The sequence below is a fragment of the Hevea brasiliensis genome, chromosome 17 (genome assembly GCF_030052815.1).
Source record: "Hevea brasiliensis isolate MT/VB/25A 57/8 chromosome 17, ASM3005281v1, whole genome shotgun sequence".
NCBI classification, from domain to species: domain Eukaryota; kingdom Viridiplantae; phylum Streptophyta; class Magnoliopsida; order Malpighiales; family Euphorbiaceae; genus Hevea; species Hevea brasiliensis.
Genome location: NC_079509.1, coordinates 14,836,321 through 14,908,409, shown reverse-complemented (window position 1 = coordinate 14,908,409; position 72,089 = coordinate 14,836,321). Strand labels below are relative to the sequence as shown.

Genomic DNA, 72,089 nt, shown 5'->3' with positions numbered 1-72,089 from the left:
TTTCATACAAAATCATGTCATTCAAAAATACTAATCATATATACTTCATCAATTAAGCTTGAACGCTGTTTGCTGGTTTTGCAATCACCGCAAGTGCACAGATCGCTAACAAGTAATAAAGTGATGAGTAAAGTATCGTTCCCACGAGGACCATGTTGAGCACCAAACTATAGTGATTTTAATTATCTAGATAATCGAATTGTAGAGAATTAATAATTATATCCAAATTAAAAGAAATAAAATCTAAATAATTAACTAAACTAAAATACCAATGGACGGGAACATTCTAGAGCTAGGGGTTCACACTTTAACTAATTATAGAATCAATTTAATTCATTCAATAATTGTGAGATTATTACTTTAATGGAAATTAATCCTAAGTTATCTTAAATCCTCTCTCAAGGTACTCAAAGTGTATTTTAATTAATCTAAACCATACTTTCATGGTGATTAAATTAATTAAAACCCATTAAGATCTTTGATTAATTTTGAAACTCCACAAAGGTCATCAGCCTATCTCTAGGTCAGATTTCCTAGGTTCAAAATCTCAATTTTCTAATATTAATCTTCACCTTTTAGTCCTTTAATTAATATCTGTAACCAATACTAAGTGAGTACCAACACATAGCATGCATTAAAATCACAAGAGATTGAATCAAAGAATAAAATACCCAATGTATTAAATAAAAATCAAACCAGATCCACAATAAAATTGAGTGCTACACCCTAACCCTAGAATAAAGAACCTACTCACCCATGGTAAGTTTAACAATCAAGTTATAAAAAGATAAAGAGAAGACATGAGAAGAAAATAGAGTGAAAGAACCCAGAAAGAGAGTTACAGCCTTGGACTTTTGGAACTTCAGCTGAAAATCCCTTCTAGCAATCTTGCATATCTTATTTCTTTCTTGCCTCCCTTGAGGTTGATGTGCCTCCTTGAATGTAAATCGACTCTTGAATGTTAATTCTCCTCTTTGGATGTAAATTCTCTCCTCTCCCTCAATTCCTGAGTTGTTCTATTTATATCTGCTGTAAAAACCCTAATTTCAGAGTCCTAAAAGCATTAGGAGTTAATCCGGGTCGAGTTGGAGCGAAGAAAAGTTGCATCAGAATTATTGTCAGGGGACTTTACACGGGCCGTATAATGATACATGTAACACCCCTATGTTCGATAGTGTGTTCTACTGTTCCGGTGACAGTGTTTGTCCGGACAACTAGGATATTTGGAATTATATTTAAATATTAGTGTGGAGATATAAGGTAGTGAAATACAATAGAGGAAAATACAAGAAAAACAAAGGAAAAATAATAGCAATGAAATGTAACCAAGTTAAACGAGCTAGCATCGCAGCGATAGGTGACCGCACGGGGAAGTTACGGTGCAGGCAATAGCCGATCCTAAGACTGCAGAGAACCCTCGGAATTTAGTTTTGAGACATAATTAAAGACTTATTGAAGTATAAATGTCATTAGAAATATCAAAGAAAAATTAATTAATTAGTACAAAGAAAAACAAGAAATTGAGAAAATGACAGAACTCGGTGTTACCGAAAAATCGAGAATACAACCTGAATAGGGGCATTGTAGTCATTTGACACCCCGAGTTGCCTTTTGAACTAAATTTTCAATAAAAATAAATGGTAATAAAGTTTGAAAATGTCATGAAAAATTAAAATAGTGGTACATAATCTAAATAGTAAAAGATTAGTGGCAAATGAGCAAAATTAAGGAAATGAAGATTAATGAATTGTTTAACCAAGTTAGTGCTCCACTAGTGACATCTTAAGGGACCCATATTAAGCATTAGTGGACTGAAACTACCATCTTCAACCTCAAAGATAAGAACCAGCCAAAACCTTTGGGAGAGAAACCTCCATGGCCGTTGAGTGAAGCTCCATGCAACACACTTGGAGCCCTCCTTTCCACTAAGTCTCTTCTTTAAAGTTAATCCTTACCTTGCAAGGAAGATTTTGGTAGTAATTTTAAGGAGGTTTAGTGAGGTTTTGATCAAGCTTCAAAAGTGGTAAGTGAGTATTTTCCATTCTTGTTTCATTAAACTTTGAGTGGATGTTGTGGTGAGTTGTTTTGTGGAGGAAGTTTTGAGGTTTGATGAATTATTAGTGATGGAGCATTTTGGCAGCCATGAAACTTCACCATGAACAGCTTGTCCTTGCATGTAAATGGTTGTTTGAATATTGATTTAAATGTTTAATTGTATTAAAGTTAAATTCCATGTGTAAATTTTGATTTGTAAGCTTGAAAATTGCAAATGAAAGTTGATGGGTATGTGTAAACTTGTGGCAGCCTCATGAAGAAGATTGAAGTGTTTAAGTTTCATGGAATGGTTTGTTGAATTATGTTGCTTATGGTGGCAGCATGTGTATGTGTTTAATTGTTGGGGTTTAGACATGGAAATGAGGTATGTTCATGTGGTTAAATTGTTATAAATGGGACTTTGAAAATTCTGTGTTATAGTGTGCATATTGAGAATGGTTATAAGCTATCCAAAATGACCAAAATGTGAAGTAAAGTGTGTTAATGTTATGGTACAAACCAGAATTGACATGGAAGAGTTAACTTTGTAAGCATAGAATGTGTAATTAGTATGTGATGAAGAGTGTGTAGTAGGGCAGTGTGTGTTTTAGCTTGAACCTTAAGTGTGTGAGTTGAAACTAGGCACAAAAAGTGTCAATTTTCATGAAGGAAGCTTACCAAAATTCTGCCTAGAAAGTGACTTGAAAAATGACCAAATCCGGATTAGTAACTTGAAAGCCTGAAAATTGACTATTTGGGCAGTTGTTTGTGTTTTGGCCATAACTCACTCAAAACAAGTCCAAATGACCTGGAATTTTTACCATGAATAGTTTAGACATAGATCTACAATTCTTATGAAGACTCCAAAGCCCAGAAATGGCCAGAACCAAGCCAAATAGCTTGCACAAGTTCGGGTACCAAAACTGGCCGAACCAAAAGTGACCTAAAAATGACTTAAGCCTACCATTTTGGTGCATTCTGTCCAGCATTAGTAAATTGACCATAACTTGGTCTACACAACTCAGAATGACCTGAAATTTTGGCTCGCGTGCAATAAGACATAGACCTACAAGTTTATAGTTTGGACCAAAACTCGAAAACAAAAGGAACTAGGTCGTCCGGCTAAGTCAAATTATTATACCAAAATCCGGCAAATTGCAATAAAGTGTAATATACTTGAAAATGAATTTGGTAACATGTACCAACACTAAAAGGCTATAAAATGTGACATATTGGTAACATTAGAATTGACTCACTTAGAGTGCATCAAGGGTCAACATTATAGGTTGACTAATGAAATGAATTGAAGGGAATAGTACCAAGAAAATTTAAATATTAGATTTTATTGTTAGAAACAAATTCATTGAGTACTAAAACACTTCAAATTGTGTGTTTTAGTTGAAAAGGATATTGAGAAGCATGAGGAACACTGAGTCAGGGCCAAAAGGCATATATCAGAGGTTTGTGCTCAACAGTTATTTCTTTTGACTTTTCAATTGAAATAAATTATGAGAATTTTGTATGTTATTGTTTTGAATTGTGAAAAATTGTTTGAATGGAAATTTGATGGATACTTATGGTTTGAAAATATTGCAATTGGTTTGAAACGACAACTATCATGTATATTGATTGAATTCCTCCCTAGCTTATCTACTGGGATGAATTGGCTTTGAATTTCCTCTCTAGCTGAAGTATTGAGGTGTGTGTCTGTTGAGAACGAATAGGATGAGTAAAGAGCAAGCCAAGTTAAATCGGCTTAAGTCACTTTGATGGAGGTAATTTTGAGCTTAATAATTGAATTTTGCCAACAGTCTTCTTTATTCTTTGAATCAGATAAATTTTATACGACATTAAAGAAAATCATAATCAGATATTCAAAAAGAGTACGCAGACACACCTAAGGAGAAATTTCATCTAAAAATTATTAACGACTCTATTTAAAATTAATAATAATAAATAATTATACAAATTTGAAGTATCATCAAATAAAAAAGTTTTCTATATTTATGTGAAATTTTAAGTCAATTAAAATAAAAAAATGAAAAATCTTCTTAATTATTTCAAAGAATACTTAATTGTTATGTCAAATGCTATTTTATCGTCTCTTTCTCATTCTCGTATTCATAAGAATAATATTTTTTTTCATCTCTTTTATTTTTATTTTTGTTTCATTCTCTATCAATTGTCTTTGTCTTTTTTTATTTTTTTAATTATTTAATGATTCTTTTATGACATAGATTGAGAAAGAAATTTTTAATAATTTTGATAATAAAGTGATCATACAACGCTTTCAAAAAAATAAATACTTATCAAAACCAATTGTAAATTACGATTATTGCAAGAATTTATTATTTTATGAAATTATTTTTATTTAATTTTTACTCTATTCTTGTTACCTATAAAAATTTTACATGAATTATTATTATATATTTTTCTTTCATTAAATAATATATTATTCTATACAATATTTTATTTTATTTGAATTGAGTAAAATAATTTTTGTTGACCCCACCGGCTCAATCTTCTGGTATTGCTCCTAAACCAAATTCAAATAGATGCATGAGCTAGTAAAAAGAAAAAAATGTAGATCCAGAGAGTCAAGTTAGAAAAAAAAGAGTCAATAAATTAGATAGGGTACTGCATTCACTACAATCGACAATTGGATGGGTGAGTGTTGTAATCCCACATTAGTAATAAGCAAGGAGAAACAACGGGAAGCTATTTTGGTGGAGTAATTCCAAGCTTAATAATTGGACTTTACAAACAGTCTTCAACACTCCTTAGATTAGAGAAATTTCACAAATTTCTCTCATTTTTTTGTTTCTTCAATCTACTGAAACATCGAAATACCCCTCTCGTTGTCCAAACTTCAACTGTGCATGGAAATTTTGATGAGATTAGGTTTCCTTTCGCTGAAGTGAAGAATCTTGCTTGTAAGCTGTTGATGGGATATTGTAGTGACCAAAAGATCCAACTGGAGAAGGGATGGTATAAAGTGTTCGGAATCACTTGAATAAACAAAAATGTGATTTCATTGAGGAATTTCCTCGTCCAAGCCCTGAAGTTGTCTCTTTCTTAATACTACCTTGATATAATTACTTGTACCTAAAATTACCTTGTTCAAACGCAACCGCACCTCCAGTATCACCCGCAGCTCTGGTTATAAACATAGCTGTCAAAATCAAAAACCGAAAATCGAAATCTTTCATTTTATGGAAAATTGAATTGAATTATAATATTCAATAAAAATTTTAAAATTAATTAAAAATAATATATATTCTAAAAATAATAAATAATATATCACAACAACACGTTTTAATAAATATAAAATTATCATTTAGTTAATGAAAAGGATGATTTATAATAGAAAAAAAATGTTTTTATTATATTATGTGGTTTTAAGTTATAAATGATGAACTCTTGAATTGTAAAAATTAAATAATAAAAATTATATTAAAAAGTCAAAATATATTAATATAAAATATTATAATTTGACAATTATAATTAAAAAAGGAAAAAAATGAAAAAAAAAAAGAAAAAAATAATTAGTTGAAGAAAAATAACTAAAAAAAATTTTTATGTGCACGTTTCACAGTAAAAACTAAATAAAAAAATGAAAATTTGAAACTGCAGGGTATAACAACAGTCCAATATTAGTGCTGGAGGAAGAAAGAATATGTGTGTTTCAGTTGACAATACAAATGAGATATATTTTCCTCATTGAATATTCAAGCATCTTGAACAAGGAGAAGAAGTTGGACTTCACGGAATTGATAACGAAGAAGACGACCAGAGAGCAAAAAAAATAACAAAATGATGTCGGTGAGCTTGTGGGGCATACAAATTGATTTTTAAATCGGCCACCAATGAGCAGAGTGGTAGAAATGCTGCAAGAGAGGCTCGAGTTACTGCTCATCCCACCAAAACCATAATTTTCATCCCTTTCAAGCTCAGCCAGGTTCAAAGTCTTGAATTTTTCTTTGATAATATTGCACTATTTCAGAATAATCTATCTGTTGGTTTAAACTTTTTTTTTTTGTTTGTTTAGTGATAATTGTTCTGCAATTTGAAAAATTATGTAGCCCCTGGTTCGCTATATAATAATAATAATTATTATTATTATTATTATTATTATTATTTATATACATTTAGCTCCAACTATAATTTAAACTTATAGGCATGAAAACATCTCCAGTACTATTAAAATAAAGTTATTAGTTATAATTATTACTTAATATTAATACCTATCAAGCTAGAAGATTTTTCTTTTAATATTGTCACGTGGCATTTTAAATTTTAGTGCTACCACATACACACATATATAAAGCAAAGAGTTATTCCCAAAGAAATGACACGTAATATTTTTCTTGAAAAACTTGCCATGCGTCACATTTCATAAATACTCTCATTTATATTAATTATTATTTAATTTTTTTATTTTCTTTTTAATTATCACTATTATTTATAATATTATCTTAACATTTATTATTTAAATTATTTTTTTTAATTTAATTTTTAAAAATTAAGACCTTTTATATTTAAATTCAATATTTAAAATTTATTTATATTAATTCATAAATACTAATTATTATTTAATTTTTTTTATTTCTGTTTTAATTATTATTATTATTATTTATAATGCTATTTTAATATTTATGATGTAAATTATTATTTTCTTTAAAATTTAATTTTAAAAATTAAGATATTTTATAATTAAATGTAATATTTAAATATTATTTATATTATTTTATAAATACTAATTATTATTTATTTTTTTATTTCTCTTTTAATTATTATTATTATTATTTACAATACTACCATAAAATTTATAAAATAGTAGTAGTGGTAGCAAGGTGAGGTAGTGTTGGTGGTAATAACCAAGTGGTGATAAAGGTGAAATTGACTAAGTGGTGATAACGATAGTTAAGTGGCGGTAGTAGTGATAGCCATGGTGGTAATAGGATGGTGGTAGTAATGGTCATGGTTGTGATGGTGGTAGTAATGGTGACAGGGTAAGGGGTAGTGGTGATAGTAACAGTGGTGGTCGAGTAGTGGTGGTGGTGGTATTGTTGATAACAAATAAAAAATCAAAATGATATTTGCATATCATATAGTTATTTAGGTTAGATTTCTTAGTCATTCTGCCTTTTTATTGATTAATTTTAGTTAATTTCATTGGTTATTTAATTAGTTTTTCATATTTATTAAATTTAGTTTAATTTGTGAATTCTTGTTTCGTAGGCTAAATGTTGTTTTTGTATAATTAGAGTCAATTGCATGTTTGAAGAATGAATTCCAAGTCCAAAGATACCAAAAATGAAGTTTAAAAATTGCTGAATTTGAAGGCTGCTGAAAATTGCATAAGAAACTACATAGCATGTACAACCCGCATCTAAAAAATAGAGAAATTGTTGAATACTATCAAAAGTTGCACAATTTCTTGCATAAGGTGTGCAACTGCTTATGTGAGAGCCTAGGAAACAGGTACAACTCTGCTTAAAGTTGCACAAGATCCTGTGTAACTTGTGCAACTACTTATGCACAAATCCGAAGACCAATTTCAAGGTTGCTAAAAGTTACACAACCTCTTACACAGTTTATGCAGAAAATTGAAAATTATTCAGAGTTGCCGAAAGTTACACAACCTCTTGCATGGCCGTACAACTGCTTATCTAATGACACTAAAGAATTCTTAAGCTTGTCGAAATGTGCATAAGGACCTGCATGGCCATGCAAATTTATCTTCACCCATCCTTATCAGACACAATTCTGCACAAGATCTTGCATAAATACCTACACAACCTATGCAATTTTACTGAACTCAATTGATGTAGCATTTTTATACATGTGCAATGACTTCACACAATACTTGTTTTTAGCCTATTCTAAGGTTTTTGGTTAGGAGGTATATAAACTTCCTTTCATCACTTTTTACTATAAGAAGAAACGTTTGAAGAAAAAGTAGAGAGACAAAAAAGAAGAACACCATACGTGCAACTAGGATTTTGCCTTATTCTTCACTATTTCTCCATGCTAAATATTTGGGTTTTTCAGTTTTAGTTTATTTTTCATATTTTATTTCTTCTCCTAAACAGAATCTCTTATATTAAATATGGATTATGAGTACTTTTCTTATATTCTAGAGTTGGGGATGCAGCATTTGGGTGATTTTATGGATTTAAACGAGTTAATCCCAATTTAATGAAATTTATGAGATTTTTTGTGTGCTAATTGACATAGTTAGTGTAGGGCTCTATTGAGTTATATTCTTAATATTTGATTAAAAAACTAAAAGGAGAAAATCAAGTGATAGATAATTAAGAAATTAAACTTAATTAACTTAAATTTAGAAATAAATTAAAGATTAAGAGGATTTTATGAATTGATTAAAAATTTTAATGGGTTTTAGTTGATTTTAATTACTGCAAAAGCATGATTTAATCAACTAAGAAACCCTTTTTTTTCACTCGAAAAAAATTTCAAAGGAATTCAGAATTGGTACCTTTTAAATTTCACTGACGATAGGTCTAGCAGCAGCCGGGAGCCACCGGAATCAAGTTGAAAGTGACACTTTGCGTCACTCTCTCTCTCCTCTAAGATTGCACTAAATCTTCACCTGATGGGGTGCTGCAGTCATCTTTCAGTTACCTGGTGGTCACCTGAACGGCTGTCATTGCCTGGGTGGGTTCCGGAAGTGATGGTCACGGGAGAGAGAAGAAGATGGGGGAGGAAGGAGTAGTGGCGAGAGAGATGGGGTTTCTGCGTTTTGAAATTTGTTTTTTTTTTTTTTTTTAAGCTTTTAATTACATAATAAATCCCTAAAATTTTTTTTATCTTTTCACTTTAGTCCTATTTCTCTTTCAATTAGGTCCATCTCTAAAATAACTCTCTTAAAATAAGGTTTAAGTAATCAACATAATAAATTTAAACTTTATTAAAATATCTCAAGTAACAAATGCTAAAATATTTTTTTTCTATATTTTATAATAAATTAAACACCACAAACTAATAATAGTAATAATAATACATGTAAAATAATATTTATTTTAAATAAAATATTATTATAAAAAATATTAATTTAACACAATGAATAAAATAATAATAAATTAATAATCTAATTAAAATGATTTTATATAAAAAAATTAAGTTATTATATAACTGTTAGGTAAAAAATGTCATAATTTATAAATAGTCAAGTTTTTTTTATTCGTTAATGACATAAGAAAGAAACATAAACGAAAGCATGAAGTGTGTGCTCTAAACGGTGATGTATTGGATTTTGACATGATTAACTAGTAAAATAAATATGGTAAAAATTTTAAAATTATATAAATATTAATTAAAATTTATGTATTTAAATATATGTGTTGGGTTTATATCATATGATTTAGATATTCGTTAAGAGCTTTGGGCGCTCATTGAATATTCTAATTTCTAAATGGCCGAAGTCCAGGCTGACTAATCCCTCCTCTGGATAGCCCAGCCCACAATGACAGCAAAATTCCAGTCTTTCCAGCAATGTACCAGAGGCGACTGTGAGACACGTCATCGAGTTTCATTCGTGGCTGATGGGACATTGCCACCAGTTATACGGTAGAAGTAGATAGGCCCACATAAAGACAAGTGATAACAACAATTAATTTTCTAGTATGAAAGTTTCAAACTTTTAGTTTTCCCGTATGATGAGAATTTAAAAAATAAATAAATAAATGGGCAACTTATAGCATTAGAGCCACTGTTCTGACCCAGTTGACCAACTGAATCACATACCTAAACCTTTTTATTTAACTCCAATTTTCTACTCATCCTTACTAGTCAACAATGAAGTTTCCGAGTGAAAACTGAAAATCCCTTTCCTTTTTCAAGTTTACTGGCTTGTTCAGTGGATAAACAACTATAATAGGAACGTATAGTGCACAATTTATTATTAATTATATTAAAAATATCAAAATAATATTATAAATTATAATATAAATGTTATTACAAAATAATTTATATATTTTATAAGATGCTCTGATACACTAATTTTTAGTGTACTATATAATTATAAATATTTAATTATTTCATAAATTATGAAATGTAAATTTATTTTATTATGAGAGATAAATTCGTAATAAAAACTCATGCAAATTAGTAGATGTGATGAAACTCTAAAGGCCTATGGAGCAGCAGGTTTAAATATTTACTTTCGAAAATTTCTTAATAAATATTATATATTATTATAAAAACTTTTATGATTTAAATTGTTTATGATTAAACAATTTAAAATATCTAATGCGATAAATCTTATTTTAATTAATATATGAATGATTATGGATGGTATATATTTATATTTTTTTTCAATAAATAAAAAATTTATTACTTCCCTATGTATAAATTCTACTTCTGCTTGCATTTTGAATTTTATACAATAATTAAAAAAATATCTAATAATCTCATTTTTATAAAACCATATTAATAATTGATTGGATTGTTCTTTTATCTCACTTTAAAAAAATATATAAATATTTATTTTATTTAATAGAGATAAAGAGTAAAATTTAAAAATATAATTAATATTTTTTTAAATGCAATAAATATTTTTTGATAAAAAAATTAAATAAAACAAATAAAAATAGATAAAAATAATATATTTTTATTATCATAAATATAAAAATTTAAATTTATTTCGTTCCTAGGTTTTTAGAAATTTAGATCTACTACTCTGCCTATCTCATATGTTCAATAATTAGAATTCATTTATTTTATATACATAACAGTTGCACTAGACCACAAATGTCACATGTTGTCTGTTAGGAAAGCGTGGTTACATCTTAATCCTAACGTTAAAGGGATTAAATTTTCAAGAATGGTGAAAAAAAAAAATCTGAAAATAGATTAATTGCAGATAGAAGTTAATAATAAATTAAATAATCGACTAAAGGCAATATATATATATATATTTCCATGGATTTTCAGGAGCATAGTTAGAGCCTTAGAGGCACAATAATTGTCGCCAGCAGTTAAAAGTTAAAAATATATTAATTGATGATAAAATATTTAGAAATTTAACAAATGAAATTACAATTAGATTATAGAAATGATTAATAAGGATATTTATATATTATATTAAAATTTTACTTATTAATACATAATGAATCTCTTTTTTATATAATTGCTATTTTTAGTACAACATAAACACAAAATGCATATTAATAAAATAATTATGCGAGATTCTATGGTAATTTATTTTTAATAAAGTAAATATTTCTTTTTATCAATAACCATAATCGATAAATAGAACAAATCACATCCTATATCTAAGAGCACAAAATTATAAAAAATAAAATATAATAAAAATAAAATAAATCAATAATTATATATAGATGTAATTTTTAAGCAATAATATGTTTTTGATATTCAATGCATTACAAAATTCTATACAACTCAACTCAACTCAACTAAACCTTTATCCCAAAAATTTGGGGTCGGCTATATGGATTCGCTTTCTCCACTCTAAACGATTTTGGGTTAAATCCTCAGAAATATGTAATGTTTCTAGGTCATGTTGTACTACTCTCCTCCAAGTCAATTTAGGTCTACCCCTTTTTTTCTTTCTATCCTCTAACCTAATGTGCTCTACTTGTCTAACTGGAGCCTCCGTATGTCTACGCTTCACATGATCAAACCACCTCAATCTCCCTTCTCTCAACTTATTTTCAATTGGCACCACTCCTACCTTTTCCCTAATACTCTCATTACGGACTTTATCTAGTCTAGTATGGCCACTCACCCACCTTAACATTCTCATCTCTGCAACTCTTATCTTAGACGCATACGAATCTTTCAGTGCCCAACACTCACCACCATATAATATAGCCGGTCGTATGGCTGTACGGTAAAATTTTCCTTTCAACTTATTGGGAATCTTACGATCACATAAAACTCCCGTGGCACGTCTCCACTTCAACCATCCGGCTTTAATCCTATGACTAACATCCTCCTCACATCCCCCATCTACTTGAAGGACTGAGCCTAGATATTTAAAGTGATTACTTTGGGACAGTACCACTCCATTCAAACTAACTCCTTTCCTATCACCAGTTTGGCCTTCACTGAACTTGCAATGCATGTATTCTGTCTTCGTTCTACTTAACTTAAAACCCTTTGACTCTAGAGCACTTCTCCAAAGCTCTAGCTTTTTATTGACTCCTTCTCATATCTCATCTATCAGAACAATATCATCCGCAAACAACATGCACCAAGGAATACTCTCTTGTATATGTTTCGTCAATTCATCTAAAACTAATGTAAAAAGGTAAGGGCTTATGGCTGATCCTTGGTGTAATCCAATTGAGATCGAAAAATCTCTTGTGTCCCCTCCCACCGTACGCACAATAGTAGTTACTCCTTCATACATATCTTTCAACACTTGTATGTACCTAATAGATACCCTCTTTTATTCTAACACATTCCATAAGACATTTCTTGGAACACTATCATAAGCCTTCTCCAAATCAATAAAAACCATGTGTAGATTTTTCTTCACATCTCTATATTTCTCCATCAAGTTTCTAATGGGAAAAATCGCTTTCATAGTTGAACGACCGGGCATGAAACCAAATTGATTGAGAGAGATAGAAGTATCATGACGTAGTCGATGTTCCACAACTCTCTCCCACAACTTCATAGTATGGCTCATGAGTTTAGTTCCCCTATAGTTTGAGCAACTCTGTATGTCTCCCTTATTTTTAAAAATAGGTACTAAGATACTCCTCCTCCATTCATCAGGCATTTTCTTTGAGTTTAGAATCTTATTAAATAATTTAGTTAACCATTCCACTCACATATCTCCCAAACACTTCTACACTTCAATTGGTATTTCATCGGGTCCACAGGCTTTACCCACTTTCATTCTCTTAAGTACTTCCTTTACTTCTAAAGATCTAATCTTTCTAGTATAATTCACATTCTTTTCTATTGTTCTATAATCTATATTCATGCTATTACCATTTTGACTATTATTAAAGAGATCATTAAAATAATTTCTCCATCTTTCTTTAATGTCCTCATCTTTTACTAACACTTTTCCTTCTTTATCCTTAATGCACCTAACTTGATTGAGATCTTGACATTTCCTTTCTCTCCTCCTTGCTAATCTATAAATATCTTTCTCCCCTTCTTTAGTTCCAATTTTCTCATATAACTTTTCAAAGGCCTGTGCTCTTGCTTGACTAACTGCCTTTTTTGCCTCTTTCTTTGCTATCTTGTACTGTTCATATGCCTCATTATTATCACATTTAGGTAATTTCTTATACCATTCTCTTTTTCTCTTCACTGCCTTTTGTACTTCCTCATTCCACCACCATCTCTCTTTTGAGGGTGGTCCATGTCATTTAGACTCTCCAAGTACTTTTCTAGCTAATTCTCTAATCTTTGATGCCATTTGTATCCACATATCATTGGCCTCCATATCCAGCTTCCATACTTCAGACTCGAGAAGCTCATTTTTGAACTTCACTTGCTTTACTCCTCTGAACTCCCACCACTTTGTTTGAGCTACACTATTTCTTCTGACCTTACTTGACTTGTTCCTAAACTTGACATCCAAGACCACCAACCGATGTTGACTTGTTAAAGCCTCTCCTGGAATGACCTTGCAATCTTTGCATAGAGCTCTATTTGTCTTCTTGGTTAAGAGGAAGTCGATTTGGCTTCTATGTTGCCCACCTTTGAAAGTCACTAAATGTGACTCTCTTTTTATAAAGTAGGTATTTGCTAGTATTAGGTCGTATGCCATAGCAAAATCCAAGATGCTTTTTCCCTCCTTATTTCGACTTCCAAAACCAAAACCTCCATGAACATTCTCATAACCTTGTCTATCACTTTCTACATGTCCATTCAAATCTCCACCAATGAAAACATTCTCTTCATTTGGTATGCTTTGCATTAAATCATCCATATCTTCCCAAAACTTTTGTTTACTCTCACTGTCTAGTCCTATTTATGGGGCATAAGCACTAATTATATTTATTGTTTCTCCTTCTAGTACTAGCTTTACTAGTATAATTCTATCTCCTACTCTTTTCACAGCTATTACTGTGTCTTTCAATGTCTTGTCTATGATTATGCCCACTCCGTTCTTATTTCTCTCCTTTCCGGTAAACCACAGTTTGTACCCTGAATTACCCACTTCCTTACTTTTCTCTCCTACCCATTTAATCTCCTGAATGCAAGCAATATTTACCCTTCTCCTTTCCAAGGTATCCACAAGCTCCATTAATTTTTCTGTAAGTGATCAAACATTCCAAGTACCAACCCTTATCCTCCTCCTAACCTGCTCCTTTCTAATTGGTCTCTTTCTATGATATCTTCTATTGTTTTCTATGTCTATCTTGTGTTCTGTTTCACTATCTGTTCTACTATCTGTCCTATGGACTAACTTCTTTACCCACACCCGCCCATGATGTGAGAACCCTTGCTCACTTAACACCACACCCGGGCGCCGGCATGGCACATCGCTTTCGGTGAATGCCCTACACCCTTGCATATTTCTCACTACACTCGGGCTCCGATGTAGTGCGTCATTAGTAGAGGACGCCCCAACGTTTATATCATTTGAATCTATATCATAAGGTGTGACGAAATTTTTACGCTGGTTGTCACCTACCGCAACTCTTCTCCTTTATCCAGGCTTGGGACCGGCTAAGCGCAAACTACTTAGGCGGAGCTTTCTAATATTAATTGGGTTTTGATCAAATGAATATGTGATTTCATTGATTTTGTGAATGAAATTCGTACGATGAATACACTTATAAATGAATTAATTCATAAATGATTTCTCATGCATGTTTAGCATCTTAAATATAAAAAATTGTAGCATCATTAATTCATAATATTGTAATTTAGATTACTTTGGTAGAACTACTTTAAAATTTGATCAATTTCATAGAATTAAAATATAAAATTTTAAATAATTATTATAAATTTATCTACACACATAAAATAGACAATTTTTTACAGTGACACCGCATGTCATTCTCCATAAAGAAATTGCCACATAAAAAAAATCCTCAATCATCAAAGTTGAGTTATGGGCCATTTCATGGTTTGCGCCTAGCGAAAGGCTTGGGAATTTCTAATATAATTGTTGAATGTGATCATTTGCGTGTAGTCAATATGCTTTTTTATCACGACTCAATTTCTGGGTTAAACTAGTACCAGGACTTTAGTCAATATAAGGCCTCGAAACTCGTAATAAGCATAACTATTTCTAACCCAAATGTAAAGCTTATAAATATAGTCCAATTTTAAAGAAATAAATGGATAGAGTCCAGCCATAAATTGGATTATCTAATGAAGAGCATTAACTCACCCAACCTGTAAACACAAAATATCAAAATCGGGGAAGCTCAGTTCACCTTCACAATCCTCAATATAGATAATTAATTAAATGGGAGCTTAGCCCCCTAGATCCATAGAAAATAAATATCTCAAACATCCAAGCATATCCACATAAACAAGCTTATAACTCCAAAATATTAAATTATTACAACCCTAGATAAGATTAATATACTACTGGAACATGCGAAGTTCTAGAATTTGAAACAAGGAAAATAAAAACATAATTAAGCTTTTGTGGTTAAACATGCGAGAAAGAAAGCAGATTATTCTCTATAGGTTCACCTATTACCTAAGGAAAAATAGTTGAACATGGATGAGCATTCAACTCATAGAGTAAGATATTGATTTTAAATACAATTTCTATAACTATCTAAGCCTAATACATTCCTATGTATGAAATGTAACATACATAAATAATTTCAAACAATTCAAATAATATTCATATAAAAGATAATTTGGAGCACTCACACACCCGTGTGTCACATTAATATATACATATATGGGAGCTGATTCCCTATACAGTTCTCTTAATTCTAATACCTGCCAGCAATGTTAACTCAAGCCGGACTTTCACTTAATAATCCAAATGCGGAGGTTAGCGAGATCAACTCAAAACTGTACTCACCCCAACTTATCCATATATAAGAATCGAGTCCTAGCAAGTCAAGCTCTAGCCACGACTACCCGTCCTACCATATCTATATCTACACCACACGCATGCCAACACATACACACGCATAGCTCCAAATTACCTTATGGTGACATCCACAACCAATTTCATCAATAGAATATGCAACACAAGTGCATTCCTAACACACACACACACACACACACACACACACACACACACACACACACACACACACACATATAAATGAATGCATGAACATGCATTGAATATAAATAATAATATTGAAATTATAAATAAAATCAATATCTACTCACAAATTAATCGGAGATCACTGAGGCGATGAACGAAGAGAGTTTACTCGGATCACCTAAACAATTATATTCATGATTTTTATCAATATTAAAACAAAATAAGAATTTAAAAAGTCAAAGACATTCTAAATTTATGCCAAAAATTCGACAGAGTTTTCCAATATCTAGGACCTATCCAACCTGTAAGGCAACTCAAATAACACTTCTAAATCTAATGGCCTTAAGACCACATCACAATAGCATCATACTACCTCTCCAGGGCTCGCCAAACCAGCCAAAACTAAAATAATTGCATAATTCAGCTATAAAGTTTAAAACTAACATTTTGCAAAAAAATCCAAACCAACCCCAAAAATTCTATAAAAATGCCCTGCAGTCCTTAGCAATGCTATTAGACTATTGCAAAAGGAATTATAATTTTCTGACTGTCCACGAATATTTTATGAATTTTATTCTAAGCCTAGCATTAGGCAAAAAGGACAATTTAGAGTTCGGGTTTACCTATGCCAATTTTGACACCTGAAATATGTTCAGGCTTTCTGAAAATGGTAGAAGCACTGTAATATTGACCCACTTCTAAAGTGGGTCCAACAACCCGCCTGTCTGGCCCGAAATGCAGTTCTGATCACCAGTGAAATTTCCTAGAAACGAGAACACCTACACGAAGCCCACAATACTAGGGGTTAGAATATAATTTTATTTAATTAAACAGACTCATTAAAGACCTAAAAAAATCACTGCTAAGTTCATGGGATCTATCAAATTTTCGGTATCAGAAAAATTTCAAATTTATGTCGTTCTGAAGCTCTCAACGAATGGAGCATGTTGGTGGTCTCGGAATCTCAGTAGGGTTCACGGTTTGGGAGAAATCTATCCTAAAAATAGAAATAGACTAAAATTTTTTGGACTTGATTCGCACAAACTGCCTAATGAAAATTGATAAAAATAAGTGTCTGTGAAAAGCTCTCAAGGAGTAGAACACAAAAGAAACTAGACCCAGTCCAATTGGTGGTCAGATTGGCTGAAATAGGCCAAAGAAGGTGAAGCTGCGCGTGAAGACAAGGGAGAACTTTGGGGAAGTTTTCCGGTTGACTAGAGGGGCAGCACCGGTAGGGGAGGCTGGCCGGAGATGCGCCAGCGTGTGGGGGAGCGGGGGGGTGGGGGAGGAGGAGAGAGAGAAAAAAGAAGAGAGAAGGGGAGGGGTGCCATGTGCGCGGGGAAGAGAGGAAGAAAAAGTAGGTGGGCTGGTCCGATTCGGTTCGATTTGATTCGATCGGTTCGATTTAAAATACCTAAATTTTGATTTTTACTCTACCATGCGACTCAAAACGAGGCCCGCAAATTTCAAAAAAATACAGTAAATTCAGAGAAATTTTTGAAGTCCAAATATATTTTTAAACTTGTCACGTGGTTTTTAAATTAATTTTTAAAAATCATTAAATTAATTGCCTCGAAAAATAAAAATTTAATTTTTAAAAACCTAAAAAATTCAAATTAAATACTATAATATTTAATATATTAAATTATCATAATTTACATATAAAATAATTATATAAAAATTCGGAATGTTACATTTTTTGTTCGATTAGTCCTATTGACAGTTGTGTATCTTTGGTTAAATCCATTCAGCTGCTTTTATGAAGTATCTTTCAAGCTCGGGTTCTGCATGTGCACAGGGAGGGTAATTTTGCTGCAGATTGGCTAGCAACTTCAGCTGCTTCTTATCCTTTGGGATTTGATGTTCTTAGTGACCCACTTGTTGGCCTTGTTTCTTGGCTTTCCCATGATTTAGTTGGGGTAAGCTATCCCCGTTAGTGGCTTCTGTTGTAGTTTGTATTTACCAAAAAAAAAAAATCTTTTCTCTCTCTCTTTTATTTTATGAAATTCTTTTTTTTATTGATCTTCTTAAGTTATAAATTATTTAATAATTACCCTCTTAATATTATAATAAGTAGTCATTATATATTATTGGGTAAGTTATAACAGATTAAATTTCATATATCTATAATTTTATATATTATATGCATATAATTTTTTTCCTTTGTATTATTTTTACGCTTTTTAGCTTATTAATATTATTTTTAAAATATTATTAATATTAAATAAAAATAATATTTAAATATATTAAATTTTTTAATATATTAAGAGAATATAAAAAAAATTTGATATTTAGAAGTGATGAAAATGATAATATAATATAATCAATATCAAATTATTTCATATCTTTGGTCAATATTTTTTTATTGTTATACTTTTATTAAAAATTTTCATAAAAGAAATCTTCATTAAAAAAATGAAGGGATAAAAATTTAATTTACATAAAAATTAATAATAAACTTAAAATATTATTTATTTATATATATTAAAATTTAAAAAATATATAATTTAAAATTATTATTAATCACATGTAAAAAAGCGGCTAATTTTGTAGCTTCAAATATGTTAAGATACCAAACAAGCTCTACATAAACTTTGCTTTTGGAAGCTTTTAAACCCTTAGCCGGCCCATCAAATTTTAAAAATTGTGGCTGTGGAAATAAAGGTTCCATTTGTCACTTGGCATGTAGAGGTTTTTGTCCATTATTCAATTTTCTTTTTTTAACATCATTATTTACGAGATCTAAATCTTAATTAATATCCAATTAAAAAATTTCTTACTTACATTTTATGTAAAATATATCATAACAATGTAAATTGATTGCTTCATTCATATTAAATAAAAAAATTATAATTTTTTTTTATAAAATTTGACAATTCATTAATAAAAATAACAAGATGAGTATAACATAATATTTTTATAAAAGAAAAAAATATAAGCATAAATAATTAAAATATTTTATTTTTAGAGATAATCTGAATAGAGTAGAATATCCTACTAGATAGTAATTGGTCTTTTTTTTTTTTTTTGATGACTAAAGAAATCTATTACAATACTGTCTTTTCGAGAACTTGCTACCTCTATAGCTCACAGAAAAGATTAAATCACCAAAACGTCAATAGACGAATAGGCCGCTCTACGAGATTCCATTAATAGAAGATTACTATCTATACTTGAGTCTCCAATAAAAAAAAAAATCAACTATCCATCTTGTATTTTGAATTGCGAAATAGTCCATTTAAATATTGAACAAAATAAACAAAACCCTGCCAAAGGGAGAAAAATAAAACTTTGATAATGGAGAGAAACATGACCCCAATATAGGAGAGAAAACTTTAAATCTATTCCTAAATGACATAAATCTGAGAAGATAAACTCATATATATTCCAAACAGACATAAATCTTAAGGTTTATTAAAAAGATTGAAAAAAAATAAAAGAAAAAGAAAAATTAATCTTGGGGTAGCTAGTAATGAGAAACTCACCGGTGATGACCCAAAAAAAGAGATCTGAAAGAGAAAAGGAAAAAGAGAGAGGAGAGAGGAGGAGAGGAAAAAAATTATCATTTCTCATACATTATTATTTGGCAAATATATAATATGCTAGTTTAAAAAAAATTACCATCTGACAAATTTATGATACTAAGCAATATTTTTTTTTCCACCATACGAATCATACAGTAATATAGAGAATATCGTTCTCTCGAGGATTAGGTTAAAAATTAAACTATTAAACTATTAAACTAAGATAATTTAGACATTTGATAATTGAAATAGGAGATTTGAAGAATAAATTGAATTAAATAAGTGAAAATGACAATGATTAAGTCCTAAATTAAAGTAATGGAATATCAATAAATTAAAGTAATAAAAGCGATTCTAGAGTTAGGTTACACTAATGAAGAAGCTCTGCTTATTAAAGCTCCAAACCCATTCTCATCTCCAAGAGAATCCCAAATCATGCACACCACCTTTCTTTTCTCTTGTCTCCTTTTCGTCAACCCCAAAATGGCAAGAATAAGATACTTAAATGCTTTTTGGAGAGAAGCCTTAATGAGCTTGGGTGACCTCATTCAAGTGTGGGAGTAAAATGGGTACTCATATTTTTTAATAACATAGAGCTCAGATTGCATAAGTTGTGGATTGTGTTGTGGTTTTTGTTGCGAAACTTCAACATGAATATTTGACATTCCACAAGTTGTGTAATAAACTATAAATACACTGTCTAAATCTTTGAATTCTTTTAATAGTTTTGGAAGAAAATACACAATTTGTGGGAAAATTTGTGAAATGTGTTGCTTCCAAAATAATAATTGTACATATTTTAAATTTGATTACTTGCATATTCAAGCCTTCAAATCATCATCATTTTTTCTCGAAAACTTTAAGAAGGGATTGAAAGTACATATAAACTTAAAAATCAAATAAATAAAAAAATAAATTCTAAAAATACAAAATAGAAGAATCAACAAAATAAAAGATTAAATAACTAAAATTAATCAAATAAAGGATAAAATGAATGCAAACCAAATCAGTATTCCCTATATGAAAAATGGGTGCATCACACCACATAAATTTTTATCTATAAAACAATATTTAGCCAAAAAAACTAACTTTAAATGTTGGAGACCTAAAACTAAGAGTTTTGTCAGAACACTTGCGTTGGAGTTTTTTTGTTTTTGTTTTTATTTTTTATAAAGATTAAATAATCATAATCATAACAATATAATTTTTAATAAAACCCACTTTTGTAATATTTTGATTTTAATAAATATATATTTATTTTTTAAGTAGAAAAGAGAGACTAATAAGCACAACACAAAGTATAAAAAGTAATATAAGCAGAACTTCTAACATTTTTTTATTTTTAAGAATCCCTGACATATTATTCAAGTTGGGGAATAAGTACATTAGGAGGATCCACCAAAGGATGAAGACTCAGAAGAAAAGAGGGAGCCAAATTAGCCAATAAATCCATTCAGGTTCGAATGTTTTCGTGAAAAAAATATTTGTTAATTAATTTCTGTATTTTTTTATGCTTAACACTAAAAAAAAATTGACTAATAAAGTGTATTTTCATACTCAAAGTAAAATCAAATTACTTTTAAGGAAGTTATTTTTCATATTTTTACAAAATTATTAAAATATAAAAAATTTATGAAAACATCACATACATGTATACACTCACAAATTCTGCGATTTATTTTTATTATTTAAAATTTTATTCAATATTTAAAAATTATTTTGATTATTCACATAAGTAGTTAATATTTATATAAATATATTTTTATTAAAAATACCATTACTGTTATTAATTAATATATTTTAATAGTTAATCATCTTAAATAATAAAATAAAATTAATAATAATAATTTTATTATTATTATTTATGCGTAATTAATATTATACTAAACCTATTAGACTTTTTTCTTAAATTATATAATCAAATTATCATTTATGACTCCATACTTGAATCCAAAGCTTGTGGATTTCAATCCATATCACTATACATTGTAAGAATTTTTGTTAATATTATTCAGGATTTGAAGTTTGATAAATGATGTAACACTCCTAATTTTTAAATAAGTATTTTATATGTAAATATTAATATTTTATTGTATTAAATATTATGACAATTTATTTGGAATTTTTCTGAATTTTCAAAATCAGGTTTGATTTTTCAAAGATACTAAGTTTTGTCATTTTTAGGAATTAATTAAAAGACCACGTGGCAAAACTAAAAATATATTTGAACTCCACAAATTTTTCTGAGTTTTTTAGAATTTTTTTAGAAATTTTGGGTCTCTTTTTTTGTCCCAAGGCAAAGTAAAAATTTTATTTTTGGTATTTTGAATTGAACCGGCCGAATCAAATTGGACCAGATCGGACCGATCGAATCGGACTGGCCTTCTTCCTTTTTCCCCTCTCTCCCCTGCGTGGCCCAACACCTCTCCATTTCTCCCTCCTCTCTCCTCCCCACCGCCGGCCACCACCTCCCCTCCCTTCCCCAGTCACCTGCGCACCTCCCCCAAGCCTCCCCACTACCGGCTGACGTCCCAGGTGGCCAGAAAAATCACTCTATATTCCTCCCCTTTGTGTGCGTGATGCTTTACTTTTTCAGCTAAAATTCGGCCGATTCGGCCACCAATCAGATCGGGTCTTATCCCAAACACCTTCTACTCCTCAAGAGCTTTTCATAGACACCAAGATCACAAATTTTCATCGGGTAAATTGTCCAATTTTTGCTCGAAAAGTTTTAGCCCATTTCGACTTTTAGGCTAAATTTCTCCCAAACTGAAAATCCCACGAAAATTTCGAGAGCACCGGCGTGCTCCACTCGACAAGAGCTTTGCGGCAATATAAATTTTAAAATTTTCTGACACTGAGGTTGGGTAGGAACCCCACAGCTTTAGAATGCCTATTGTCTGTAGCTACCCCTCTTAGTGACAATATAGATGTAGACATGGTTTTTCAAGGTAGCCCAGTGCAAGTGGATGGAAAGATGCTCTCGGTAGATTTGGTTCCTTTGCCAGTGATGGATTTTGATGTGATCTTGGGAATGAATTGGCTGTCAACTCATTATGCCACCCTAGATTGCAGAAATAAAAAGTTGTATTTTTATATACCTGGAATAAAAGAGTTTAGCTTTGATGGTGATAGAAGTGTGGCACCGTACAACCTAGTGTCAGCTATTAGCACTAGGAAGATGTTGAAGCGTGGATGTCAAGGATATTTGGCACTAGTAAGGGACACATCTGCTGAAAGAATAAATATGACAGATGTTCCTGTTGTCTGAGAATTCATGGATGCATTTCTAGAGGAGCTTCCAGGGTTGCCACTGGAGAGGGAAATAGAATTCTGTATAGACATTGTGCCAGGTACCAACCCCATCTCTATGCCATCTTACAGAATGGCACCAGTAGAGTTAAAGGAACTGAAGGTGCAATTACAAGAGCTTTTTAAGGGTTTCATCCGTCCAAGTACTTCACCCTGGGGTGTTCCTGTTCTGTTTGTAAGGAAAAAGGATGGATCTTTGAGATTGTGCATAGACTACAGGCAGTTAAACAATGTGACAATTAAGAATAAGTATCCACTTCCTCGGATTGATGACTTGTTTAACTAGCTATAAGGAGCGAGGTACTTTTCCAAAATAGACCTAGATCGGGTTATCATCAGCTAAGAATTCGAAGTGAGGATGTGCCAAAGACAACGTTCAGGATAAGGTATGGTCATTATGAGTTCCTGGTGATGTCTTTTGGACTCACTAATGCACCAGCGGCCTTCATGGACTTGATGAACAGGGTGTTTAGTCCATTTCTAGACCGTTTTTTCATTGTATTCATAGATGATATTCTGGTATATTCTCGAACTGAGGAAGAGCATGTTTGGCATCTGAGGATGGTGTTGCAGACTTTAAGGGAGCACTGGTTGTATGCAAAATTTTCAAAATGTGAATTTTGGCTGGAGAGCATCTCATTCTTGGGACATGTGGTTTTCGGTGAAGATATTTAAGTAGATCCCAAGAAGATTGAGGTAGTAACTGACTAGCTTAGGCCTACAACAGTCACTGAAGTGCGAAGTTTTTTAGGCCTGGTGGGTTATTACAGGTGCTTCGTGCATAATTTCTCTAGGATAGCAGCTCTCCTAACCAAACTAACTCGAAAGAATGTCCCCTTCCTCTAGTCAAATGAGTGTGAGAAAAGCTTTCAGAAGCTTAAAGAATATCTAACTACAGCCCCTGTGTTGACATTGCCAGTAAATGGTGAGGGATATACGGTGTACTATGATGCTTCCAGGTTTGGGTTGAGGTGTGTCTTAATGCAGCATGAAAAGCTAGTGGCCTATGCTTTAAGGCAACTAAAGAGACACGAGCAGAACTACCCCACCCATGATTTGGAGATGGCAGTTGTGGTCTTTACCTTAAAGATCTGGAGGCACTATCTGTATGGTGAAGTGTGTGAGATATACATTGATCATAAAAGCCTAAAGTACATTATTCAACAGAGGGACTTAAATCTGAGGCAAAGAAGATGGATGGAACTTCTGAAGGATTATGACTACACTATTCAGTACCATCTTGGGAAGGCGAATGTAGTGGCAGATGCCTTGAGCAGAAAGTCTTCTGGCAGTTTAGCCCATATATCAGTGGAAAAGAGACCGTTGATTCGAGAGATACAAGAATTAATGGATTAAGGTCTGATTTTAGATATTTCAGATGAGGGTGTTTTACTAGCCCACTTTAGGGTGAGGCCAGACCTACAAGACAAATCAGAGTTCCCAACATAGAGACCCCCAATTAATGAGAATTGTAGAAAGAGTATAGTAGGGAGAAGATGGTGAATTTGGATTTGATGCAGATGGTGCTCTTACGCAAGGCTCCAGGATATGTGTGCCAGATGTAGACAACCTTAGAGCTGAGATCATGCAAGAGGCACACTACACACCCTATAATGTCCACCCAGGCTCTACCAAGATGTAACATGATGTGAAGGATAGGTATTGGTGAAATGGCATGAAAAGAGACATAACAGATTTTGTGTTCAAGTGCTTAACTTTTTAGAAGGTAAAGTTTGGACATCAAAGGCCATCAAAGAAGTTGCAAGAGATCTCTATCCCAGAGTGGAAGTGGAAAATGGTTACTATGGATTTCGTAATTGGGTTGCCTCATACTACACATGGATATGACTCAATATGGGTGATAGTGGATCGTTTGACCAAGTCGGCTCATTTCTTACTTGTACAAACTATCTACTCTATTGCTCAATATGCTAGGCTGTATATTCGGGAAATAGTAAGATTATATGGAGTTCTTGCTTCCATAATATCTGACAGGGGGCTCCAGTTCACTTCTCGATTTTGGAGAAAGCTGTAGGAGGTACTTAGCATGCAGTTGAACTTTAGTACAACTTCCTTCTTTAGATAGATAGACAGTCAAAGTTCAGATACTTGAAGATATTCTTCGTATGTGTGTCCTAGATTTTGGGGGACAATGGGATAATCAGCTGTCCTTGATAGAGTTTTCCTACAATAACTGTTATCATTCCAGCATCGAGATGGCATCTTATGAGGCGCTATATGGCAGGAAGTATAGGTTCCCTCTGTGTTGGACAGAAGTTAGAGAGGCAAAGGTACATGATGTAGACCTGGTGTAGTACACCTCAGAAATAATTCATTTGATTAGAAAACATCTGAAAATAGCTTTCAGTGGGCAGAAGAGTTATGCAGACCCTAGGCGAAAGGATGTAGAGTTTGTAGTGGGTGACTATGTATTTCTGAAGGTTTCCCCTATAAAGAGAGTTATGAAATTCGGGAATAAAGGCAAACTAGCACCCCGATACATAGAGTCTTTTGAGATTACTGATAGAGTCGAAGCAGGAGCCTATCAGTTGGAGTTACCACCAATCCACTCTTATTTTCACCCAGTATTCCACATTTCCATGCTTAGAAAATACATACCTGATCCTTCCCATGTGTTACAACCCAACACACTAGAGTTGAATGAAAACCTAACCTTCGAGGAGCAGCCAGTAGCCATAGTAGACTTTCAGATGAGACAGCTAAGGTCAAAACAGTTCTCTATGGTTAAAGTTTTGTGGAGGAGCCAATCGGTAGAAGAGTGTACTTGGGAGTCAGAGCAGAACATGCATAGCAAGTACCCGTACTTGTTCAATATGTAATCCTATAATTTTATTCTATCTTGTGTAAAATTCGAGGATGAATTTTCTGTAATAGGAGAAAAATGTAATACCCTAATTTTCAAAAAATTATTTTATATGTAAATGTTAATATTTTATTGTATTAAATATTATAACAATTTATTTGGAATTTTTCTGAATTTTAAAATCGGATTTGATTTTTAAAAGATAATAAACTTTGTCGATTTTTAGGAATTAATTTAAAGACTAAATGGCAAAACTAAAAATATATTTGGACTCCACAAATTTTTTTGAGTTTTCTAGAATTTTTCCATAATTTTTTGGCCTCATTTTTTGTCCCAAGGCAGAGGAAAAATTCAATTTTAGGTATTCTGAATCGAATTGGCCGAATCGGATCGGACCAATCGAATCGGACTGGCTTTCTTCCTTTTTCCCCTCTCTCCTCTGCGCACCCCGACACCTCTCCTTCCCTCTCCATTTTCTCCCTCCTCTCTCCTCCCCACCCCCGACCATCACCTCCCCTCCCTTCCCTTGTCACTTATGCACCTCCCCCAAGCTTCCCCTCCACCGGTCGACATCCCAGGTGGTCGAAAAATCTCACTAAAGTCCTCCCCTTTGCGCTCACGATGCTTCACTTTCTCGGCCAAAATTCGGCCAATCCGGCCACCAATCAGATCAGGTCTTGTCCCAAATACCTTCTTTTCTTCAAGAGCTTTCCGTAGATACAAATATCATAAATTTTTATCAGGTAGATTGTCCAAATTTTGCCCGAGAAGTTTTAGCCCATTTGACTTTTGGGCTAAATTTCTCCCAAATAGGAAACCCCATAAAAATTCCAAGAGTACCGGCATGCTCCACTCGACAAGAGCTTTGCGGCAATATAAATTTTAAAATTTTCTGACACGGAAAATTCGGTGGGTCTCACGAACTTCATAGTGATTTTTTGAGCTTTAAATGAGCTTAAATAATTTTGTAAATATTTTATTCTAACCCCTGGTATTGTGGGCTTTGCGTAGGTATTTTTGTTTTGTGGAAATTTGACCGTCGCCTCGATCTGTAATTTCGGGCCGAGCAGATAAGCTGCAAAAAACACTTCAGAATCGGGTCAAGGTTATAGGCTACCCCACCATTTTTAGACGCCCTGGACGTGTTCCAAGCATCAAAATTGGCATAGGTAAACCTGAACCCTAAGTTTCTTCAGTTGTCTAGTGCCACGTTTAGATTAAAAATCCGTAAAATATTCGTGGGAGATTAGAAAATTATAATTCATTTTGTATTAGCTTTGTAATATTACTAAGGACTGCGGGGTAAAATTTTAGAAATTTTAGAGATCATTTGAATGATTTATAATAAAATGTTAGTTATAGGGACTAAAATGTAAGTTTTCAAATTTGTAAGTATTGACTGTTTTGGAGGGCCTAGGAGGGGCCACATGATTTTGATGAGATGTGGTTATGGGAATTTGAGATTTAGAAGTGTTATTTGGATCTTTTTGCAAGTTAAGTAGGTTCTAGGTATAAGGAAAACTCTGCCAGATTTTTAACAAAACTTAGGATTGTCCTTTGATTCTTTAAAATTTTGTTTTAAGTAAATATTGATAAAATTTTTGATATAATGTTTAGGTGAGTCGGGTCAGCCTTCCTTTTTTGCTCAACCACCGCAGTTGTAACACCCCTAATTTTTAAATAAATTAATTTATATGTAAATATTAGTAATTTATTGCATTAAATATTTGAGAATTTTTTTGAAATTTTCTGATTTTTAGAATCGGGTTTGACTTTTTGAAAATGTGAAATTTTGCTGATTTTAAAAAATTAATTTAAAAACCACATGACAAAACTAAAAATATATTTAGACTCTACAAATTTTTCTGAGTTTTATGAAATTTTTTCAGAATTTTTGGGCCTCGTTTTTTGTCCTAAGACAGAGTAAAAATTTAATTTTGGGTATTCTGAATCGGACCGATTGAATCGAACCAGACCGAGTCCGATTGATCGAATCGGATCGGCCCTCTTTCTTTTCTTTTTTGCTTCCCCACGCGTCCCGCTCCCTCTCTTCCCTTTCCATTTTCTCTCTCCTCTCTCCTCCCCTTGCCGCCCCACTGCCGCCCCTCCCTCCCCAACTCGCCTGAGTGCCTCCAAGGACCCTGCCCGCCATCGGCCGACACTCCAAGCCGCCGGAAAACATGCCCCAAAACTCTCCTTCGCGTAGCACGCCGCTTTAACTTCCCATGTTGATTTCGGCCAATCCAGCCACCGATTGATCCGGGTCTTGTCCCAAAACCCATCTACACCTAAAGAGCTTTCCATAGACACCAAGAACACAAAAATCCATCGAGCGATTTGTCCAATTTTTATCCGGGAAGTTTTAGCTTATTTTGACTTTTGGGCTAGATTTCTCATAAACCGTGAACTCCATGAAAAATCCGAGAGTATCAGAGTGCTTCCCTCGGCGAGAGCTTCACGGTAATACCCATTTCGAATTTTTTCGACACCGTTTCTTAGTGGGTCCTATGGAAATTCGCAGTATTTTTCCGAGCACTAAATGAGCTTAATAAATTCAGTAAAAATTTTGTACTAACCCTCGTGTTATGGGCTTCGTGTAGGTATATTCAATTCGAGAAAATTCAATAGTTGCTCGGGTCTACAATTTCATGTTGAGCAGATAGGCTATCGGGAAAGTTGCATAATTGGGTCAAGATTATAGGCTATCCCACCATTTTCAAATGTTTCGGACTCATCTCCAGGGTTGGAATTGGCATAGGTAAACCCAAACCTTACTTTTTCTTAATTATCTAGTGCTTGATTACGATTAAAAATCTATAAAATATTTGTGGTAGATTAGAAAATTATAATTCTTTTTGCATTAACTTAATAATATTGCTAAGGACCGCGGGGCAAAATTTTAGAATTTTTAAAGCTCAATTGGGTAGTTTTTGCAAAAGGGTTATTTGTAGGGACTAAATGATAGTTTTTCAAATTTTGGTGGTTGACTGTTTGGATGGGCCCAGGAGGGGCCATGTGATGTGATTGAATTGTGGTTGTATGACTTGTGGATATAGAAGTGTATTTTGAACCCTTTTTCAGGTTGGGTAGGTCCTAGGTATAGGGGAGACTCTGTCGAATTTTCGACACGACTTAGGGTGTCTTTGGTCCTTTCTAAACTTATATTGAGTCAAATATATTAAATAATTATAATAAAATTATTAGGTGAGCCGGGACAGCCTTCCTCCTCTTCCCAGGCGTCGCAGTGATCTCGGTTTAAGTCTGTGAGTAAAATATTAATTTTAATTATAATTTCAATATTATTATATGTTCAGATATGCCCATGCATCACTTATAAATATGTATCTATGTAGTTAAATACTAGGCATATTTTATATTGCATTCTTAATTGATGAAGTGCCATAGATATTGTTTATGGTAATTTGGAGTAGTGTGCGTGTGTTAGCGTGCATGTGGTGTGTGGTATTGGATATGGATAGGATGGGTAGACGTGGCTTGAGACACTCGGTGGGACCCATTCCTTTATGGATAAGTTGGGGTAGGCACTGCTCGAGATGATCTCGCTAGCCCCCGCATTTAGTTTATCAAGCGAAAGTCCGGCTTGAGAGACACTCGCTGGTAAAGGTTGGATTAAGAGAGTCGTATAGGGGATCAGCTCCCATATATGTACTGTTTGAACATTATTGGGTGTGTGAGTGCTCCAAATTGCCTTTTTGTTGTTATGATGTGATTTGTATGAAAATTTTGATGGTGTTGCATTCCACTCTTCAGGATGTATTAGCTTTAGATAGCTATAGAAATTATGGTTAAAATCAGTATTTTACTCTCTGAGTCTAACGCTCGCTCCTGTTCACCTTATTTTTTCAGGTTACAGGAGATTTCTTGTTGAGTTTTAACCTGCCTCTCTCCTTTGCAGGCAATTTATTAATATTTGTTATGCTTGTACAATTTTACTAAATTCTAGATTCCGCATGTGTTAGGAGTATTTTAATCAATTTGGGACTGTAATATAATATTATATTGAATTTGTAAGAACATTAAATGCATGTATGTATGCGTGTGATTGGATTAGAAGAGGGAGCTGAGCTCCCATTTGATTTTATGACATGATGAGTATGTGGAGGGTGAGCTGAGCTCCCCAAATTGTTATATATTGTGCTTACAGGTCGAGCGAGTTAAAAACTCCTCGTTGTATGATCCATGTTATGACCGGACTTTGTCCGGTTAAATTATTGAAATTAGGCTTAAAATGAGCCTTAGGATTGGGTTAAAGAATAGTTAGGCTTACTACGAGCCTTGAGGGCTTTAGGCTGGCCCAGGTCCTAGTGCTGATCCGGCCCATAGGTTGGGTCGTGACAGCAATGACTGTTCGTTAATTAGTGAGTAGATATTGATTTTATTTATAATTTTTATATTATTATTATATATTCAATGCATGCTCATACATTACTTATGCGTATATGTATGTAGTAAAAATTAGGTACGCTTATATTGCATTTGTTCTTGATGATATTGTTGAGATTGTTATTTTATGGTGATCTGGAGCTGCGTGTGTGAGTTGGTGTGTATGTGGTGTGTATATGGACATGGGTAGGATAGGTAGACGCGGCTGAAGCTTGACTCGCTGAGACCCGATCCTTATTATGGATAAGGCAGAGTAGGCACAGCTTTGAGTTGATCTCGCTAGCCCCCGCATTTGGATATTAAGAGAAAGTCTGACTTTGAGTTGATCTCGTTAGTAGAGGTTGAAACTAAGAGAGCTATATAGGGGATCAACTCCCGTATATATATATATATATATATATATATATATATATATATATATATATGTAGGGGTGAGCATTCGGTTCAAACCGAACCGAACTGAACCGAACCGAATTAAATTATAAAAACCTAACCGTAAATTTTAGAAATTGAATCGAACCAAAATGGGTGAAAAATCGAATCGAACCGAACCACTCTATTTCGATTCGGTTCGGTTTAAACCAATCGGTTTGATTTTTTATTGATTTTTTAATTTAGACTTGATTTTCAAGTTATTTGGTCTAATTTTAACTTTGGTTTGAACCTAATAACCATTAATCAATGAAATTAAACAATTAATATATATATAATTAAATATGATTCATAAATTTTTCATAAAAATAAATCAATTCAAAAATCGATTTAGTTCGATTTAGTTTGATTTGACTATATAAATTATTATTCGGTTCGGTTCGGTTTAATCGATTTTTTCTCTTCAAAACCGAACCGAACTGAAATAACCTAAATTTTTAAAATGTAAAACCAAATTGAACCGATTGAATTTTAAAACCAAACCGATTGAACAGAATTGACTCGGTTCGGTTCGATTTTTCGGTTTGAACCGAATTCTGCTCAGCCCTATATGTGTGTGTGTGTGTGCGTGTAGATGTGACACACGGGTGTGTGAGTGATCTAGATTGCTTTTGATGTGATTATGACTTGACCTGTTTGAACTGTGTGAAGGTGTTGCATTCACTTTTATGGATGCACTAGATTTAGACAGTTATAGAAATTGTACATAAAATCAATATCTAACTCTATGAGTTAAACGCTCACTCCTGTTCTCCCTATTTTTCCAGATTACATGAGAGCTTATTCTTGTGTTTTACCTGCTTTTTTCCTCACAAATCTATTAGTTTCTATTTCCATATTTTGTATTGTTAACTTTGAATTCTAGATCTCTGCATGTGTAGAATCATTTTATTTAACTTGGGATTATAAGATTAATAATTTTAGGGTTATAAACTTATTAATCTATGTATATATAAATGTGTGGATAGATGGCTTGTTGGATGAGGGAGTTGAACTCATATTTGATATTATATTGATTTGTGGATGATTGCAAGAGTGAGCTGAGCTACCCAAGTGATTTTATTTTAATATTACAGGTCAGGTGAGTTGAAAACTCCCCATTGAATGATCCATGTTATGGCTGAACTCTGTTCAGTTGATTTCTTTAAATTGGACTCAAAATATGAGTTTTATGGATGGAATGGAAATTAATTAGACTTACTATAAACTTCGAGAGCCTTATACTGATCCAAGTCTTAATGCTAGTCCGACTCATAATTTGAGTCGTGACAAATGATATACCTTTAACTACTAAATAAAACTAAGCTAGGCACAGCTTTTGAAGCAACTATGAGACTGAAAAAAAAAAAAAAAACCCTTCATTAAGATGTTATTATATAGTAACTAATACAATCATGGCTAATACCCTTAATTACAATATTTATTAAAGAACTTTCACAACTTTTACACGCACAACCACAAGGCCATCGGCTTTGATTAAACAGTCCAAGATTTAGGGCAGATGCCCTTTTCATCATTGACTATTGAAAGGACACCCTTTTCAATCAACTTGCTTCCCTTAATTATATGTAAGCCAATCCCCACCTCTTTTTGAAAAGAAAAAAAAATCCCTTGCTCTTATCCTTCTCAAGTCTCAACTCACCCTACAATATTGCTCTCTTCTCCTCTTTAACGTTATAGAAATACTATCCCCTCTCTCTCTCTCTCTCTCTCTCTCTCTCTCTCAACTGTACTATCAAGATCTCCAAATGAACCAAAACTTGTTGTTAATACCCTTCTATCCATTCATTAATCTCTTTATCATCACTTTCCTTCTCCTCGCCATAAAGGCCACAAGTGCATATGTAGATCCTCAGTACTTGACTTGCAGCATCAACAAAACATGTGGCGATGGCCAAATTATATCCTTCCCATTCTATATTCAAGACCAGCAAGAATCTTTCTGTGGTTACCCTGGATTCGATCTCGTTTGTCATGATCGCAGTCCAGTTCTCAGACTACGAGATGATAATTATATTATCCACAAAATCGACTACAAAAACCAGATTATTCGCGTCTCAAACGCCGCGTTTTTCCATACAAACACCGCTTGTGTTTCTCATCGATTCAAAAGCACATCACTACCTGATGACCGGTTCAATCTATTTCCAAATCAGACAGAACTGTTCTTGCTTTCTCGTTGCAACTCAACCCTGCTAGGAGGTAGTAATAGTGAACTTCAAAAGTACAAGGTTAATTCTTCTGTCGAAACTGAAGCTGGTCCAATTTTATCAATGTTTGATGGCGATCCTCTACTGGGTAGTGCACCAGAGGTCTGTGAAAAAGAATTGGTGGTTCCTGTGGATTCGCAAAGAGGAGAGAATGAAGGAATTGAAAGGATGCTAGAAAGAGGCTTCGTGTTGAATTGGACAGCAAGTAATTGCAGCATATGCGAAAGTAGTGGAGGTAAATGTGGGTTTAATAGCAGCACCTACCATTTTAGGTGTTTCTGCCTGTAGTTTTTTAGGCAGTAAAAACGATGAAGAAAACAAGAAATACTTGACTGCAAATGTCATTTTATTTTATTCAGCAGCAACTTGTTTAAATACAAAACTATTAAACAAAAATTCCTAAAAACAAGGGCTTATGATTATCATGATAGATTACCATGATAAACTAAACTTCTTATTGAAAATCTAAAACAAAGTGATAACAACCAAAGTCCTAAAAATATGGTGGATAATCTTCTGAAATCATATCAGATTTGCAGCTTCTAGAGACACTTCCAACACTCCTCCTTGGATTTAGAAGCTGCAAACTCCAAGTTTCTTCCTCAAATGCTCGAACCTGCTAGGTGAAAGGGCCTTAGTGAAAATATCAGCCACTTGATCCTCTCTGCTTTGCAAGAAACTGCATTCACATCTCCATTCTTCGCACTTCTCTTAGAAAAACAATTTGATGTTGAAATGTTTGGTTTTACCATGAAACACAGGATTAAGTGAGATTGCAATTGCCGCTTGGTTGTCCACTAAGATTTTTGTGCCTTGCTCTTGCTCCAGCTTGTAACTGATAAAATTTTCTTCAACCAAATAGCTTGGTTGGCCATTGCGATTCTTTAGAACGAACTTCGCCACTTGTTGATTGAGCAACAACTTCACGCTTTTGGAACACCAAGAAAAACACTGAACCCATGGTAAAACAAGACTCGAGGTACTTTTCATGTCATCCAAGGAACTGCCCAATCACTATCTGAATAACCATATAAATTGAAATTTTGTTCCTTGCGATTACTTCACACCAAAGTTAATTGTTCCTTTGATGTATCTTACAATTCTTTTGCAGCCTTTAAGTGTAATTCACTTGCACAATGCATGAATCTTGACAAAACACTCACCGCAAATGTAATGTCGGGCCTTGTTGCAGTGAGGTACATTAGACATCCAATTAATCCTCGAAAGTGAGCCTCATCAACTTTTTCACTCCATCCTCCTTGCCGAACTTCTCCTTTTGATTCATAGGAGTGCTCATTGCTTTGCAGTCATCAAGTTGAAACTTTTGAGAATTTCCCTTGCATACTTCTTTTGACAAATAAAAATTTCATGCTTCCTTTGAATGATTTCCATTCCAAGGAAATAAGACATAAGACCAAGATCTGTCATCTCAAAGACATTCATCATTTCGCTTAAAATCTTCAATAAGTGCAGATTGCTTCTGTCACCAAAAGATCATCAACATATAAAGAAATAATTAAAATTTCGCTCCAGTACTTGATGTAAAGTGTTGATTACGATAGGCTTTTAGAAAGCCTAAAGTCGATAGATGATCATCAATTCATTGCACCACACTCTTGGTGCTGCTTTAGACCATAGAGAGCCTTTTTTAGTAAATAGACTTTGTCTTCCCGCCTTTGATTACAAAGCCTTCGGTTGTTCAACATAGATCTCCTCTGCAGAAATCCATTGAGAAAGGTGACTTGACATCCATTTGGAACACTTGCCATCCTTTCAGATCGCAATGGCAAGTAATAATCTGATTGTATCAAGCCTAGCAACAGGAGCAAAAGTGTCGAGTAATCAACTCCAAATATTTGTGCATAACCTTTTACTACAAGCCTTGCTTTGTGCTTGTTCACGTAACCATCGAGATTTAACTTGGTTCGAATACCCACTTGATACCTATGACATTTCTATCATGAGGTTTTGTACAAGCTCCCAAGTCTGGTTTTTTCAATCATGGACAGCTCCTCTTGCATTGCAGTCATCCATTTTGTGTTCTTCTTGGCCTCCTCAAAGCTTGCAGGCTCACAAACCGCTACATTGCATCTCCGATATATGTCGAAAGCAATCTAGTGCCTCTAATAGGTGGATCATCCATCGTTTCTTCCGGTATTAGTTGGGGATTGAGATTTTGAATCTCCTTTGAATCTTTCCAACTCCATTGCTTGTCCTCCATGAAATGCACATCCTCGCTTACAAGGATTTTTGTTTTTGAGGTGATAAATTTTGTAAGCTTTAGAGATAGTGCTATAGCCAATGAATATTCCGTGTTACGCCTTTGATCAAGTTTGTCACGCTTGACTGAGGTACATGTGAGTAACATAAACAACCAAATATTTTAAAAATCCAAAGAAGGTTTGAAACCAAACCAAGCTTCAAAAGGTGTTTGATTGTGCAAGGCTCGTGTTGGCACTGCTTTGAATGAAAATCGCAGATTTGCGACTTAGCCCAAAATCTTTTGGCAAGATTTTTGATGAAGCATGCACCTAGCCATCTCCATGATTGAACGATTTTTCCTTTCACTCACCCCATTTTGTTGAGGAGTGTAAGGAGCGATAAGTTGATGTTCAATTCGGCTTGATGCAAAATTGTTCAAATTGATCCGAAAGGTATTCTTTCCCATTATCGGACCTTAGAACTTGAATATTACAAATGCTTTGATTCTCTACATGGGCTTTAAATCTCCGTAACATTTGTGCCACCTCGGACTTGTATTTAAGAAAATAAATCCAACACATTACGGTTAGATCATCAATAAAAATGACATAATAAAGACTTCCCTTTAGTGATGGAGTTCTTTGTGGTCCAAAGAAGATCGGTGTGAACTAACGGAGTTTTTGTGTGGCCCTCCAAGCACTTTTAGGAAATGATTTTCTTGTCTGCTTCCCAAATTGACATGCCTCACAATCATTTAAATCATTGTCAAGGTTGGCACTCCATGAACTAGTTGATTTTCTCGCATGTAAATCATTCCGAATGATGGAAATGACCCAATCTCTTGTGCAGAGATCGCTTAAGCTTGTCAGAATCGGGAAGGCACCGCTTCTCCTCCTCCATTGGATCAAATGAAAACTCTTGCTCCTCATTTTGATTTTGAACATCTCCGCCCGCTTCGGATCCTTGATCATGCAACATTTTTCTTCAAAAATAACTTTGAATCCTTTCTCAAGCAGCTGTCCAACACTTAGCAAATTTTGATTAATTTCAGGTACATAGAGAACATCAGTAAGAGTTTTTGTACCTGAGTAACTTGTTAAAACTACAGTGCCTTTTCCCTTCACAGAGATGTATTCACCATTTCCAATTTTGACCCTTTTGACCTCAGTCTCCGTCAATTCTTTGAACAGATCTTTGTCGTAGGTCATGTGGTTGGTGCAACCACTATCAATTAACCAAGATTCACTTGAGTTGCTGCTGGAAAAACAAGTTGCAACAAAGAGCTGGTCCTCTTCCTCTTGCTCGGCATTTTGTGCCTCTGCTGCTTGTTGGGGAGTTTTTGCTTTGCATATTACAGCCTCATGCCCCATTTGGTTGCACTTGACACATTTAGCATCTGGTCTCCTCCAACATTTGAGATGTGAATGGGATTTGCCACCACAATGTTGACAAGGTGGAAATTTTCCCATTTTGAAGTTGTTGCTTTTATTAGGAGCAGCAGGGTCACCATCTCCAGCCCTGTTCTTCTTGCTATTCTTTTTCTTTCCCTTTCCACCAAATTGGTGCTTTGCTTGTAAAGCTCCTTCAACTGTTCCTTCTTGTCGTATAAGCCTTCTTTGTTCAGTAGCCTGCAAAGCATTAATTACCTCTGCAAAGGTAATACTGGTAACATCCTTAGCATTTTCTAATGAAGAAATTGAGGCTTCAAACCTTTCTCTGCATTACAAGGAGTTTCTGAACAATTCTAGATTCAGGAAATTCAGTGCCAAGAAGTCTCACCTGATTTGCAATCTTAAGAAGTTTGTCAGAATATTCTTTGATAGTTTCTGACTCTTTCATCTTAAGTACTTCAAATTCTTTAATAAGATTGAGCACTTTCATTCCTTTGATCCGTTCATTGCCTTGATATTCATCACGAAGATAATTCCAGATAGCATTTCTTGATTCTAGAGTCATGATTCTAGTGAAAATAGAAGAAGAGACAAAGAATGTAATGAATGGCCTTTGCCTTTGTCTTCTTTGTTTTTCTTTCTTTGTGATGTCTGAGTTGGGCCAAGGTGGGATTCTCAGGAAGAGCAGGGATATGAAAGTCTGCTTCTTCCACAGGTTCCCAAACATCCAAGGCTTGAAGGTAGGCTTCCATGCGCACTGCCCACATTTGATAATTTTCCCCATCAAAGGCTGGTGGAGAAATTTGAGAGAAACCTATTTCAGCATCCATGGCTTGAAGGTTGATTTTAGTGAGAGTAGGGTCAGTGTTTAGGAGCTCTCAAAGACTCACAAAGATACTCACAGATCCCTTAAGAAGAGAGCTCTGATACCAATTGTAGTTTTTTAGGCAGTAAAAACGATGAAGAAAACAAGAAATACTTGACTGCAAATGTCATTTTATTTTATTCAGCAGCAACTTGTTTAAATACAAAACTATTAAACAAAAATTCCTAAAAACAAGGGCTTATGATTATCATGATAGATTACCATGATAAACTAAACTTCTTATTGAAAATCTAAAACAAAGTGATAACAACCAAAGTCCTAAAAATATGGTGGATAATCTTCTGAAATCATATCAGATTTGCAGCTTCTAGAGACACTTCCAACACTGCCCAGACCGGCCTCACGGGTGGGATTGTAAACCTGACCCTCCAGATGCAGGTGAGATTTTTCTTCGCTGTAGATATGGCTGTCAATTCATGGCATTACTTTGTTGGTAAACAATCATTTAAATTTATCAATATTTTTTTTTTGACATAGTTTCATTTATAATTACTGAAATTATAATAAAATAGTTAAAATAAATTATATTTATATATAATATAAAATAATCAAATAAATACAAACAATCAAATAATATAAAAATATAACTAATACAACATTAATGTAACTTGAATTATTTTTAATAGATTGATTAAAGTTTGAAAGCATGCAGAGTGGAAATGGGACTACGATAGGTATTCACAGGAAGAGGAAGGAAATGTTTATCAGGTGGCAAACCGATATAATGGGGGTTGTTTGGTTGTTTGGTTTATCTCATCAGTGTAGCTGATAGTTAATACACACTCAAATACGGGTGAATTAAAATATTTGATAAATTTTAAAAAATAAATTTGATAACTGATGTATAGCTGATATAGTACCTATCAACTTTAAAACTTAAATATATTTTTAGAATTATTTCTCATCGGTTATTAATTGATAATTAATTTATTTTATTTTTTATTTTGATAATATTTTTTTATTTAATTTAAAAATTAATATTATTAATATTTTTATATTTTTAATTTATAATTTTAATATTTTAATTAATACATTTCAATTTTATTAAAATATTTTTTATTAACATAAAATATAAAATATTTATTTATATCTAAAAACTTAAAATTAATTATAAATTTTTTTTATTAATAATAATAATTACTTTATTATTTTATTTATATTTTTAAAGTTATTTAATTATTTTTAAAAAAATTTAATTATTTTTTTATTTTAATAATAAAATAAATAATATAATATAATAAATTAATAATTTTATATTTATTTTAATAATATAATATATTAATTTAATAATTATATATTTAATTTAATAATAAAATATAATAAATTTATTATTTTATTTTTATTTTAATAATAAAATAAATTATATAATATATTTATTTATTAATCATTTTATATATAAATAATAATAATTAAATATAATTTTATTAAATATTTAATATAAATCAATTATTATTAATTATCAACTATTAATTAATAATAATAATTATCCATTAATAATTAATTAACTACTACATACAATAGTTAAACTAACTATATCCATAGATGTAACAGAGAGATCTTAAAATCCAACTTCTAAACGCCCAACCCAACTCCAACCCTAACTAGGACAGAAAAACACAGCAGATATAGCTCTTAATGTTGTCGCCTCCACAAACTATCACCGGAATGCTTGAACACTGAGGAGAGAACTGGACCAGACTAGCCCTTATCTACCATCGAAAGTGATAGATCAAGCAAGGATAGGATCCAAAAAACCAGAAGAACCAGAGATTCAAGGGTGGACTTTAGGACAAGGAAGTGAGAAAACAGAGTACAGGAACTAGAGAGAAACAGTCCGCACCGTTAAAGCCTCGAGGGCGTTGGTAACTTTGATCGATAAGCGTCCCAATCGCGCTATACCCTTCTAGCCACCAATGATCGAAAAAAGACCTTCATGCCTCTAAATTAACAACCACACACACAGGGCAAAACAAACAAAAACTTCTTTACTCAGCACCTACATCTGTAAGAGGATCAATAAACACACTAAGAAAGCATAACAGAACCCATAGCAGGCCTAAGAACCTCTCCCTTCAGCGCATGCTACTACACCAGACAAAATCACAAATATTTACATCCCCGCCTAGCGACGGGGAGGGAAACTCACCAGAATCGGGTAGTGAAAGAGGCTTTCCAAGCAAAGGAAGCCGTCGAAAACGGTAAAGAAAAGGTCTTAAAATCCTAGATCTAAAAGAAAAAATTAGGGTAGGAGAGTTTCTCTCTCTAAAAGACAAAGAGGTAACAAATACTGATGAGGGCGTGTTATTGGCAAATATGGCATGGGGGTTTTAGCCTAGTGATGAAGTATTCGTCTTATAAGAAGACAAGAGATTCAATAAATTCAATTTCTTGTAACTTAGGTCTAGACCTTGCATAGAAATTTTCTGATATGAACCAACCCCATAAGAATCCACTACTTTACCAAAGAAATTCACAAATCCAAATAATTTTAAATTGGGTTTTGTGCTTTTGTGTTTGTTTGATCCCAAAGGTTAAATACATGCATTCAAATTCTTAATTGTATAACCCATAGTAGAATATTTGCAATTTGTGTTTTTTTTTTTTGAAAATTACTTTGTTGAGATTTCGAAGTTCGCAAATTTTTTCAGCATAAGTTCAGGGTTTTTGTTCAACACCATAGTTCTTTGTACATTCTGCTGCAGGAAAGAACAAGTTGGGATTGAGGCTAGGATTGGCATTGGGTAAGTCAATAGCTAAAATTTCTCTGCTTTATATGTTTGTTCTTAATGCTTTATTTAAACCTTTCCATATTTAAATAACTTTAGTTTGTTTGAAAATGAAATATACTTTTTAGCTTAATTTTTACATTAACATTACCTAGTTAATGCTTAATTATCTAGAAAATGATGTCACAATGAGATTTTTTTTCGATTCTGAGACACCTATTTCTATTTCCATTTCATTTGCAAGTGAATTAAACACGCCTACAATAACTTAATTGAATGGTTTTGTTCATACAGTGCCTCATTTTTGTTTGTTTGCCACAGGCAGTGCAATTGTAGTTCTTATTGTGATTGCAGTCTGTTGTCTTATTAGAAAATTGAAATGCGACTACTCCATTTTCTTTTGGAAGAAGAAAACAAAAGAATATAGAAGCATTGATGCCTTCCTCAAGAACCATGGACCTATAACCCTGAAAAGATATAGTTATACAGAAGTGAAGAAAATGACAGAGACCTTCAAAGAGAAACTAGGCTAAAGAGGCTATGGATGTGTGTTTAAAGGCAAGTTACCTGATGGTCGTCTCGTGGCAGTCAAGGTCTTGAAGGAATCAAAAAGTAATGGGGAAGAATTTGTTAATGAGGTGATTGTCAGCCTTTTAGAATTTTGCTATGATGGTCCCAAATGCGCTCTAATTTATGATTTCATGCCTAATGGATCTCTTGAAAAGTATATATATAAACAAAATCCCTTGAGAACTAATCATGAATTGGGATTGGAAATACTACATGAAATTGCAATTGGCATTGCTAAGGGGTTAGAATACTTGCACCGAGGTTGTAATACAAGGATATTGCATTTTGATATAAAGCCTCACAATATTCTTTTAGATGAAACTTTTGTCCTAAAATTTTAGATTTTGGTCTGGCTAAAATATGCCCTGAAAGAGAGAGTATCATATCAATGATGGGCACAAGAGGGACTATTGGATATATTGCACCCGAATTATTTTATAGAAATTTTGGTGGAGTATCTTATGAATTTGATATTTATAGCTACGGGATGCTAATGCTAGAAATGGTTGGAGGAAGAAAAAACATTTGCTTTGTGGAAGATGATAATACTAGTGAGATTTATTTTCCAGATTGGATATCCAAGAGTCTTGAACAAGGTGAAAAGATTGGACTATTTGGGATCAACGATGAAGAGGAAAATCAAATAGCAAGAAAAATGATCCTAGTGAGTTTGTGGTGCACACAAACGAATCCCTCAAACCGTCCTTCAATGGATTAAGTTGTAGAAATGTTGCAAGGAAGCATTGCATCCTTGCCAATTCCACCCAGACCGACCTTGGTTTCCGCATCAAGATCACTTCCGCGCGAGCAACGATAAATTCTTCAACTTCAACAACTGGCATAACAATGTGAGTCTCCCGAGTAAAGAAATGTATGCTTCTTTGAACTCTATATAAGAGCTTGTTAGTCTCTATTGCCCTCAGTGATTGCTTAATTGGTTGCACCCTCTCTTTATGACTCAATTGTATTTTTTAAGGAAAAACCACTGGAATCATAATGTTTTCAATTTCACTTGATAATTTGTTTCTTTGTCCATTAATGAGTTAGTACTAGAGATTTGAGTTCTAAACACTGCCTTCTTACATGGAGTTTTGAATGAGGAAGTACGCATGGAGCTTCCACTGGTTTCGAAGCCACAACAATAAATCAAGTCTGCAAACTTTAAAATGTCTATATATGGTTTGAAATAGGCAAGCAGACAGTGGCGTGCAAAATTATTAGATGCTCTCATAACAGGGTTTTTAGCAAGCTCCTTCTGATTCGTCCTTGTAAGTCTACTGACTCAACATTCAATGCTCTACTTATTTATGTTGTTGATCCTAGCTAGCTAGTAACGATATTTCATAGATTCAGCAAATAAAAGTTTATATTCGTGACACTTTCAAAATCAAAGAAATAGGTTGATTAAAATGCTTTCTGGGAATTGAGGTTGCAAGGTCTTTCACAAGCATTAATCAATCACATAGAAAATGCACTTTTGAATTGCTTGCAGACATTGATTTTTTGGGATGTAAGCCATCCCAGTCTCCAATGAGTTACACCAATTAAACTAAATTAAAATATATTATCAGTTATCAGTTAAAAGAAAATTGAATTTAACCAAAAACAAAAATATTCATTAGTTATCAGGTATGACTGAACTAACTAAAAAAAAATATATATATATATAATATATAATTTATATTATTAATTAGTAAAATATTAATAAAAATATATTTGTTTTTGTTTTTTATTTATAAAAAATAGATATGATAGATTTTTTTAATATAATTTAAAAATTAAATATTATTAATAAAATAATATAGATGCTAATAAATTACTTATCATTAATACATAGTTGGGGCTTTATCTTTTCTTCAGTTTTGTTGTTCTAATTGATGACCAAAGTTGGATTCAAATCATAAAAAAATCACAGTTTATTACGTGTCACACATTTATTCTTTTTTAGAAACCAACTTGTATCTAAAGTTTACTGTCCCTACTAATCTAGATTTATGCCAGGCAGATCTACAAACGGAGGCAAAACACTCCTTACTAAGTTTTAAAGGTGTTCTATATCCAAAACTCGAACTTGATATCATTAGTCAAGAGAGAAGAGACCCTTAATATTCTATCTCACCCCAGATTATGTGTCGTGTATATTTCATTGATAAATGGTATTTTAGTTAATTAATATTTTGTCATATAAAATTAAATTTAATATAAATATAATTAAAAAAAATTCATTAAAATTATAGAGTCCAATAAAAAAGAAAATTGTAGTATTTAAAATCTTAATTTTCAAAAGTTGTTTGAAAGAGTAACAAAGAGGACAAAAGAAATAAAACAAATGGTGCAGAGGATGATAAAATTTAACAAATATTGACATTTGAAATAAATAATAAAATAAAATTAAACAAGAGAATTAAAAAAAAATTATGTAGAAGTAGAAGTTTTTTGCAATTTTAATAAAGGGAAAGTGCAAAATAAGAATTCTATTTTTACATACTTTTCATTAAATTTTTGGATAAATTTTTCCCATCATTCATTAATTTATGAGTTATTTTAGGATCATCCCCTAATTTTAGTTTATATCATAAATATCTTCAAATTTTAATTTAAGTAACCTAAAAAGTCTCTAATTAAATTTTAATATTTTATATATCTTCTTTCAATTTAAATGAGTGTAATGACTTCTCAATTTTAATTTATATTATAAAAATTTTTAAATTTCAATTTAATATATAAAAAACTAATTATTAATTATTTTTATTAATTTCCGATTAACTGAGAATAAAATATCAATATCCGTATTATTTTTCTTTTCTGCTGAGTCGTGGCGGACCAAAACATACGCTGCAAGAAATTTCACAAGGGTACCCCACCTTTGCTCTTTTTTCCTTAAAGTCTATATCCCCAAGTCTTGCATGTCAATTTTCCAAGTCAACTGACGTGTTTACCATCTCCATAGCCGTATATTGTAGAGGGGTAATAATGAAAGAGAATTACTAACCTTCTTGGTGGTTCTTTCCTTTCAATTGGTTCATGGCTGCTTTCTCTTTGATTCTTCTCTTTGCATTCTTTCTCCCTCTTTTTCCTTTTATCAAGGGTTGTCCATCTGTTCCCTGTGGAAGACTCGGAATGCTCAATTTCCCTTTCACGGACACATTTGGATTTGATGAGGGATGCGGTCCCTTTGTGGTGGATCATTGCAAAGGAAAGGAAATTCCGAAGATCCAGTTTGATTGGCGACCTGGAAAATGGTATCAAGTCGAAAGCATCTTCCCAATTGAAGAAAATGGGATCCAGTTATCGACCAACATTTCGGTTACTGACATAGAGCTCCAGAATCAGTTGAATTCCAGGAAATGTGAGTCCTTCAACAATCTGAGTCTTCCCAATCTCACATACGCATCTTTTCAAATTGACTCCAGTCTAACAACCATATACAAATGCAACCACTCTGTAGATTTTCCAGAACCTTCTTTTAATTTTATTAGTTATACAGAGTGCCCCAACTTCAAATTCTATTATCCTAAGAAGGATAATGCAAGTATACCGAGGCCTCAGCCTAACTGCTCAATTGTGCAGCTCCCACTAAACACAAACAATGATCATGACGACATATTCCGAATGTTAGCTGCTAACTTCTCTCTTAATGTAAGCATACGGCTTGATTGTTACCACTGTCATTTACGTGGTGGAGAATGTAAAACCAACAATGGAACAGTGAAATGTATTGGTGGTCCTCAGCCACTGCCTCCTCCAGAAAGACACAAAGGTACAGTGCAGGCATATTTCTTTAGACAAGATTCTAAATACAACTTGCACATATGTTCCCTGTAGTTTATATCTTCAACTTTTTGCATCTATATCCTGTATGGTTTGTGATAGTTTAATTTAGTTTTTTAAATAGAAAGCAAAATGGATTTGTTGCTCAATTTTTAAGGATCAGAGTTTGACTCTGGTGGCCACATCACACAGGAGATTTTTTTTCCCCCTTTTTGAATCCTCTAGTATCGATGTGTATAGTCTTCTCTTTGCTGAATAGAGAACAAGAATTTTAATGCAAATATTCGAAATCTAACATGTGATACCTTCTTATGTACTTATCACAATACCAAAAATAAAAATAAAATAGTTCTCTGCTGCTTATTAGCAGGTTTTGATCCAGCCTCTCTGCTTTCTCTTCTTATTCGTGAATATTTTATTAAACTCTTGGCATATATACATTTGCCAATTTGAATTTGGCATTTATTTAATATTTAAAACTAACACTATAGTTCTTTGTACTTATGTTGCAGGATCACGATGGAAACCTGTAGGTAACATACTTGCTCACTTCTCAAATAATTCTTTTTCAACATTCATCAGGAACTTCCCAGCATTACATTTAGGGGAGGAACTAGAAATTTTTGTTTGAGGGCCAATATAGTAGTAAAATTACATGTTATTGATGATTGTCAATTGATTTACTTAATTTTATAAAAAAAATTTAAAAATAATATTATATATAATATTTTAAATAATTTTTAATAAATTTTCATTAAAATTAATAAAAAATATAAATTAGAGTCAATTTTATATTTTGAATTAATGCATTTAAAAGAGTTGTAGTAACTATATAATTTATTTTTCTGAAAAAATTAAATAATTTATTTATAAAATTTTATTTTTAATAGTTTAAATAATATATAAAAATCTGAGATTTGTAAATATATTTTATGTTTTAGTTATATATATAGATAAATTTTATTAAATTTTCATTAAAGTTAGTAAAAAAATATAAAATTGAAGTCAATTTTATATTTTGAATTAATATATATAAAAAGAGTTGAAGTAACTATATAATTTATTTTTGAAAAAAACTAAATAATTTATTTAAAAATTTTGTTTTTAATATTTTAAATAATAAATAAAATCTGAGATTTATATAAAAATATTTTATGTTTTAGTTTTATTAGTTAGCATAGATAAGAAGAAAAAATATTCTTAATTTGTAATTATCATTTTTATTTTTAATGTCTTAAAAATAATTATAAAATGTTATATCTATACTACAATAAAACAATAAAAATTATTTTAAAGGACCAATAATTGAGATAATATATATATATATATATATATATATATATATATATATATATATATATCTGTGTGTGTATATAGGTTTTAAGAGCGTTGAGGCATGGTCCCACTAGTCCTCCTCGGCCCCTGATTACATTAGTTTCTTCCATGAATTTATGTTAAGTTGAAAGTTAAATACTGTAATTCTAGGTATGATAAGGTATTGGATGTGCTACTATCACTATATGATAATAATTTTTTATGGTCCATTGGTAATGGCAACTTTCTTCTGGCATCGATATAATAAAAGAAAATATGGTCATCACTAGCTAGTCAATTAATGGGTATGTGTTTTTAATCATACATTTGTAAGTTTCTTCAAATTTGTAATAAGCTTGTTAAAATCCCGAAATGACTCTCTTGAAAAGAGATCATTTTCCTAAAAAAATGACGGTTTTTATTTTGATCAGGTTTTCCATTGATTAATTTTTATTAGCCTCTCAAATGTCAACAAATATAGAAAATGCTTTTTCAGAAAAATATTATTTAGAAGTTTTTAAATTAATTCATGTACATATAATAGATAAGATTTCGTGAAGAAAAATGATTAAGATTTACATATTATTCGCTTAGTATTGTCGTTGCTCTTTTTTTCTTATTTTAAGATGCCAATTTGACATTGCATTCATCATTCAACTTTAAAGTTTTGAACTAACACCATAATAATTTAACTCTGTTTGCAGGATTCAAATTGAAGCTAGGGCTAGGTATTTGACTTCCTGATCAACAACTCAATTTCTCTTTTGCATATATTTCTCAAGAATCTTAACATCCAATGGAGAATTTCTATTATGATGGTTTCTTCTACATTATTTTTTTAATCTCCTTTTATCCATTGTTGCAGCCCTCTCAGCTTCTGGAATTGCACTTCTAGTGATAGTCTTTTGCTTCTGTAGAAAGTTATCATCCAAATACTCCATTTTCTATTGGAAGAAGAACACACAATGCCATCAAAGTATTGAGGCGTTTCTTAAGAACAATGGAGTGATGTCACCAAAAAGATACAAATATACAGAAGTTAAGAAAATGACAGGATCCTTCAATGACAAACTAGGCCAAGGAGGTTATGGAAGTGTTTTTAAAGGGAAATTACCTGATGGCCGTCTTGTGGCAGTGAAGATTTTGAAGGAATCGAAGAGCAACGGGGAAGAATTTATAAATGAGGTTGCAAGCATTAGTAGGACTTCCCATGTCAACATTGTTGCTCTTTTAGGATTTTGTTTTAAGGGTTCCAAACGAGCACTAATCTATGAATTCATGTTTAATGGGTCTCTTGAGAGGTACATATATGAAGAAAATCCCTTGAAAGCTGATCGTCAACTGGATTGGGAAACATTACACCAAATTGCACTTGGTATTGCTCGAGGATTAGAGTACTTGCACCGAGGCTGTAACACAAGGATTCTGCATTTTGACATAAAGCCTCATAACATTCTTCTAGATGAAACTTTCTGTCCTAAAATTTCTGATTTTGGTCTAGCAAAAATATGTCCTAGAAAAGAGAGTATCATATCATTGATGGATGCTAGAGGGACTGCTGGATATATCGCACCTGAAGTATTTTGTAGAAATTTCGGAGTGGTCTCTCACAAGTCTGATGTTTATAGTTATGGGATGTTAGTGCTAGAAATGGTTGGAGGAAGAAAGAATATTTGTGTTGCTGTTGATAATACCAGTGAAATATATTTTCCTCATTGGATATTCAAGCGTCTCGAACTAGGAGAAGAACTTGAACTTAATGGAATTGATAGCGAAGAAGACCACCTAACATCCAAAAAAATGGCGTTAGTGAGCCTGTGGTGCATACAAACTGATCCCTCAAATCGGCCACCAATAAGCAGAGTGGTAGAAATGTTGCAAGAGAGACTCGAGTCACTACCAATCCCACCAAAACCATACTTGTCATCCCCTTCAAGGTCTTCTCTAAGATCAACAGCAAGTTCCTTGATCTCACAACAGTAATTGTACTGATTCTGAGAAAGTAAAAAATACTTATCGCTGGCAATTTTGAGGCTTGATAGCTGCTTACTAGGAATGTCTTCTGAAAATGTAACATAGTCTGGGAATAGGCTTGTTATGTCAGCCTGGTTCAAAGTCTTCTCATTGCTATTCGGTAATGGTTGCAAGATGAATCCATAATATTGCTCTATTTCAGAGTAATCTGTTGGTTTAAACTTTTTTTTTTTGGGTTTGTTTAGTGATAATTGTTCTGCAATTTGAAAAATTATTTAGCCCTGATTGGCTATATTATTATTACTCAACATTAGTAAAGTATACCCAAATTTTAACATATATACAAAGTATATAATGATAATGTGTGAAAAATATAATTCTAATGCGGGAGCTTAATATCTTCCTCTACTTTTATTATCAGATATATTTAGGCTCCATTAAATAAAAAAATATATATAATTTTAATAATTTATAAATTATAAAAATAAAACAACATATTCATGCTTACCCTTGTTTGTTTTATTGCCATTCTTAACTTGCTACAAAAGTGAAATCTTTTTTCAGTTAGGGGTACTTGAGCACTAAGCCCTTCACTTACAAGTTGCAATATTTTAAAGTAAGATTTTATAAAATAAAGTTTATTAAAGTAAGTTTTTTCATAATTTTGAAATCTTTTTAATTTTTTAGTGATTGAAAGAACATAAAGATTTTTTTAAGTATTTGAAAGTTTTAAAGGAAAATCTTATTAATTCATTAATTTTATTGATTGAAAAATGAAGATTTTTGAAAATTTCAAAAATATCTAAAAATCATATTTTAAAAAATTTTCCACCCTCCCTGTAACACCCTCACGGTAGGTTGTCCGTGCGTTCTACTGTTCCGATAACTAATGTCTGTCTGGACAGTCAGGATGTCTGGAACTACATTTAAATGATAATGTGTAGACATAAAATGATGGAATAAATGATAAGAAAATATAAGAAAAAGTAAGAGAAAATAAAAGAGATAAAGTGCGATGTGTGACCACTTCGGGAAGTCACTGCGTAGACAGTTGATGACCCCAGGACCACGGAAAACCCTAGGAAATAATTTTCGAGATCTAATTAAAGGTTTATTGAAGTACAAATGACATTAAAAATGTTAAAGAAAAATTTAGTGAATCGGTACAGGCGAAAACGAAAATTTAAGAAATCGGCGGATCAGGAATTAAATCGGTATTACCGAAAAAGTCCGAATATGACCCTAAGAGGGGCATTTTGGTCATTTGACATCTAGAGTTGACTTTTGACCTAAATGTCCATTAAAATTAAGTGGTATTAAATTTTAAAAATCACATAAAAAAATAAAATTATATATAAAATGCAATTAACGGAAATAAATGGGTATAATTTGAGATAATTAAAAGTTTGATTATTATACTAATTAAACTAAGGTTAGTGGAGGTATATAAAGCACATATGCAATTAAACTAAGGTTAGTGGACTTGTATTAGCTAATTGTTTCCATGTGTATTATGTTGACTTTGACCAATTGAATTAGGGTTTTACATTGAATATTGAGGACTTGTGTAAACTACTGGGAATTTACCAAATTAAGCTTTGATTGATGGTAATTTAGAAGTGCCATGTATGTAATTTGAAGTTTTGGGAGTTGGAGGAATGTAAATTGGGAGTGTAATTTCCTTGCAGGTTGGGAATTTATTGAATTCAGTATACATTTTGAGCCATAACTGACCTTGTGTGACTCCAATTGGTATGAGGCCAATTGGAGGTGAAATTTAACCTAAAAAACTCCAATTTTTATGAAGAAACTATGTCCAACTTCTGCCTAAAAAGTGACTAAAAGTTTGTCCTAATCTGGATTGCCATTTAGTGAACCTAGAAAATTGACCAAATGAACAGTGTTCCTTCATAATTTGGTCATATCTCACTGTAGATAGATCCAAATGATCTGAATTTTATACCATTGGAAAGCTTAGTCATAGAGCTACAACTCTTGTGAAGACATCAAAGACCAAAAATGCCATTAACCAAGTCATATCTCACTGTACATGTGAACCATTGTATTCAAAACATTTTTTCCTTTATTATTTATTCATTTTATGAATTCTATTTGTGATGGGCATATAAGCCCTAACTACCTATTCACATCAATTAGGTGGTTTACTTTTAATGTTTCAAGCAATCCATGAACATTTCATGGATTTCAAATTTATGGCCTTAATTTCCCTTTAACAATATAGTTCTTACACTTTGTGTCTTTGTATTACTATTCACATTACTATTCACTCAAATTATTGACTTTTTAATATATAATAAATTTATTGAACCTAAATTCACCAAGATACCACATTTTGCATTCTAAAGTTGTTGGTATTGGTTGCCAATACCATTTCAAAGCTTAGTGTTAGTTATTTTACAATTTTCAGATTTCAAGCACTAAGTTTACTGTTCCATTGGTCATTTGTACAGTAGAAATTTGATAAAATTGTCTTCATGAAAGTTGTTCCTTATTGTGTCTAGTTACATTTCTTCTTTTGATTCACTCCATTTAGAGTTTTGTAGCTCAAGTTATGACCTAAATACCATAACTGGCTGGATTGTAAATTTTCCAGATTTTCTGGACAAAACCAAATCTATAGTGTTTTGTACACTGACTGCAGGTTAGTTTTTGAACATGTTATGGTCAAAATTTGGGTTTGATTTCTTCATAAAAGTTGTAGGTCTATGTCTCAGCTATCTGCTGGTAAAATTTTAGGTCAATTGGACCTTTCTACACTGAGTTATGACTAAATGAATAAACACTATTCATTTAGTTATTTTGCCCAGGTAGAATGCAAGTCACCCGGATTAGGGTAATTTTGAGGTCAACTTGGTTTGGTTTTCTAGGCAGGGTTTCTACACGAAAGTCGTGTCATTATGTGTCTAGTTTCATGTCCAATTGGCCTTGCACTAATTGAACCTACACAACCCAAGTTATGGCCAAATAACCATAACTGGTTCATTTCCTAATTCTGTCTCTTTAATTAGGCAGATTTTGGCATTACCTTTTTCCAATTTAATTGGACATGTTGTAGTTACTTTTAGGCTTAGTGTTCTTCATATAATTTGTTTCCCTATGTCTTATAGTCACTCAAAAAGTTTAATTACAATTTTCCAAGTTTTGTAGAACTAATTATACCAATTTAATTGACCTAGACTCCCGTACCTTGTGTCTTCCGGGTCCAGGTTCAAGTCAGTGACTGCAAGTGGATTTTTAAGGTTCTTACGTTCATAATTTGAGGAAGGTTTCTAAAACAAAGTTGGGGCCCTGCGTCTTATGTTTCTGGAAAGGTATGGCTCATCCCAAATGGAGTTGTCTAGTGAAAGATATGCTATAAAAACTAATCCGAGGTCAGATGAAATTGAGCAAATTTCCAGGTTTGGATGTACCAAGTTCTTTTAAGCATTTGACCTAATTCCTTTGGGTTCTGGGTTTTGGCTAAAAGACTAATATTGTAGGTCTATGTCTTATAAAACGTTTTCCATTGGTTTCATTACATTTGGATTTTTATAGACCAAGTTATGGCCATTTTGCCAAAATTGGTCGGATGAGCTTTAGTCCAGGAAATTCTGGGCAAAATGGTTCTGGTCAGTTTGGTGACCTCACTTGCGCCGGCAATTTCATTTGGTTAGAGGCATTTTTGGGCTTGGTGTTCTTAATGAAAATTGTAGTCCTATGTCTAATCTTTCTAATGACACAAAAATCAGGTCATTTGGACCTGTCTAGAGGAAGTTATGGCTTCATTTGGTCAATTTTCTGGGTTCAGTATTTAGATTTCAGAATTAGACCAGTCAATTGGTCAAGTTATGGACAGAATTTGGGCAGTATTTCTTCATGAAAAATGGGGTATTTTGAGTCTAGTTTCACCTTCAATTGGCCTCATACCAATTGGAGTCACACAACTTTAGTTATAGGTCAAACAAGACCCTGGACTCATAGGTCCGAATTTCCTGCACATGAAACATCACTTCCAATATTCCATCCTCCTTACTCCCAACTACAGTTTATCACTCATAACACTTCAAATGATCAACAAACAGCCTCAACAAGATCAATCTCAAGCCATATCACCAAGGTAACAAAATTAACTCAAACCCTAACATGTATAGTTTGCTTCAATTTTTTTTTCATTTCATTACTTAATTTGTTGTTCTAACAAGAAATAAAGATATAAAAGAGAACAATAAGGCATTAACCTCAATTGATCACTCTTCCAAGTTTCCAAATCTTACTTTTCTTCTCTTCTTTTTGCTGCCTAGAGGTGTTCTAAGGTGTGAGGATCAAATTTAGTGAAGTCAAGTTAGGGATTTATGGTGATTTTTCAAGAGAATTTCTAGTGAGAAGTTTGCATGAAAATGGTGTGAGGAAAGAAAAGAGAGAAATGGTTGAATGAAGGAGATGAGATGCAGATTGATGTTTCATTTCATCCCATTTTATCTCTTTTTAATAACTTTAAATATGCTTGTTGTGTTGTGATTGGTGGAGGCCTTCTTAATGACATCATGTGATGTCAAAATTCCAATTTTCTTCATTTTTCTTTTTTTTTCTTTTCTTTTCTACTCATTTTCAATTCAATTCTCACACCTTTATCCTCACACCTTGGGCAGATCATAGGCAGCAAGAACAAGGGGATTTGGTGAAGTTTTCACAAGGTTTTGGAAGTCTTGGTTGAAGGTAAGTGTCAATTTTCCATCCCTTTCTTAATTAAACTTTGAATTAATGTTGTGATGAGTTGAATTGTTGAGAAATTTGAAGAATTGGATGAGTGTTTGATGGGGCTCAAATTCGGCAGCCATGGAACCAAAAGGGGTTTGATTTATTTTCACATGTAAAGGATGGGTATTGATGTTGATTAAGGTATTACATGTGTTATTAAATTTATTTCATGTGTATATTTGAAGTTAGTACTTTGAAGTAGGGTTTGAATAATTGTTGAAGGTTTTGGATAATTGATGAATTTGGTAGCCTTGATGGACTAAGAAGGTTAATAATTCCATGAATTTAAATGTTAAATTATGGTGTTGATGGATTAGTGGAAATGTATTGTATCTTACTAGTTGAGGTTACTTGTATTAACTAATTGTTTCTATGTGTATTATGTTGACTTTGACCAATTGAATTAGGGTTTTACATTGAATATTGAGGACTTGTGTAAACTGCTAGGAATTTATCAAATTAAGCTTTGATTGATGGTAATTTAGAAGTACCATGTATGTAATTTGAAGTTTTGGGAGTTGGAGGAATGTAAATTGGGAGTGTAATTTCCTTGCAGGTTGGGAATTTGTTGAATTCAGTATACATTTTGAGCCATAACTGACCTTGTGTGACTCCAATTGGTATGAGACCAATTGGAGGTGAAATTTGACCTAAAACACTCCAACTTTTATAAAGAAACTATGTCCAAATTCTACCTAAAAAGTGACTAAAAGTTTGTCCTAATCTGGATTGCCATTTAGTGAACCCAGAAAATTGACCAAATGAACAGTGTTCCTTCATAATTTGGTCATATCTCACTGTAGAGAGGTCCAAATGACCTAAATTTTATACCATTGAAAAACTTAGACATAGGGCTACAACTCTTGTGAAGACACCAAAGCCCAGAAATGTCATTAACCAAGTCAAATTGCTTACTTAAGTAGGGACACCAAAACTATCCAGAATTGCTAGATAAAGGCAAACTGACCAGTTTTGGTAAAAGGACCATAACTTGGTCCACAAAACTCCAAATGACATGCAATCAGTGCCAAACTTTCAATAAGACATAGACCTACAATATTAGTATTTTGACCAAAACCCAGAAATCAAGGGAATTAGGTTATTTAACTATGTCAAGACAGTCGGTTATAGGTTATTTAGGCAGTGACAACTATTAATGAGATTAAAAATATATTGAAACAAAGTATAGGAATTGAGTAATCAGACAAAGAAGGAAAAGAAAGATTGCAATAAAATAAATATTCTCAAAGTTCAATAAAACTTAAAATGATGTTTAAGATCAGGATAGGATCAACCTATAAAATGCTAGGAAGAGTTGATACTATAAATTTTAAGTAGCCTCCAACTAATCCATAACTTATTTAGTATACATTTTCCTTATAAGTATTACAATTTGGAAATTATTACTTTTATTTGTATATTATATTTTCATTATATTATTGCACCACTAAGCAAAAATGCTTAGCGTGTTGGATTTTCAATCGCGTAGGTTCTGGAGATAAGGAGAAAGCCCAGTGGATATTGAACTGGGAGTTTGAGATTTTGGATCTGCATTTGGTAGGGCCCACTAGGCCATGTTTGTTATTTTTGGTGTGTTGTGAATATTCATTAAATTTTATAATATAAATTATGAATTTATGGAATTACAATTGTATATGATGTAAATTATAACCTTTTGTAATAAATTGTATAGTGATGTAAATTAATGAAATTTGAGAATTTCATGTATAAATTGACTATGAATGGATGAACATCTGAATGAATTTGATGGCTTGAAATTGAGTAATGTTGATTGGGATTTTAAATTGAAATTGAGAATGTTGATGAGTACATGAATTGATATGAAATTATTTTAAACAGGTGAATAGTATAATACGTCAAATAGTAATAAATTAGAGGAAACTCTGTCAGTTTCTCCGGTAAAATAAATCAATCTGGATTTAAATAAAATTAAATGTAATAACAAAAAATATAATGGGATAAGTTAAGATGCTCTGACACACTATATGGCATACCTCACATACACTGTAGATGAATAAAGAGTGTTACACTCTCAAATATAAATTAAAGGTTCTTAAACTTTGAAAAATCTCTTATTACTTTAAAAAACCTTCTCCTAGATAAAGGGGGAAAAAAATACCATGAACTTACTTCCTAAATTTCACATATATCAAGCAATTCGTTCATAATAATCTTAGTAAGACTTTCTCTAACTTTATAATGTAAGGGCATTCGCTAATCAGCCATTCTTCAATATCAATAAATTATTAGATTGATAACAGTTTTCATTTTAAATATTCATCTATAATTTACAAAATTTTTCTTTAAAAAAAGGCTACGTCATGTGGTTTTGATACTCCTTATGAGGTTTGGGTGCTCATTAAATATTCTAATTTTTAAATGGGCGAAGTCCAGGCTGACCAATCCCTCCCCTGGATGGCTCAGCCCACAATGACAGCAAAATTCCAGTCTTTGTAGCAATGTACGAGAGGCGACTGTGAGACATGTCGTCCAGTTTCATTCATGGTTGATAGGACATTGCCACCAGTTATACAGTAGAAGTAGAAAGGCCCCACATAAAGACAATTGACAACACCAATTAATTTTCTAGTATGAAAGTTTCAAACTTATGGTTTTTCCCTACGATGAGAATTGAGACAGGCCCGTTATCGCATTAGAGCCACTTGACCAAAAGAATCACATACCAAAACCTTTTTGTTAAACTCCAATTTTCTAGTCGTCCTTACTAGTCAAGAACAAAGTTTCCGAGTGAAAACTTAAAATCCCTTTCCTTTATCAAGTGCGTTTACTGGATAAACAACAATAATAGGAAAGTATAGTGCACAAACACAGAGCTAACCTTATACCTTGGCCAAATCTAACTTAGAAATGGATATTTTGTCTATTTCTAAAGCCAGAATATAAATAAAGGAAGAATTAATTTGGTTTTCTTGCACTTTAGAAATGGAAAATTGTCTGTTTCTAAAGTAAAAATAAAGTATAGATTTGTTTCTAAAGTTGTAAAAAAAATAAAGAAAAAATTAAATTTGGATTGCAATTTAATATCAGACACAATCCATTTTTACAATAGAAATAAATTAATAGTCTGTTTCTAAAATTGCCATAAAAATTAGAGAGAAAATTAAATTTATATTGCAATTAGTGGAAATAGATCTTCGTCCATTTCTAAACTAGTAATAAATTTATTGTCTCTTTATATTTGCAATAAAAATTAAGAAAAAAAATTATTGCAGTTTATAATCAGACTGTATGCCTATTATTATATCAATGATAAAAATTAAATAGAAAATTCAATTTTGTATTACAATTTAAACAAGAAATATGTGTCCATTTCTAATTTAGAAATAAATGCTCCATTCCTTTCTGCAAAATGCTCCATCCATTTCTGTATTTGCAATAAAAATTAGATTAAAAAAAAAAATTAAATTTGTAGTGCAATTTAAAAAGGACTTTCCAGTGTGTATTGAAATTATAGAAACGAATTCTAAGTCTGTTTTCAAATTTAGCATATAAAATAAATGAAAAATTAATTCGGATTGCTATTAAGAAATGGATCTATGCTTCAAAAAATAGAAACTAGTGTTCGTTCTTAAGTTACAAATTTCAACTCCGTTTTAAATGGTTGCAAATGTTTTCACCATTTTTTTGCGTGCGAATTAGAAGTAGAAATTGTTCCTTTTCACTAATCCGTGCAAATCCTGAGTGGATTGACCGATTCCTATTTTCAATCCCTTTCAAATCTTTTTTTTTTTTTTTATTAAAGATAAATTACTGTCATTTCTAATTTCCATTTCTAATCCTAACAATTCTTGAAATGCTTTTTACAAAATAAAAATCCTCAGTGCAGTGAATCAATATAATAAATAGTGTCTTGATAACTACAAAAATTGAATAAAATATATGAAAATTTTATAATTTGTTATAAAATATAAACAATACAAAATAATGAAATCATGGAAAATGAATAAAACATATAAAAATTTTATAATTCAATTGTAATAAATCGTTATACCTTTGAGAAAAAAAAAATCGTTATACCAAACAAAATTTAAAAATAAAAATTAGTTTCCTCTTCAACTCGAGTCTTTCTACTCTTGGTATGCAATATATATATATATATATATATATATATATATATATATATATATATATATATTAATCTAGAAAACCTAGCAGAAATTTCATAAAGGTTCTTACCTTTCTCTTCCTTCCTAAGCGATATAAATAAGCTGAAGTTAAATTTATTATTGCTTGATTTATTTAGAATTATGAGTTGATTTATTTATGAGCTTGTCAATTGGCTCATTTATAAAATCATAAATCAATTCATTTATGGGCTTATGGGTCAACACATTTGAATATAAATATATTAATTTATATATTAATTGTGACAAATAATAGGATAATTAAATTATAAATAATATAATTATTAATATAAAAATATAATTAAAAATATATAACATTATAAAATATATATAATTTATATATGGTCATTAAATTTATTATAAATGATAATTAATGAAAATAAATTTTTTAATAATTTCACTAATTAATCTTGATGAGTCAGAGTTTGAGTTTACAAAAACTTAATAAGTTAAACGCGAGTTTAATTTGCGAACTTAATAGATGAATCACAATGCATTATCTCAACCTTTAAATCCAAGCACAAATTTCGTGAAAATTTAAATATCCGAGCCTGCTCCCCTACCTTCCTTAAAAGTCTATATTCCTAAGTCTTCCATGTCATATTTCCAAGTCAACCGACGTGTTTAGCAGATAAAGACCATCTCCATAGCCATAAATCGTGGAGATGCATGTAATAATGAAGAAAATTAGAGACCCTTTTGGTGGCAGTATCTTGCTTTTTCTTTCTTTTCAATTGGGTTTGGGCCTGCTTTCTCTTTGATTCTTCTCTTTGCACTCTTTCCCCCTCTTTTTCCTTTTATCAAGGGTTGTCCACCATCATTTCCCTGTGGAGGACTCAGTCTGATCAGTTATTCTTTCACTATGGACAAATTTGGATTTTACGAGCGGTGCGGTCTCTTTCGCTAGGAAGACTCGGTCTGATCAGTTGCCCTTTCTCTGTAGACTTACCAGATTCTTATTTTAATTTTACTGAGTCCTCTACTCAACTATTCAATTGTGCAGCTCCGCTAATTTTTATAGTTTATCTCTAAATTTTACTTTATATTTTATTTTTATTTTTTAATTTTATTTTTTAATTTTAATTTGATACTAAAAAATTTTTAAATTTAAATTTTATTTTATAAAATTTCCTCTAACATATTATAACAGGTTTTTATTTTAAAAAAAATAATGAAATTATACTTTTACTTCTTTCCCTCTCACAACTCAACTCAACTCAACTCAACTAAGCCTTTATCTCAAAAATTTAGGGTCGGCTATATGAATTCGCTTTTTCCACTCTAAACGATTTTGGGTTAAATCCTCAGAAATGTGTAATACTTCTAAGTCATGTTGTACTACTCTCCTCCAAGTCAATTTAGGTCTACCCCTTTTTTTCTTTCTATCCTCTAACCTAATGTGCTCTACTTGTCTAACTGGAGCCTCCGTATGTCTACGCTTCACATGACCAAACCACCTTAATCTCCCTTCTCTCAACTTATCTTCAATTAGCACTACTCCTACCTTTTCTCTAATACTTTCATTACGGACTTTATTTAGTCTAGTATGGCCACTCATCCACCTTAACATTTTCATCTCTGCAACTCTTAACTTAGATGCATACGACTCTTTCAGTGCCCAACACTCACTACCATATAACATAGCCTATCGTATGGTCATGCGGTAAAATTTTCCTTTTAATTTATTGGGAATCTTACGATCACATAAAACTCCCGTGGCACGTCTCCACTTCAACCATCCGGCTTTAATCCTATGACTAACATCCTCCTCACATCCTCCATCTACTTGAAGGACTGAGCCTAGATATTTAAAGTGATTACTTTGGAACAGTACCACTCCATTCAAACTAACTCCTTCCCTATCACCAGTTTGGCCTTCACTGAACTTGCAATGCATGTATTCTGTCTTCGTTCTACTTAACTTAAAACCCTTTGACTCTAGAGTACTTCTCCAAAGTTCTAGCTTCCTATTGACTCCTTCTCGTGTCTCATCTATCAGAACAATATCATCCGCAAACATCATGCACCAAGGAATACTCTCTTGTATATGTTTCGTCAGTTCTTCTAAAACTAATGTAAAAAGGTAAGGGCTTATGGCTGATCCTTGGTGTAATCCAATTGAGATCGGAAAATCTCTTGTGCCCCCTCCCACTGTGCGCACAATAGTAGTTGCTCCTTCATACATATCTTTCAATACTTGTATGTACCTAATAGATACCCTCTTTTGTTCTAACACATTCCATAAGACCTCTCTTGGAACACTATCATAAGCCTTCTCCAAATCAATAAAAACCTGTTGACTCCATGACTTCTTTCCCTCTCACATTAAATAAAAACCTGTTGACTCCATGAGTTCAAATGAGCATAGATTTTGATGATAACAAAACTCAACTAGAATCAAACTAACCTTGTTTTAAGTATTGTGCTTCTTTAAGGATAAAGAAAAAGATTCATGGAGTTGATGATGAACTTGTATTTTAAAGAAAGGTTGACATCCTAAGATAACACAAGATAAATTAAAGACAAAGAAGAAAGAAAATGTTACCTTCCAAGCTACATTGAAGATCAAAATTGAAGGTACATAGTTTAGAAGTTAGTTTAAACTTTAAGGATTACTTGTAAAAAGATTTGAGGAGTAGAAGTCAATGATACTTATTTTTAATCCTTCAAATTCTTATCCTAAGTTTTCAAAACTTGTTTTTGAATCATCAATGGCCTAAAAGTATTTTATTATAATTTGGTGTAAAGTTTTAAAGTTTTCAAAGTTATGCAGAAAAGTTTTCCTGGTATGCTAATGTAACACCCTAGGCAAATCCCACAATGACAAAACACGGGAGAGATGCTGGGTTTATAAGTTGGTGGTTCGTAACCCCTATAGACGCGTTTTAAAACTGTGAGAGCTTCGGTCCAGAGCGGACAATATCACTAGTGGGCCGGGCCATTACATTTGTGGTATCCGCTAACTAGTTTGCTACTGGTTCTGGTATGATAACTGGTTTGCTAACTATCTCAACTTTGCACAACATCGCAGAAAATGATAAAATAACGACTATTTTCTTAAAATTTGAAATTGTAATGTTCAAATGAGTTCTCAAACGGTCAGAAATGATCCAAAGTTATAAATATACTTACCCTTGGCCATTTTGTACTCAATGAAAGTCTCTCTACTATTCCTAACCTTTTAAGATCATTAAAGCTTTCATTCAAAGTGCTCAAATTGTTTTTATTGCTCAACACTCACTACCATATAACATAGCCGGTCGTATGGCTGTACGGTAAAATTTTTCTTTTAATTTATTGGGAATCTTACGATCACATAAAACTCCCGTGGCACGTCTCCACTTCAACCATCCGGCTTTAATCCTATGACTAACATCCTCCTCACATCCCCCATCTACTTGAAGGACTGAGCCTAGATATTTAAAGTGATTACTTTGGAACAGTACCACTCCATTCAAACTAACTCCTTCCCTATCACCAGTTTGGCCTTCATTGAACTTGCAATGCATGTATTCTGTCTTCGTTCTACTTAACTTAAAACCCTTTGACTCTAGAGTACTTCTCCAAAGTTCTAGCTTCCTATTGACTCCTTCTCGTGTCTCATCTATCAGAACAATATCATCCGCAAACATCATGCACCAAGGAATACTCTCTTGTATATGTTTCGTCAGTTCTTCTAAAACTAATGTAAAAAGGTAAGGGCTTATGGCTGATCCTTGGTGTAATCCAATTGAGATCGGAAAATCTCTTGTGCCCCCTCCCACTGTGCGCACAATAGTAGTTGCTCCTTCATACATATCTTTCAATACTTGTATGTACCTAATAGATACCCTCTTTTGTTCTAACACATTCCATAAGACCTCTCTTGGAACACTATCATAAGCCTTCTCCAAATCAATAAAAACCTATTGACTCCATGACTTCTTTCCCTCTCACATTAAATAAAAACCTGTTGACTCCATGAGTTCAAATGAGCATAGATTTTGATGATAACAAAACTCAACTAGAATCAAACTAACCTTGTTTTAAGTATTGTGCTTCTTTAAGGATAAAGAAAAAGATTCATGGAGTTGATGATGAACTTGTGTTTTAAAGAAAGGTTGACATCCTAAGATAACACAAGATGAATTAAAGACAAAGAAGAAAGAAAATGTTACCTTTCAAGCTACATTGAAGATCAAAATTGAAGGCACATAGTTTAGAAGTTAGTTTAAACTTTAAGGATTACTTGTAAAAAGATTTGAGGAGTAGAAGTCAATGATACTTATTTTTAATCCTTCAAATTCTTATCCTAAGTTTTCAAAACTTGTTTTTGAATCATCAATGGCCTAAAAGTATTTTATTATAATTTGGTGTAAAGTTTTAAAGTTTTCGAAGTTATGCAGAAAAGTTTTCCTGGTATGCTAACTAGTTTGCTACTAGTTTTGGTATGATAACTGGTTTGCTAACTATCTCAACTTTGCACAACATCGCAGAAAATGATAAAATAACGACTATTTTCTTGAAATTTGAAATTGTAATGTTCAAATGAGTTCTCAAACGGTCAGAAATGATCCAAAGTTATAAATATACTTACCCTTGGCCATTTTGTACTCAATGAAAGTCTCTCTACTATTCCTAACCTTTTAAGATCATTAAAGCTTTCATTCAAAGTGCTCAAATTGTTTTTATTGCTCATCATTGGCTTACCTACTCATCTCTTCTTTATAGATTCTGTTGTATTGAGTGAGATTGAGTTTTAAATACATTCTTAGCATTTATGAGAGGTCATATAAGCACCTATTGAAGCTTGATTGTGAAAAGTGTTTGGGATAACACTTGGTAGAAGTGTGAAGCTACTTGTAAAAGCTTTGATGTGAAGATTTATAAAGTACTTTTGTCTCTTGCCTTTAAAAGAGAATATTAGTGGAGTGAAGACTCAAAGTGGAATCTTTGAGAGAGTAGATGTAGGCTAGTTAGGCCGAACCACTATAAAAATTTAGTGTTCAATTTTCTCAATCCTTACTCTTTAAATTTATGCATATTTATTTATGATTGAATTATTTTTATGAAGTTGAGAATTAATACTGTTTACTGTCAATACTACTACAAACTGAAAAATTATGTTTACTGTTGAATCTGCTGATATATGATATAATTTGCCTACTGCTATATTTGCTGTCAATTGATATATTTTGTTTACTATTATGTTTGCTGTGCTGTAAAATTTTTACTGAGGGCTAATATATTATGTTAGATCAGTATACTGAATGCTTATGAGCCAACTCTGCATAAATTAATTATTTGAGCAGTATCACACACATTTTACAGTAGAAAAATTAGGTTGAACTAAGCTATAATTTTTTAAAGGTTTTGAACAAGAACCAGAAAATTATTTTAAGTCCAATTCACTCCCCTCTTGGACAAATTTTGGGACATCAATTTGGTATCAGAGCTTTTCTCTTTTGCTTGAGGATTAAACACCTTAGAGTGATCTGTACACATGGCTGGTTCATCCAGTAACTCTACTAGTATACCTGTTCCCTTAGCAAAAGGTTGTTCAATCACTAAACCACCACTTTTTAATGGCACAAATTACTCTTTTTGGAAAACTAAAATGAGAAACTTTATACAATCTGTTGATATTGATGCTTGGAGAGTAATTAAAGATGGTCCTTATATTCCTTATAAAACTAGTGAAGGAACTATGCAAATTCCTAAAGCTGAAGTTGAATTTGATGAAAATAATTGGAAGAAAATTTCTACAAATGCCAAAGCTATTAACATTCTTCATTGTGCTCTTGATATTAATGAGTATAATCGTATTTCAGGTTGTCAAACTGCAAAAGAAATATCGGATAAAATAGAAGTCACATATGAAGGAACCAATGTAGTGAAAGAATCAAAGGCAAACCTCCTCATCCGTGATTATGAGTTATTTGATATGAAACCTGGTGAAACTATTGCTGAAATGCGTACCAGATTCACAGATCTTGTCAATCTTCTTAAGGCTCTTGGAAAGAAAGTTGAGGAACAAGAACTCGTAAAGAAAATTTTAAGATCTCTTCCAAAGTCATGGGAAGCAAAGACCACTATTATTCAAAACACCAAGGATTTCATAAAATACATCTATGATGAGCTAATTGGTTCTCTCGTTGCACATGAGATGATCTACAAGAAAGATGAAAATGAAGGTGATCATAAGAAAAAGAAAGGTATAGCCTTCATATCAGAAAAGGTTGATGAGAAAAAGAAAAGTGTTGCTTTCAAAGTTAGTTCAAGTGATGACTCAAGTGCTTCAAGTGCTGATGATGAAGATATGGCTATGATAGTCAAGAGGTTCAAAAAGGCTTTTAGAAAAGGTGGAAGAAAATATAAGAAGTTCACAAAGAAATATGCTCCAAAAACTCCAAATCACTCAAGTAAAATTGTTTATTATGAGTGTAACAAACTAGGCCACATCAAGCCGAAGTGTCCTACATTGAAGAAGAAAAACAAGTTTAGAAAGGATAAAAGTAAAAAGGCAATGGCGGAAACATGGAGTGATAGTGACTCTTTATCAAATAATGACACAAGTGACAAAGATGTTGCAAATACTTGTATGATGGCAATTGAAGAAAAAGGTGAAAACTCACACATTGACGATAGTGATAATGAGGTAAATCTTGAACCTTCTAATGTTGATGAGTTAGAACTTGCATTTGTAAAGACATATGACAAATATAGATCTTTTAAAAAGAAATGCAAAATTTTGAGACATGAAAATTGTGCTTTAAGATCAGAAAATATTTCTTTGAGTATGGTTTTAAAGGAAAATGAATTTTACAAATCTCAAATGAAGCTGTTTAAAGAAGTTAATGATGAGCTTCAAAGATCAAAAGAAGTTTGTGAACAACTTCTTAAGAAAAACATAATTCTTAAAGCAAAAATTGAATCTTTGATAAGAGACTTAACTAAATTTACGAAAGGAAAAGAAACACTTGATGTACTTCTTGGGAATCAAAGATCCACAAATGAAAAATTTGGAATTGGTTATGATGGATTTATTAAATATGAAAAATACAAACATTATTTTGTTAAAGCTTCATCTTCCTCTCAACCAAATATTACATGCTTTTATTGCAATCATAAAGGTCATATGATTAATGCTTGTCCTATTAGGAAAGGAACCTTTAAGGCAAAGAAAGTATGGGTGCCTAAAGGAACCTACCTAATATTACTAACATACAAGGATTTAAAGTTGCTTGGGTACCTAAGGACAGTTAACTAATTTCAGGTCTGCCTAAGGAGTATGCTGGAAACAGAACACTGGTACATAGATAGTGGTTGCTGTAGGCACATGACCGGAAATAAAGGCAAATTCTCCTCTCTTACTTTGAAAGAAGAAGGTTATGTCAAATTTGGTAATAAAAGTAAAGCTAAAATCAGTAGATATGGAACTATTGGTTAAATCCTTGCATTGAGAATGTTGCATTAGTACAGGGTTTGAAATATAATCTTTTAAGTGTTAGTCAACTTTGTGATAATGGTTTTAAAGTCATTTTTACTCCTACACACTGTGAGATTCATGGAAATAATGTTATATTTGTTGGTGCTAGAATAGATAATATTTACCTACTTGATTTAACAAGTCTTGAAGAAAATTGTGAAACATGCTTTATGACTTTTGATGATAGTGCATGGTTGTGGCATAGAAAATTAGGACATGCTAGCATGAGCACACTCGCCAAACTTTCTAGAAGAAATCTTGTTAGAGGCCTTCCAAAGTTAAGTTTTGAAAAATAATTTCAATGTAAAGCATGTGCACTTGGTAAGCATAAAAAATCATCTTTTAAATAAAAAAATGTTGTAACTACGTCTATACCATTGGAATTATTGCATCTAGATCTTTTTGGTCCAATCACACCTAGAAGTCTAGGAGGAAAGGCATACACATTTGTAATTGTTGATGATTTTTCAAGATTCACATGGACTTTCTTTCTTACTCATAAAGATGAAACCTTTGATGTATTTGAATCTTTTTGCAAAAGAATTCAAAATGAAAAAGGCTATTGTATTACATTTTTTAGGAGTGATCATGGAAAGAAATTTGAAAATAGTTTGTTTGAAAATTTCTGTTCTCAAAATAGTATTTATCATACTTTGTCTGCTCCTATAACTCCACAACAAAATGGAGTTATTGAAAGGAAAAATAGATCTTTGCAAGAAAAGGCATTATAGCTATTTTAAAGTAAACTTCTTATGAGCTTTGGAAATGAAGAAAACCTAATATTGCATATTTTCATATTTTTGGTTGCAAATGTTACATTTTGAATAACAAAGATAGTAATCTCAAGAAATTTGATGCTAAATATTGTGAAGGAATATTTCTTGGTTATTCAACAAATAGCAAAGTATATAGAATTTTCAATAGAAAACCTTGACCATGGAAGAATCAATGCATGTACTTTTTGATGATGCTAACACTTCCTTGCAAAGGAAAGATTCTTGTGATGATGAAAATAAACAGATTCCAAATTCCAAGAATTCAAATAAAGATGAGCTTGATCCAAAACAACTACTAGAGGATGATCAAAATGAAAAAGAAGAAGAACTTCCTTGTTCCACAAATGTTGAAATTCAAGAAGACTCCCAACCAAATGTGGAAGAACTATAAATTGAAGAACCTTAACATCAAGACATTCCACAAGAATGGAGGTACCATAGAAATCATTCCAAAGATGACATTAATGATAGTCCATCACAAAGAATGATGACAAGAGCTCAACTTAGAAGATATTTTGGTAATATTGCTTTTATCTCTCAATTTGAACCCAAAACATATGATGATGCTCAAAATGATGAGAATTGGCTTCTTGCTATGCAAGAGGAACTAAATCAATTTGAAAGAAATAAAGTGTGGACACTTGTTCCTAAACCTAAAAAGCATTCTATTATTGGAACTAAATGGGTATTTAGAAAAAAGATGGATGAAAAAGGGCATGTAATTAGAAATAAAGCTAGACTAGTAGCTCAAGGATACAACTAAGAGGAAGGTATTAATTTTGATGAAACCTTTACTCTGGTTGCTAGAATTGAAGCTATTAGAATGTTGTGTGCATTTGCATGTTTTAAGAATTTCATGCTTTATCATATGGATGTTAAAAGTGTATTCTTAAATGGATATATTGATGAAGAAGTTTATGTGGCTCAACCTTCTGGTTTTGATGACCCTCATTTTCCAAATCATGTTTACAAGCTTACTAAAGCTTTCTATGGTTTAAAGCAAACTCCTAGAGCATAGTATGAGAGACTTAGTAAATTTTTGCTTCAAAATGATTTTAAAAGAGAAAAAGTAGATACTACTCTTTTCATTAAGAAACTAGGAAAAGACATGCTCATTGTGCAAATCTATGTAGATGATATTTTTTTTTGTGCTACTAACCATTCTCTTTGTAAGAAATTCTCCAACATGATGAAAAGTGAATTTGAAATGAGTATAATGGGTGAACTTACTTTCTTCCTTGGATTGCAAATCAAACAAATGAAAGATGAAATTTTTATAAATCAATCCAAGTACATAAGGGATATGCTAAAGAAATTCAAATGGAAGACATGAAAAGTATTAGAACTCTTATGAGCTCAACAATCAAATTAGAGAAAGATGAAAAAGGTAAGGAGATAGATAATAAACTCTATAGTGGTATGATTGGTTCTTTACTCTACTTGATAGCATCCAGGCCAGACATTCATTTTAGTGTATGTTTATGTGCAAGATTTCAATCATGTTCAAAAGAATCTCATCTTATAGCTGTTAAAAGAATTTTTAAGTACCTCATTGGCACACACAACATTGGCTTGTGGTATCCAAAATGTGAATCATTTGATTTTATTGGTTATAGTAATTCAGATTTTGCTGGTAGTAGATTGGACAGAAAAAACACTTCTAGAACTTGTCAATTTCTAAGCCATGCATTAGTTTCATGGCACAGTAAAAAGTAAACTTTTGTTGCACTTTCTACAGCAGAAGCTGAATATATTACAGCTGGAGTTGTGTTGCACAAATTTAATGGATGAAGCAACAACTTGAAAATTTTGAAATTAAGTTTGATCACATTCCCATAAAATGTGATAACATTAGTGCTATAAACTTGTCAAAAAATCCTGTCCAACACTCTAAAAGCAAGCATATTGAAATTATACATTATTTTATTAGGGACCATGTTCAAAATGGTGATATTCAAATTGAATTTGTCCCGTTTGAAAAACAACTTGCTGACATTTTTTACAAAGCCACTTAATGAGGAAACTTTTTGAAAAATAAGAAGAGAACTTGGTATGACTGATGCTCTTGCTTAACATATGATGCATATTCATGTTCCTATATGAAAATGAAGTGATATATGTTGATTTGTGGTGCTGATAATGTGTTCTGAAAATTTTGGTGTAATTTGAAAATTTATGGGTCTAATCTGACGTGAACAGTATTCTGCAGAATTTGATCACAGTGGCATACTAATCTGTTTGCTAAGTGCTTTACCACTGCTCCTAATTCTTCGTTGGCAAACTGATAGTCAAGTCTGATTGTACTGAAATTCTGATATTATTTTTCTTTTCTGAGCGCATATTCTGTATTTTTAAAAGGCATATTACTTAAATACCTCTTTTATTTAAAACTATGTTTCATTATGTGTTTAGAAGGCAAAATAGACTTTTCATATATTAATGTACATAATTTCTGGTGCGGGACTCAAAAATTTGCAGAACCATCAATCGTTTCTGATTCTCCACTGATACACGATATCAATCTCTTTGCAAAACTTTCATTTCTGTCTTTTCAAGTTTAAATTTCAAAATTTTTCCCTTTTCCGATGCATCTCTTCCCGAAATTTGATTGAATGCATCTCTTCTCCATTGTTAACCCGTTTCACTCACAACCCTCTCAACCATCATCTCCTTTCATTTTCTTTAAAACTTTCGAAACCCATTTCCTCTCTAACGAAGCCCTTATTTTGCATTTTTCAAAAACAGAAAATCCCTAAAATCCTTCTTGCTCTTTCCCCAATATCTCTCTCTCTGTTGAAGGAAATCACTCGAGATTAGTTCCTTTTGGGTTAAGTTTTGCAATGCATTCTCTCTCTCTCTCTCTCTCTAGCTTTCACTGACTTTCATCCGCTCTACAAATATTAGATATTTTATTTTTTTTGCGACATTGTTATGGTATTTATCTTTTTATATACATCTTCAATTTTTCTTGAAATTAGTTGATGGGTTTTCTTATTTTAAGCATTTTCACGACAACAAAATGCATTATATGTCAAAATTATAAATTTGTTGTTGATATTCACAAACCCAGATATTTCTTACTGTCTGTTCCTAAAATTTTGAATAATACATGGCATTGCTTCAAAAATTTGTTATTGTTCTTCTAATGGTTATACATTGGTTGCTCACATTATTTATTTTGTGAACCTAGCATTATCTATCCCTACTGCCAACTCTTTCTGATTTGGTCATGGTTCGGTCAAAAGGAAAAGGAAAGGAAAAGGTTACCACACCCTCATCATCTTCAGATTCTGCCAATGCTAGTGTCCCTTCATCACCTCCTTCTACACAGAAAGAAGCTCCTTTGGTCATTGGAAAAACAAAAGAAAAGTCCAAGAAGAAGACTAGTGAGCTTGTCCAGGAGAAAGGTTCTAAGAAGAAAAAGACTTCAAAAGCTCCAATTGTGCTTATGAAAAGGGCCATTCATGAACCAAGGTACATTCATTAGCCTGCTTTTAATGAAGTCTCTGTTCCTTTACAGTCTCTATTTGAATACCAAAAATGGGACAAATTATGCTCTAATATTAAGGGAATATATGTGGATTTAGTTCAAGAATTCTATAGAAATTTGAGAGTTGATGATGCTGAAAGTGATGAATCTTTTAAGGTTAAAATGAAAGAAAAGTTTATGAAGTGACAGTAGAAAGGTTAGCCAGAGCCCTAGGCATCACAAACAGTGGGAATAGAATCTGTTCTCACGAAGAAGTCTTTACTATTGGAGGGTTTAATAAGAGAGATTTTGAAGCTGAAGTCCTTAAAGGAGAAGTGAAAGATAAAACCAGCATCACCCATGCTCACCAACACATCAAAATCCTTCATAGCTTCATCATTTATGTATTGAATCTTAGAACTGGTAGTCCAAACTATTTAAGCACACTTGTTCTCTGCATAATTTGGCATATTGTGAATGAAATTAAGTTTAATCTTGCCTACTTTATGCTGAAACAAATCATGAAATGGAAACTACCTTACAAACTACCATATGCCCATCTTCTTAATGGCCTATTTAGAGACTTTGGGACATCCCTGGAAAATGAGAAACTTAGAACAAATATGATCCCAATTACAAGTCTGCAGAAAGATGATGATGGCAGAAAACTAAGGTTTGAATAAGGTATTAGTTCTAAGGGTAGTGCAAGTGGTGCTTTTGATGATGAAGGAATTCTGGAAGAAGTGAATAATTTAAGGCAATTTGTTGAGATTGAATTTGGAGAAATACAAAAATTCAGATCTTTTCAAGATGTTCTTATGAATGCACTTGATTCCAAGATTGATGGAACTTTGATAATGATGTATAAAATTGTGGATGAGTTAACCAAAATCAAAGTTCATTTGAGTCTTTCAAGCACTGAAGCTAGAGAAACTAGTAAGACTGCTGCCACTAGTTCTACTCCACAAACAGAAACAGAAAAGAAAATAGAAGAAGAAGAAGAAGAAGAAACTAAAAAAGAGGAAGAAGAAGAAACTGAAAAAGAGGAAGAAGAATCGGATGATGAAGATTCTAGCAATGATAGTGATGGAAAAGGAGGAAGCAAAGAAGGAAATGGGGATGACGTGAGTGACTCTGCTTCTGAGCAGGAACCACAGACTCCTGCTCCTGCTGCACTTGCTAAAGGAAAAGCAAAATCAGCTAAAGAGGAACAAAAAAGTAAGCAGAAAGAAGAAACTGGTAAACCATCCGCAAAAGGCTAAAGCGGCAAAAGCCTCATCAGAATCTGCATCACTTTGCATTTGAGTTAGTTCCTGGCCCTATTGTCCCTTTAACACCTGAAACTGCAATGGCTGCTGAAATCCTTCAAACTTTGAGTGATAAACCTGTCAAGCCAAAAAGGGTGAAGATGGCTGCTCCAAGACAAATCAAAAGAAGCTCTAGGCTGAAGGGATAGATCATCATACTAGATGCTTACTGATTTTATTTTATTCTGTCTAACAATCTGTCTCTTAGTTTGCTACTCTGTTTGTTATTTTTAGCTTTCTGGACATTAATTAGTTTGCCATATTATCTACTATTCACTGCACTTAAACTGATTTTTGGTTTATACATATGTGCATATTTTCTCTCATGTTCTTTTGATGCTGACAAAAAGGAAGAGAAGTAAATGATTGACATTGTTGATATAGCTTGTGATTAATATGTTGTTCATATAGCTTGTGAAAATATCTTGTGCATATTTAGTTAGTATTTTAGTCATACTTGCTTAAAACTCCTTGTGACTAAAAGTGCTTATGAATAATTCATTGGAATTATTAAGGGGGAGTTATTTGTTAATATGTGTTGATATAGGTATATACATAGGGGGAGTTATTCCCACATATACATTCATACACATATTCACACTTGTTAATTCGTACATGGTGATTCAATTGAGTTTTTTCATCATCAAAAAGGGAGAGATTGTTGACCCCATGAGCTCAAAGGAGCATAGATTTTGATAATAACAAAACTCAACTAGAATCAAATTAACCTTGTTTTAAGTGTTGTGCTTTTTTAAGGATAAAGAAAAAGATTCATGGAGTTGATGATGAACTTGTGTTTTAAAGAAAGGTTGACATCCTAAGATAACACAAGATGAATCAAAGACAAATAAGAAAGAAAAGGTTACCTTCTAAGCTGCATTGAAGATCAAAATTGAAGGTACATAGTTTAAAAGTTAGTTTAAACTTTAAGGATTACTTGTAAAAAGATTTGAGGAGTAGAAGCCAATGATACTTCTTTTTAATCCCTCAAATTCTTATCCTAAGTTTTCAAAACTTGTTTTTAAATCATCAATGGCCTAAAAGTATTTTATTATAATTTGGTGTAAAGTTTTAAAGTTTTCAAAGTTATGTAGAAAAGTTTTTCTGGTATGCTAATTGGTTTGCTACTGGTTCTGGTATAATAACTAGTTTGCTAACTGTCTCAACTTTATGCAACATCGTAGAAAACGATAAAATAATAGCTATTTTCTTGAAATTTGAAATTTTAACATTCAAATAAGTTCTCAAACGGTCAGAAATGATACAAAGCTATAAATACGCTTACCCTTGGCCATTTTGCACTAAATGAAAGTCTCTCTACTGTTCTTAACCTTTTAAGATCATTAAAGCTTTCATTCAAAGTGCTCAAATTATTTTTATTGCTCATCATTGGCTTACCTACTCATCTCTTCTTTATAGATTATGTTATATTGAGTGAGATTAAGTTTTAAACACCTTCTTAACATTTATGAGAGGTCATACAAGCACCTATTGAAGCTTGATTGTGAAAAGTGTTTGGGATAACACTTGATAGAAGTGTGAAGCTACTTATAAAAGCTTTGGTATGAAGATTTGTAAAGGACTTTTGTCTCTTGCCTTTAAAAGAGAAGATTAGTAGAGTGAAAACTCAAAGTGGGATCTTTGAGAGAGTGGATGTACGCTACTTAGGCTGAACCACTATAAAAATTCAGTGTTCAATTCTCTCAACCCTTACTCTTAAATTTATACATATTTATTTCTGGTTGAATTATTTTTATTAAGTTGAGAATTGATACTGTTTACTGTCAACACTGTTGAAAACTGAAAAGTTTTGTTTACTATTGAATCTGCTGATATCTGATATAATTTACCTCATCGCTATATCTCGTCAAATGATATATTACATTTCGCCTGTTTCTTTGTCTTTGTGATTTTATTCAGATTACTGAAATTTTTACTGAGTGCTAATATATTCTGTTAGATTAGTATACTAAATGCTTATGAGCCAACTCGACATAAATTAATTATTTGAACAGTATCACACACATTTCACAGTAGAAAAATTAGGTTGAACTAAGCTACAATTTTTCAAAGGTTTTGAGTAAGAACCGAAAAATTATTTTAAATCCAATTCACCCATCTCTTGGACATATTTTGAGACATTAACACCAACCATTTCAAATGCTAATACCATCACAATGATCTCCTTTCTATAAAGGAGGATTATAAAGTGTTGAACTGTATTTATAGATATCACAATGTAACTTAAAGAGAATTTTTAATTTAAAAAACTGTTATTTGCATATTAAAGAATTTTTTGTGAAACAAAATTAAAATTTAGAGATTTTTTATTAATAAATTGAATTTAAAGGATAAAAGCGAAATTCGA

At 32.3% G+C, this 72,089-nt stretch overlaps 2 protein-coding genes and 1 pseudogene across 3 annotated transcripts; all 3 read left to right on the top strand.

Annotated features, from left to right (window-relative positions):
- Positions 1-32,144: 32,144 nt before the first annotated feature.
- Positions 32,145-33,231, top strand: LOC131169050 (LEAF RUST 10 DISEASE-RESISTANCE LOCUS RECEPTOR-LIKE PROTEIN KINASE-like 1.2). The gene has a single exon (XM_058138954.1). The coding sequence runs from the start codon at positions 32,482-32,484 to the stop codon at positions 33,229-33,231; it is 750 nt and encodes a 249-aa protein (XP_057994937.1). The 5' UTR covers positions 32,145-32,481.
- A 3,868-nt stretch (positions 33,232-37,099) lies between these two features.
- Positions 37,100-41,751, top strand: LOC110660789 (LEAF RUST 10 DISEASE-RESISTANCE LOCUS RECEPTOR-LIKE PROTEIN KINASE-like 2.1; annotated as a pseudogene).
- Positions 41,752-43,562: 1,811 nt separating this feature from the next.
- Positions 43,563-47,984, top strand: LOC131175400 (LEAF RUST 10 DISEASE-RESISTANCE LOCUS RECEPTOR-LIKE PROTEIN KINASE-like 2.1). Of its 2 annotated transcripts, XM_058139596.1 has the most exons (4): positions 43,953-44,067; positions 44,289-44,478; positions 46,508-46,531; positions 46,669-47,984. In XM_058139596.1, exons 2-4 carry the CDS (start codon positions 44,331-44,333, stop codon positions 47,784-47,786), a joined length of 1,290 nt encoding a protein of 429 aa, XP_057995579.1. In that variant the 5' UTR covers positions 43,953-44,067; positions 44,289-44,330; the 3' UTR covers positions 47,787-47,984. The 2 variants fall into 2 exon arrangements, with proteins under 2 accessions (XP_057995578.1, XP_057995579.1); XM_058139595.1 differs by having other exon boundaries at positions 43,563-44,478.
- Positions 47,985-72,089: the final 24,105 nt, after the last annotated feature.

Excerpts from the sequence above, each read along its gene's own strand:
- LOC131169050 (XM_058138954.1), top strand. The coding sequence starts at position 32,482 with ATGAACCAAAACTTGTTGTTAATACCCTTCTATCCATTCATTAATCTC.
- LOC131175400 (XM_058139595.1), top strand. The coding sequence starts at position 43,743 with ATGGCTGCTTTCTCTTTGATTCTTCTCTTTGCATTCTTTCTCCCTCTT. Across the intron at positions 44,479-46,507 it reads TCCTCCAGAAAGACACAAAG|GATTCAAATTGAAGCTAGGG; the intron begins GTACAGTGCAGG and ends CTCTGTTTGCAG. Across the intron at positions 46,532-46,668 it reads CAAATTGAAGCTAGGGCTAG|CCCTCTCAGCTTCTGGAATT; the intron begins GTATTTGACTTC and ends CCATTGTTGCAG.